Source organism: Heloderma suspectum, chromosome 2 (genome assembly GCF_057233095.1).
Source record: "Heloderma suspectum isolate Gila_16-S chromosome 2, 16-S_ref, whole genome shotgun sequence".
NCBI classification, from domain to species: domain Eukaryota; kingdom Metazoa; phylum Chordata; class Lepidosauria; order Squamata; family Helodermatidae; genus Heloderma; species Heloderma suspectum.
Genome location: NC_139459.1, coordinates 199,670,197 through 199,742,285, shown reverse-complemented (window position 1 = coordinate 199,742,285; position 72,089 = coordinate 199,670,197). Strand labels below are relative to the sequence as shown.

Genomic DNA, 72,089 nt, shown 5'->3' with positions numbered 1-72,089 from the left:
ATTGTGAAGATGGGGGCTTAGCTTGGCATTTCCTAACTCATTTGAGGAAAACATTTAAATGCTGAGATGCCAATTAAAATAAACATATGTCACTAGGTGTCATACAGGGATAAACAAACATTAAAATAGGACCTTTAGCTGCTATTTCCTCTTTGAGTGCAATCCTGTGGGGATAGTCAGCGTCCTCTGAACTTGGAGGCAGCTGACTATCAATGCAGAGTGGGCGGAGCACAGAGGGGATGCTCTCCTCTGCACTCCGGCCACCCTGCATTTGTGGCTAGATAGCCAATTTGGGCTGTCTAGCTGGGGAAGTCAGAGCAGGATGGGGAGGCCAGATGGCACATAGGAAGCGCCCTAACAATGCTTCTGCAATCTCCTCCCTTTCCTGCTCCTGGGAGTGCCCCCTTTTCACCTGCTCTGCGCTGTGATTACTAGCACAGAGACGGGGAAGAACCGTGCTGCCTATGAGGTGGTGGGGGAGGGATGTGGGATGCGCAGTTTCTGGGAACCGAAAAATCCTATGGCCATCTAGACACTGTCTAGTGGCCGTAGGATTGCTCTCCCCATGTTTTAAATACAAATCTAATCCACACTCCAAAAGGGCAGGCTACTTTAAAGAGAGAAAAACATTAACAGGGGATGCTGGGTGTTGTACGTACCCTAATATTTGCAAAAAGCGGAATACACACATTCCCTAGGCTTTTAAAAATTCAAATGTTGCCAATTAAGTAATGTAGTCAATATATTGCAGCTGGAGTGAATTTTCATGCACAAAATTGTCAGGGCAAAGGGGAAAGGTTTTGATGGGAGTTGACCACTCCCACTGTTGCTTACCTTTGCGTGCAGTGTTTGTTACCTGTTTGCAGTTGCTCCTTCCCTTGATCACTTTGATACTCTTTTAAAAAAGAAAACACGGGCTACTTCCTGTGCTGATCACATAGGCAACACGATGCTGTGTTGATGCAGACAAGCTGGAGAGGGTTCAGAGGAGGGCAACGAAGATGATCAGGGGACTGGAAACAAAGCCCCATGAGGAGAGACTGAAAGAACTGGGCATGTTTAGCCTTGAGAAGACTGAGGGGAGATAGGATAGCACTCTTCAAGTACTTGAAAGGCTGTCCCAGAGAGGAAGGCCAGGATCTCTTCTCGATCATGCCAGAGTACAGAACACGGAATAATGGGCTCAAGTGACAGGAAGCCTGATTCCAGCTGAACATCAGGAAAAACGTCCTGTTAGAGCAATACGACAATGGAACCAACTACCTAGGGAGGTGGTGGGCTCTCCCACACTGGAGGCATTCAAGATGAAGCTGGACAGCCATCTGTCAGGGATGCTTTGACTTAGATTCTTGCATTGAGCAGGAGGTTGGACTCGACGGTCTTATAGGCCCTTTCCAATCCTACTATTCTGTGATTGAGCTGTGATTATTTATTGTTTCATTTTAGATTATAGGATTGTTTAAATATTGTAAGGCACCTTTACTATATGTAACAAATAAGTTGATGATCCTGCAGTTACCCTTTTCAGAGGGGCCCTCTGAAATACATGGAGAGTGGGTCTATGCCCCCTGGCTCCACACCCAATATCAACGTGTCTGCAGGCTCTGACCTCTGCAAGTTCAGTAGAAGGTCTGAATAGGAAGCCTATGTGCATACAGCTGTAGCATTTTGCGTGCAATTGGGGACCTTGAAATACTGAAAAGCCCCGTTTTCATACCACAAATACACTTGGCTACATGACATCAAAAAGCAAAATCAGAATGAGGTCCGAAAGCATTGCTCTCAGTCTGAATTGTCTTCTTGACAGTTCAGTATAGCAACTCAGATTTGGCTATGATCTGTCAAGAAATCAACTCAGTGTGAGGGCACTGCTCCCCACCCTCACTCTGAATGGGAAAACATTTTTGTCTGAATGGGTTGTGTGGGCACATTTTGTATGGGGCAATGTTTCTCACAAAATGTGCCTCGCATTTCAGCTCAGCCCTACAGCATAGGGCATTCCACTAACTACTGTAGGGGCATAGTAATGTCATTTTCTCAGCAATTTAACTGGTTTTAGCTATACAGGACATGCAGAGGCGATGTGATACCTTTTGAGAAAATGGTCACTGAAAGACAATTGAATCTGCAGTTTCATTTTGTAGAAAACTGTTGGAATGCCACTATTATGTGAATTAAATTTCCCATGAACACTATGGTGTTTAAATTGAATTTATTGCTCTGCAGGTGAAAATGGTCATTGTGAGTCTGGGCTCTGAAAGAGGAAACCTGGGAAGATCATTGATCGCTAGTTTTATGGAATACGAAGAAGCCATTTCTACTGCAATCCAGAGAAAGTTACTGTAACCAGATGCAAAGAGGGCCCTGCTCCTGTTTCTTAGCAGCAATATTGGTCACTCTGCCTTATGGGTGAACTTCCAACAAACAATACCCTGGTAATTTGAGTGGTTTGGAAGCCTTGCTGCTGAATACCGGGCTGGTTTATGGGAAACATCTGTCATTCTGGATTTGATCCTGGATGAACATGCCGGTCTGGTTGGATGAAGTAGGAGGATCTTCCCAAATGATCAAAGGGCCATCGCAACTCCCCAATGATGAAAAGTTACAATGGCTGGGGCTTTTTAGCTTTTAAAGGGTGCCTCCAGAAGAGACTTTTATGAGACTATCACCCTGCCTCATTCACAGAGGTTTATTTGCCGGGGGTGGGGGTGAAGGGAGGCAACATCACCTTCTACTCATGACCCTCCCATTTCCCCACCACTTCTTCCATCTTTTTTCTTAATACAGAAAATCTAAGGGAAAAAAGACAGAACAGATGCACAGTGCCTGCTGGTTGCTTATGCTAGGAGTCCTCCATCTGGAAGTACTTGAATTCACAGAGGATCAGACTTATCAATGGTTGCTAGCTATGATAGCTGCATGTCACCTCCAGTATCTGGAAGTTTGCCTCTGTATACTAGTTGCTGGGAAATACCAATGCACAGGTGCTCTTGCCGTCATGTCCTGCTTGTGGGCTGCCCACCGGCATCCGGTTGGTGACGGTGAGAATAAAATGCTGGACTAGATCCAGCATGGCTGTTCTTATGTCCTTATGTCAATGATCACTGCACAGCCTCCAAAACAGTCACAACAGAAGATGTAGTGACACCGAGGTGTAGGGATGTTGGAGAAATTCACAACAGATTCAGATGAGTACAGACTGTTATGAATCCAACATGGGGATTATGAAGTGGACCAGCTTTTTCCGAGTCATGCAGGTTCTGTGGACCTGAATCATTCTGTGGAGTGATTTTGCGAGTGCGTGCTGGCCAGGGGGAGGTTATTCATACTTGCACACATCTGCATTAGCTGATACAGATTAATTAGTTATGATCGCACTTGCGCAAGTGCGCATTTGCGCTTAATTGGGATGATCGCATTGCGCAAGTGCGCATTTGCGCTTAATTGGGATGATCGCATTGCGCAAGTGCGCATTTGCGCTTAATTGGGATGATCGCATTGCGCAAGTGCGCATTTGCGCTTAATTGGGATGATCGCATTGCGCAAGTGTGCAGTAGTGCTAATGTGAATTAGCGCGAGCAGAACAAAATTCTGGCCAAAAAAAAATTCCAATTCTACCAGTGAGTGGATGATGGAACAAAAGACACCTGACAATCTGTGAAACACAAACAAAACAGATTTAACAAAATCTGCACATCCCTTCCGGGGTCAGGGAGTAACTTGGGTGACGCACCTCAGGGTCGTTAAGTAATGTGGAGGAAGAACCATAACTCAGTGGTAGAGCCCATACTTAGCATGGCAAAGGTCCCACATTCAATCCTGGCAGCTCCAGTTAAGAGGATCAGGCACCAGGTGATAGGAAAGACCTCTTTCTGCCAGAGACCCTGGAGAGCCAATCAGAATAAACAATACTGGTCTAGATGGACCAACAGTCTGACTTGCTATATGGCAGCTTCCTAGGTTCCAATAGGTGCCCAAAACATTCATGCAGTCACCTTTTCTACTGAGCTTGATGGAATCATGGCTGAATGCAGCTAAATAATACTTTAGCATCTACAGAGTGCATTTCTAGCACCAAAAACCTTTCACATATATTATCTCAGTAATCCTTACAAGCTAGGCCACTATTATTATTCCCATATTGCAGAATGGGTGGGGGGACTGAGGCAGAGAGGATCCGCTTGGAACACAAAGCTTGTCTGGAGAAAACTCCTCTTCATTTGAAGGGAAACAGCAGCTAATCCCTTCTAAAAAGTGAATAAACTGCATATGTGTTTAGGGTAAGCCATCAATTTAATTTGTTCCAGATGCTAAAAATGGATAAAATAGATGTAATTCATTATAAATAACGACAACAAACCAGGAAGGATCACAGCTTTTTCGTGTGTGTGTGTGTGTGTGTGTGTGTGTGAGAGAGAGTGAGAGAGAGAGACAGAGAGAGACAGAGACAGAGAGATTGCTTTTACAAAAAGACAGAGATGTAGTTATTCCTTCCATTCAACACAACAATTCTGAAAGACAACAGATCAACTAGTGCGTTTTTTTAAACTTGCTAAGTACTCAGAACAAGAATTAGTGCTTCTAGGAGAAAAGAAAAAGCAAAGAAAAATCTGTACAAAAGGAATAAATTTCTTTTTCTTTTTTACATCCTATTGAGGCACATGAAATACAAACCTGGTTCTATTTCATATATACACATTTACAATAGATTTTGCGGAGGAGGGCAGAATGTCAGACAAAGAAGAATGAATAAATTCAAACAAATAAATGACCTTCAAAATATATAAAACCTGTGGCAAATAGCTGTTCAAAGGTGAAAAAAAGAGAAATCTGTACAGAGTCAATTCGAAGGCACAAATACTAAAAACTATAATCATGCAAAACATTTTTTTTCAAACCCCCAAACCTTACTCATAAGTACAATCTGTGCAACAAAGCAAAACTAACACCCCCCACGATAAAAGTTTACAGTAATTCTCAGTATATATCAGTACTGAAACATATGGGAAGTGCAACATATGTACTGCCTTATAGCATACTAGGGTGTGTTATTCACACAGGTTGAAGCTGCTATTTTTCCAGTCCTGCATGTTTCAAAAGCGCAGAGTGTTAATTTTACAAGGTGGGGTGAGCAATGATAAAGCCAAGGGATTACACAGATGATATACATGGTTATGATTCCAATAGACTGAATGGAGATGTTGCAGCATTCCCCCCATTCTCCTCCCTGTTGTGATCATGTTTGTGTGAATGCTTGGCTGCTTGAGCAGTCCTTCTCCACAGAGCACAAGTGTTGCCGTGCCGCTCACGTCTTCACTAGAAGCAGAACAGAACTGTGCACAATGACAACATTTGATGGATTTTCCAAAACCAGTTTATCAGTAACTGCAACCGTTTTCACACCAACGCTGACACCTCAATACTTGTTACCAAGAGTTGATTCTTTGCTCTCCTTGTCTCACAACCCAGACTCAAGGTTGGCTTTTGGTTGCCAAGCTTCCCAACAATATCTGAAAACTGACATTTGGATTTCAAATTTTCAAATTCAAATGAAATCATTCACATCTAAAAGTTCACATATTTCTATATTTGCAGTTTTTGTATATACACATTCAAAAAGTATTAGTGAAATGAGTTTTAGCTCTGCCTCAAGCCTGTGCCACTGTCGATCACTGAACAGGGCAAAACCGCTGGGCTTGTTTTTGCATAGACATGGATATTTCCATGCCGAGATGAATACTGCTCCCTGAGGCTCTCTACAGTTTTGAAATGATGCATACAGGAAAAGCTGTTAAGCCTCCTGTATTCCATACTTCAGAGCACCACAATTCCAAATTATCTCTTCCTTTGGCAATTTCAGTGTAACCACCCCACTACATCCATAACGTTTATGTCAAGTCAGCATCAGGACTTCCAGAAACATCTAACATAGAGAGTGACGGGGTTCACACTATCATGGAGGGGGAAAGAACCCAGACCCCATGGTGCCTTGTTACCATGGCAACAAGCCACCCTCACCGGGTTAGCACGACACGGCAAGCCACACAGGTGAGGGTAACTATGCAAATCCCACCTGCACATGCAGCAGGGGAAATAATCCACTGTGGCTTATTTTCCCTGTCGTGATTGTGCAAACGGGCCCAATGAGTCTTAAACCCCAATGAAGACTCTTACTAGACTGGAAACAGCTGGTATAAAATCAATGGCAACATTATGCTATTCACAGATGTAGCTGTTCTTTTCAGTTTTCATAGCTTATGGGCTTCCAGGCCTAAAATGTGTTGTGCTTGGAAACAGGAGGAGGAAGACACAAAAACAGCAAGAGTTTGAAAGTAACTGTTTCAACCAGCTGCATTATTTAAGTAACTGTGATATTCCATTAACACAACAAATCATTAGATCATGCAAAAACAAACAACTTTGGCTGACAGTTACTAGTCTATCACTTATTGCAGCCTTTCCCAACCTGGTGGCCTCCACATATTTTGGACTTCAGCTCCCATCAGCCCCAGCAAGCATGGCCAATGGTCGGGAATGCTGGTAGTCATAGTCCAAAACATCTGGAGGGCACCAGGCTGGGGAAGGCTGACTTACTGTATCAATACCTGACCTATTCTACAAGGTATCGTGTACATGCAGTAGTAGTCCTGGCTCAATAAGGCTTCCCATCTGTGTAAGAAACAGGAGTGTGAAAGTACACTGACAGATTTTCATCCAAGCAAGATGGGAAATCGTTATGTTGGATACACACACACACACACACACAGGTTCTCTCTCTCCCTGCTCACCCCCTTCCATTTTTAAAAATGGCAAGACCCATTTTTAGAAATGGCAAAAAACACCTTAGGGCATCACGTTCCCCAATAGGGATATCCAGTCCTGCAACTGCAGGTCATACCTACATCTGTATGTGGCTGATACTGACAGCCTCCCTGTGGATTGGTTCACAGACTGCACTGCACAATGGCAATCCAAATGAGCTAGAAGCTTTACCACCATCCTGGAGCAGCTGGTTCATATGATACACCAGCAAAAAAGATTCATATGAGATTGTGTCTCCTCCTCCTGCCCCTCTGTGATAGAAACACTGCGCCTCGTAATGTTCCTATTCCAGTCATGGAGGGGGAGTTGCAACCTCCTACAAATCCCCCCAAAATTGTCAATGTGACACTGCTCGTGTGAATGGATCAGTGGCACTTGTAATTGGCAAGAGTTTAACTAGCTCAATGCAATCTAAACCAACTCCCAGAATCACAGAAGAGTACAGGTGGGATGGGATCTGAGGGGTCAACACTGAGGCAGCAGGAGGAATTCCTCTCTAAGGCACCTTTGTGAACACACACAGACACACCATTTCCTCTCCAGTGATAGCGCCCATGAGAAAGGGCTGGAACACACTTTACGAGGTTTCCTCCTGCTTGATGGACCGAATCCAGCTAGTGCAAGCATTTGCCAAGCCTGCCTTTAAAAGCTTCCAGTGATGGATTCCACCACTCCCTTAGGAACCTCTTTCACTCTTACACTTAGAAAGTACATCCTAATGAACAGCCTACGTATTTTGGTCTGCAGTTTGAGCCCATTCCCCTGGCCCCCTTGTCATGCCCATGCTAGACATGGAGATGGCAACCCTTCGTGTACTTGATTTACAGCACAATCCTGAGCATGGGTCTCCTCAGAAGTATTGATTTCCTCCCAAGTAAGTGTGTATAGAAGGCTTGCCCCTCCAGATGTATTGGACTACAACTCCCATAATCCTCTATCCAGCATGTTTATGCTGGCTAGGGTGACAGGAGTTGTAGTCCAACCCACTTTCAGCCTTCTCCTCTCCCAGCTAAACAAACCCAGCAAATCTTAAAAGCTTTTAGCCAGTTCAGCCACAAACAGAATACTCCCTCTCTCTTTTTAAAGTGTTGGCTCCCTCTCAGTTTCCTGAAACTGCATTACACAATGCATGTTTGTACTGCATGGCCCGTAATGTTCATTTGATGACCTGTCAACAAGCCTTCCAAAAACAGTGGGTCCTAACCCGCTATTTGGAAATTACACCTATTTGGGAAACTACAGGTCCAGAGTTGATAGGAATATGACAGCTGCACTGATGAGCAAGCCAGCCTCTATTAAAATGGCTGCACAAAGCCAAAGGCACTCAGCTAACACAACACAGTTGGTTTAGAAAATGCAGTTTGCCCCTGGAAAGATCAGCCATATTCCTGTGCAACATCACAGACTTCAATAGCTATAAAGACAAAAGCATTGGCACCTTACTCACAAAGGTCTGTTTAAAGATGGCCTTAGGTTCTTGGGCGGAGGACCTCAAGAAGTCATCGTCCACAACCTTATAATAAATCAGGTACACTTAACCCAGCTTTCCCCAACTTGGTGCCCGCCAGACACATGGGACAACTTCCCCCACAGCTATGAGCTAGACTGATTGGGGACAATGAGAGCTGTAGTCCAACACATCTGGAGAGAATCGGGCCTGGAGAAGACTGCTCTAATCTAAGCCTGCCCCCCACACTTGCTTATTGAAACCATTGGAAACCATTCCACTGTTCTCCAACTCAAAACAGTCTCGTGTTTAACACAAAACCCTTCCTCCAGTTTCTTCCCATTAGTTCACCTTTTGCCCCCAGCCAAAGCGGGTGATTTCCCTTGCCCTCCTCCCTCTCTCAACTTTCAACATCCCTCCCTTCTCAAATCTCAACTTGCCCAGTTCTTTCAGCTTTTAAAGAATAAATGACACATTGTAAAACTTGCATGAAATCAAACTTTCAAATTCACTCTGCTTCCAGCCCTGTAGACCTAGGACACTGAAATCAGCAACCTCGTGCATCCAAGTCTAATCACTTTAAATTTTGGGAGTATCCTTCCTGCCGTTCCCCCAAAGACATTCATGTTGTGTGAAGTGTTAGAACATCTGACTTGCATCAGGGAAACCAAATATAAAGCTCAAACAAGTGAACCCATGCTATAGTTGGACACACTACCTTATCCACCCTTTATTATGTCCTTGAGGTGAAATAAAAGGGTGAGCAGTCAAAAGACAGCAGCCCTGTTCTCATGATAATGGCAGGGGAAATAAGTCATGGTGGCTTATTTCCCCCATGGTGCCTGCCAAGGGTATTTGTATAATTACCCTCACTGGTGTGCTTTGCTGTGTTGTGTGAACCCAGCAAGGGTGGCTTGTTGCTGTGGTTAAAAAGCCACCCTGAACCCTAAAACAGCCCATGAGTTCTGGGTGGCTTGTTAACCATGGCAACAAGCCAGCCTTGCTGGGTTTGCATGACACAGTAAACTGCGCCAGCAAGAGTAATTATTCCAATCCCAACAACATGTACAGTGGGGGGAAATATGCCACTGTGGCTTATTACCCCCACTGTGGTCATGTGAACCAGGTCAGTGTAACATTTAAACACTTGGTGGTGGTGGTGGTGGTTTGCACAGAGTGGATAATGTGGTAGAAGGATTTAAGGGCTGCTTTAAGGGCTTTCAAAGCCCTTAAAAGGGGAGGAAGAGGAGTGGTTCCAGACCATGCTAATGATTTTGCAAATCCCTTTAGCATGCATTGGAAAAGTTGGAACACACACACACACACACACACACACACACACACACACACGACTGTGTGACTAAAAAGGACAGTGACATGATGGACTAACGGTCAAGTCCATCAAATGTCAGATAGATGCAGAGGTGTTATTAGAAGTAGTTTAGATGGTGATGTAGCTAGAGGAATAGCTGGCATTAGAAAGTATAATTTTGTGGCATTAACCCATTTGCTATTCTTATTGATCTTGGAACCATAGTAAAAACACATCTAACAGATTTGCTGTTATTGTTGTGTTACTACAAAGGTTCATCCCATTTTGATGTTTTGACCAGTGCAAGCTTTGGTTATTTCCTGATTTTGCTAACAGACTTCTTTTTGGTGTCCCAGTTTCCCACCTTTTTCATCTGCCTGTCCACCTGCTCTATCTGCTTCAGAATGTAAATGGATTACTTACAAGTGGAGCTTGCAGCAAAATGTTGCAGTGTGGAGTGCTCCTGTTCAGGGCTCCAGCCAGCCAAGCCCTTTTCCGGACTACTCTATCCCATGCCCATGCCTGTTTTCCACTCACTGCAGTCAGCCAGCATTCTGGTGCACCAAGCACGCCCAGGCCTCATCAGGCTGTTTTTCGTTTTTATTTCCCCCATAGGGTTTTTTTCTCCTAAAGATTTTTTGTATTTTTGTGACTCCTGGATCTCCCTCAAGCCTACTGATACCTCCCTCTTGTGCATGGATGCAGCCATCTGCAGCATGCTCTCCTGCTGAGTAACTATTAAAGAGCATCACCTTGAACTAAATGTATATAGAATAAGCTTCATATATTTAACTTGTTTGCCCATTCAAGGAAAGCCACTATGCCATCTCCCTTCTTTCCCTTTTGCAGTGGACATTCTGTTTTCTCCAGTCATCCTAGGCATTATTCAGATGAAGAACTGTGTATTTCTTTGCTTGCTTCCCCTGAATGGTGTTGTACTCCACATTTTGCCTTCTTCCTAGTTTCAATATAAGGACCATATTTTCAAAGAAGACAATTGGTGGGTTTGTTTTCAAAATCACATGTTGTTTGCTAGCAGGCAGATGCTGAATGGCTTTGGGGTGTCATATTGACAGAAGAATCCTCAAATGATAAAGTATAGTGTACTGGATTCACATGAACACATCCTGAGTTCTAGCTGCAGTCAAGTCATAGGATCAGAGACTGGGCTGTGAAGCTAGCTACAGAGGAAGGCCAGGGAGTCGTGTAAGGCACCAACCCCACCCCACCCCACCTCCTTCTGAGCTCTGCACATCATCCCAAAGCCCAGTTTCGATCTTGAGCCTTCTACAGACACAACCAACCCATTTCCAAAATTTCCTCTAGAATGAGGACTAGGAATAAATAGAAGTTTTCACATGTGCCCAGTAAATACTACTGGGCTGTGGAAAGCATACAGCAGGAGTGGGTAACTTGTGGCTCTCCAGAAGTTTTGGCCTATGACTCCCATGTTCCCTCACCATTGGCTATGCTGGCAAGGGCTGATGGGAGTTGTAGGCCAAAACATCTGGAGGGCCACACAAATTGCCCAGCCCTGGCATACAGCCTGCCTATGGCCAGGTAGCAAATCTTTACCCAATTGCACTTTTTCTTCTTATCTCTTCCCCAGATAAACAAAGGGAAATACACAAGGGACAGCCAAAGAGCAGAAAAGGCTGCTGAAAACTAACATTTGTTTGAATGTGATATCCCAAACCACAAAAAGATTGTCCAATGTCTCTTACAAAACCATCTTTGTAGAAATCAGAAGAAAAAGAAAAGGTTTGGGAGTGCTCTGCAAAATACTTTTGCTGGAGTGGTTAAAACATCCCAGAAGTTTGAAAGAAGGTGAAAATGCCTGGGAGAAGCAAGAACATATATTTTCTTTTTAAACTGTTGTTTTAGTGTTTAAAATAAAATATCAAACTGATTAATACCAAGAGATTAAATCTCCCCATTTATTTTTTGTAGCTATAGTTCCTAGCTTTAGAATTAATTATACATACTTAGGGCATGTTTAAAAACAAGGTATATTTTAACTTGGAACTGTAGGCTGTGATCAAGTTAGGGAGGGAAAGTACAATACATGTTAACAGATACAGGCATCCTTCAAGTCTTGCTGCTGTTTTATACATAATGCATTTTCTGCATGTGACCCACGTCAGGGTGTGGATTAGCATGGAGGGCATTATATGTGATGATCACACTCTCTCCTTCTTTCTCTCGCACTCACACAAACCCACTTTACTACATGTACATGTGTGCCTGACCATTGCATGCAACAACATATTGTGTGGCTTTCATGCTATTTCCTACACAGATGGACATTCTGTGCAGGAAACAAGTCATGTGTGAAAACAGCCATTACACGGCATCTTTTCATTAGAAAAACCAAAAATGGTTTCCACCATGGTCTATGCACAAACCACTGTTTCCCCTACTGATTTCCCTACAGTGTGCCTTGTGTGATAGTGAAGGAAATTTCATGTGGATTTACTTTGGAAACAAAATTAACAAATAGATGATTATGTTACAAAGTAGTAGTTAAGCAGTAAAAGCAAAGAGAAGAAAAGACCCAGGGTGAGTTTGAGAGCACTTTCAGATGGCAGATAGTGAGCAGGGGTTTTCCCAAAACCATGCAACTTTGGTTTTTCTGATTTTTCCAGAGGGATCACCTGCCAATCATGCAGCCATCTCCATGTCCTGACGCCCACAAAAACCTGAGCTCAAGAGCCATCGTGCTGAAGAAATGTGGCATGCAAGCAATCTCTTTTTCTGAAGTGTCAGAGAACGATTTAAAATATTGTTCTCCAATAAGCACAGGACTGATCTGAGGCACAGGTCTCTGAAAAGCTTTGGGCACTCATCATATCAAGCAGCTGTAGGGTGGCCACTTCCTTAACTAATTTGTGCCTTGGATGGCTTTGTAGCTACAATGGCTGCGTAACAGGCAGAAATCAGCGAAGGAAGCAGTTCTTGGGGCCGAGATGCAGGAATACAGAACATTTCATCAGTTGATTTCTGCTTGTCAAGAAGGTGGCATGGGGTCCCCACCCATGGAAAAACATACAACTTTTAGTAGGTGCTCAAGCAGCTTTCTGTGGCCATTTCACGTTGTAACCAGAGTGGCTGCCATGGATGTGACAGCGCAGTGAGTTTCACATAGCCAAGCTTAGCCTGGTGCATTTAAAAATTGGGTCTCTTGCAATACCCTTTTTTGTGGCCTGGTGGTAAACCTGAAGCACAGAAAGCTACATCAAAAACAGCCTTGCAGCTGTGACACACACGCATGCTTGTACACACAGATCTGTGCAATACCACATACTGCAATACTACTGTTCTAAAGGATTCATAGCCACGGGTTGGATATTGCAAAAAAGTGCTTTCTGCTGAAAGGAGGCTTAAAAAAAATAAATTAACAATCCTCTAGAGAACTCTTTTCCCTTTAGTATCATACATACATTCTTTTTGAAGGAGCAACACATCACTGATCTTCCTGTAGCTTCAGTAGGACAACTTCAGCAAAAAATAAACACAACATAGTCAGCACCAGTGAATTAATCCTGGACATGCAACACATTTCTGGGCAGATGAAGGAAGGGCTGCTGATAAGACGTGGAACTCAGCATTGTTTGTTGGGGAGGAGGAAGAGGAGGAGGATTGGCACTAGATACGTTTCCATTCTCTTTTATCCTTGAATCTAGAGGTAGTGTCATCTTTTTGTCCAGTATCTAAAACAGTGCAAATCCAGTTACATAGTTATTTCATTACAATCCTGTAACAGTCTTTTTTGCCACCCGCCCCTAAGTGGTGAAAGTGCATGAAAAACTGACCAATTATGATTCACAGACAAAGTGTACCAAACCTCATAAAAACAACGCCCTGTGTATCCACACAAGTTTTTTTTATATATATATATATATATATATATATATATTTATATATATATATTTATAGGTTCATTTACAGTAGCAGAGTGATATTTGGATCCAATGGCATCTGATCAGGTACAAATCTCCGCTTGTTCCCCTTTCTGCTCCAGATCTTCAATTTTTTATTTCCAGGATGGATGGATTATGGTCTAGGATGGCTAGGATGATCTTGTCCATGTATTGGCGCAGTCTGTAGTTTATCTCCTCCTGTTCTTTAAGGGCTTCCATGAGCTGAAACGAGAAAGGAAAGGGTTAAATTATAGGAATCCCCTACAAAGTGACACACAGACTCCAGATTAATCACTAATCAGAAACACCTTAACCATCAGCTCATTCTAATCATGTCTAGTTTGATGGGCAGGGAAAGGGGAGAAGTGGAGATTTCTCCATCTTTCCCCCATGCCTGCCTGTTAGTGAAATTTATTCATTTACTTATTGTGTTTTTAATCTGCCCGATAACAAAAGTTCTCTGGGTGGATTACAAATGGTTGAAAGAACGCAATACAGTACAATGCAATGCAATGCAATGCAATACAATACAATACAATACAGAAAACAGCAGAGTTTATATAAGAACAGCCGTGCAATCTAAAAGCCAAGTTTCTAAAATGCTGGGAGATAAGAAAGGCTGTTGCCTGGTGCCAAAAAGATAACAATGTAGGCACCATGCAAGCCTCCTTAGGGAGGGCATTCCATAAATAAGGCATGACAACTGATGAGACCCTCTCTCTTGTAGCCACCTGCCTAACTTCCACTGGGTGGCGGCAGGGGAGGGGGCGGCAATCTGCAACTCCTTCGGGTATAGAAAGAAGCAGTTCAGGCCCATTCTTCTAAACTGAGCCTTGCTCTTTTAATCCCCCTATTTGCAGTCCATTGATTTTGTTCCATAGAAAATGCAGTGGTTGCCACTGAAAATCAAACAAGCTTTTAGCTGCATAGCTCTGACTTGGGTCCCACTGTGTGTGCACACGTGTGCATATGAGAGACAGAGAGGGAGTCACAGACAGAGAAGCAAAAGGTCCACCAAGTTTGATGGATGGGGAAGGGATGAGATATGATTACCAGAAGGAAGGCAAAACTTACCTCTGCCCTCTCTTTCCCCAAACCCTGCATTGCATCCAGGCCCGGAGAAGGCAAAGAAAGGATTTGCCCCCTCCAAACCCAGGAGTTGTACTCCCTCTGGAGTCCCACTGACTCCTGTGGGTTTGGAAGTGGAGGTGGGGTGGAGCATTAGAAACATATTCTCCCTTGCAACTCTGAAGTTGCTTCCAAAAGAGAAAGGGATGCTGTTCCCTATGGTAGAGGCTGGACCATGCACTGCCAGGGATGGTTGGGAGGTTGCTCAGCTCGCCTCTGCATTAACTCTCTGCCCCATGCCCCAATGCAGGGCTTCACTTTCCCCTATAAGAACGGGTGGCAGATGCTCATTTATATGATAAAAAGTGAAAGATTGCACCATGGAGCTAAAACTGCTCCTCAGCTGTTTTGAATCAAAACAGCCCCTCCTTGCATAACTCAGGCTTGGATTCTATTTCTTGGTCACACCAGAATGTGAGAGAATGCTGGGAACATTCTGATATACTAGGGATATTCATACACAATTAGGGATGATTACTCCTGTGCAGCTGGTATGGTGAATGGGCATAATGTGCACAGCAATAAAGAGGTGCCCATTTAGGAGGGGTTCCCTCCCCTCTCCCATGTTTCAAACTTTATCTATGATTATTCTTCATGAGCACCTATATGCCAGTCCAGCTCACTAGTCTTATGCACTGAATGACTCCTATAATCAATTAAATAGGCCTGTGTCCTAGATGCTCATGCCAAAGGCACAAATCTTTCTGCTTTTAATTTTTTTTAAGCAACTGACCAGTTTGATAACATTATTCTTTATACCTCATAATAAGTAAAGCAAACACAATGCATGTTCTTAAAATACAGCTTTGTTCCTGTCTACTCTTAAATCTATCCAAGAACAATCAGATGTTTTGGCCTACAATTCCCATCACCCCAGTCAGCATAACCAATGGTGAAGGATGATGGGAGTTGTAGGCCAAAACATTTGCAGGACCAGAAATTGCCCATTCCTGCCAGGACTCAGCTCAAAAACTTACTCCTTACTGAAATCTGAAGTGGAATCCCTGCTCCAAAACTAAAAGGAGCACTCAGATTAATTGCCCCTTCACACTCTAATCCAGGTTGCAAATCAGCTTAAAAAAAGAAAGAAAAGAAAATCCACATTCTGCGCTAGGAAATGTCAAGTTCTGCTAACTCAATAAATTATGCCAATTAAAATTTTCGGGAGTATCACTAGCTCTAGTCTAAAATCTAGAACAAAAGGTAGCAGCTATTCCAAATCAATCAGGAATTAAAACCTGATGTTGTAGAAATAACCTCAACGCTGGGGTTGTGGTAAGAGAGATGTTAAACTAGATAGAAATACTTCTCATTCCAAATCCTTGCCTGCTGCAAGCCTAGTAGTGTGAGGTCAGAGATGAAATGGTGAAGGGAGAGGATGCAGGTAGGAGCCAGGCAGAGATATGTCATGGATCTATACACTTAGGAGCTAAGCAGGAGTAAAGGAGGGAATACATGGAGGATCCAAGGACAGGAACGCATACCCAATGAGGCTCCAAGACTGGAGTCAGGGGTATGGTAAGTTTAGATGATGGGCACAGTTCTATAAGGCCCCCAAGGCATGTTCTGAAGGGACATGATGTAGCCACCTTGCTGAAGTTGCTAAGCAGGTCTAGGGCTGGTCAGTGTCTGGATGGGAGACTACCTAGGAACCTGTATATGGTACCCAGAGTTCCATGGAATAAAGGTGGGACATAAATGTAATAAATTAATAAATAAGAGTTTAAAAAATGCTACAATACGCACAAAAGAAAATCCTATCTTAATTAAATCTAAATAAGTATTTTAAGACCAAGCTATTCATTTGCTACAACATGTCTGTCTATTCCCTATTGCATTTTACCTTTAGAGACTCTGGATATTCATAAGCCTTAGAAACCTCTTGAATCTTTGGTTTTTGTTCCCTGTCCCCATGCAAAAGTTCCTTTACCATATCTCCCTAAATGTCAAATCATATTCTCACTTGAATAAATATAACTAGAAAATGTGGGTTTAGGGGAAAAAAAAGAAAAAAAGCTTTGGATTTATTTTTACATCCAATACTTCAGTGTTCTAAGGGAGACAGGCTTAGTTAAAAGTCTTTGCATGATACAGAAACATTAGTATCTGCAGAGTATATAGAGAAGAGGAAGACAGATCTTAGTTCATCAGGGGACCAAAGTCCAATTTCTAGCAGACCAATTAGTGCCTACTCATTGCAGGAATCCTTGCAAAGAATGCTGGACTAGATGGAATTTGCTCTGATTTGAGTACACTTTTGCTCTGTAAATTTAACACACACACAGGTGGACAGGGGGATTCTAGTAAAAAAACCAAGTATGTCAGTTTTGGTTTTTCTCAGTTTCTCATTTTTTCCAATCTTTAGTGTGCTTCACCCTGTTTTCACACCAGTTTGCTTTAAAAAAAAAAGAGAAAAAAAGTCAGCATGAAAATTCGTACACATCTTTGATTGCAGTTCTCCTAATACAGGCATTTTCTGTACACAAATTTACCTAATATACCAGTTTTTTGCAAGCAATATTCTCTACTATAATGCAATTTTGTGCACTATTTTCAGTAATACAGGCAAAACAATCATAGGACTTTTGGCCACTCCTGTTTTATAACAGATCCCACATGTTGATTACACCAACATCACTGTTTAAATATAAACATCCAAAGTAACTGTGGCAGTGCTTAAACTGGGTTTCAGAATTCCATCACAGCTTACAGTTACTTCTCTCAATATTCTGCAGGCTGGCTGCAGATAATTCCCCCCCCCCGCCAGTAATCTCATTTAATTAGCTGCAAAGGATTGCCGTGAAGCACTTTACCTCATCTCTGGAGGCAGAATCAATTTCAGCAGCCAACGACTGGGCTTTTGTCTGTGTTGCAAAAAGGTTCTTGGCTTCATAAAGACTAAGACTAAGGATCTGTCCATTGAGGTCATCATTCTGGTCACGAAGCTTCTGGTTCTCCTATCAAGACAGGAAGGAGATGGGAAAGGAAGTAAGTTCCACATTAGGCCAAATAAGGAACAATTTAGTTAGCATACTAAGGGGACTTCCAGATGACAGTAAAGTGATCCTCCCTCCACCCTTCTTATGCTATACTAGCCGGATTCTGTGCTAATAGTACAATACGTAGTCCCCATGCAACAGGTTGCCTTTTTCAGACAAGGCTAAGTTTTGCATTCTCCATCACCAAGTGGCCCCAGGCCACTTTGAATGTCTGCAAACTCTCTGCCTCCATTTCATCTTAAGATTCTGACCATGCAGACATCATGTCTACAATACTGACAGCCTCCCACCCCACCCCCACCCCCTGATAAAGAGATCTGGAGACTTTGAAAGCTTGCACATTTTTTGTGACCTTTGAGTTGGCCTACAATAATATGGCTTTCAGACTAAGTATATACTTCAGGTTGACACCATACACCAGGGGTGGGCAACCTGTGGCCCTCCAGATGTTTTTGTCTAAAACTCCCATCATCTGTCACCATTGGCTCTGATGGCTAGGGCTGATGGGAATTATGGGCCAAAACATCTGGAGGGCCACAAGTTGCCCACCTCTACCATACATCCTGGCAAAGGACCACGGGCACATGCATGCCTAACAGATAGGTGCATGTTTAGGCATCCGTCAGATTTCACTGTCAGCTCTCAACGCAGGGACTTGCCTATCTCCATGCCCAGATGCACACAACATGTAAAAGACATAACTCTCACAAAGGCACTATTTGAAAGCCTTTTCGCAGCAGGACATGAGAACACTTCAATTTCTGAGCCCATCAGCATCTCTACAGGGGTCACATAACCATTGGTTATTCATGCCCTGTTCCTAAAAGAGTTATGAAGGTTTTCCTCCTTGCTTCCTCCTGTCCTGGCCCCCAACCATACCTCACCTGCTTGAGCCGTTTAATTTCATGCTCCATTTCCACTTCTCTTGTCTTTGCATTGAATTCGCTCAAGCTGGAGGAAGAACTTCTCCCTCGGCCGGGGCGCTCACACTCCAGCTTGTACAACTGCAGGTGTTCCAGCTCCTTTCGCAAATCTTCAATGAGCTGCGCAGAAACCAGGACATGAAGGGACAAATTTCTTAACTGACATGTCAGAATTTGGAGCCAACTGGCACAACTAAGGTCAGAAAATGTCTCTGGTAGGATTAAGTACCAATATATCCAGGAGAGCCTGCTGAAGACTTTCATGCGGTGGTTTCCAGAATCCCTACTCCAAAGGAACCCTTTCCGCATCAGTGTATCTGCTGAAGCACCTCTGTGCATCACAAAGGATTCTGGGATGCATTCAGCTCACATGGGGCATCAAGCCAGGCGTTGTTGGCTGTGCAGAAGCTCCACATGAGCTGACAGCATGTCTGAGAACAGGGGTGCAGAGCCTCAGACCCAAGGTCATCTGGGGTCCCAATCCAGTCTTCCGAGGTTCCCCAGATGGGCCCACTTCCTTTTCCCCAGCCACCAATCATTTGGTGGTTTTCTGGCTTTTGTATGCTTTCCCCCCACGCTAACAGGCTGAAAGCTTTAAGCTACGACATGCTGGTATTTTGACGCTGCCTGATTTTGCCCGCTTGCTGCTGCCCACTTTACCAAAACGTTCCCCGGAGACAAGGTAGGATGACAGTGACCTGAGAGCAGTGAAGATCTCTCCCTAAAAAGTCTGGACACTGCCCTCAACCATGCATATCAAGCGATCTGTCAATGGCTGTTCAGGGCCTCCGCTGCCAGCAGGCCTCCCTACTGCTAGTCCCCCAGGCACAAATTTGGGAGAGGGGAAACTGGCTATAGGTAGGAAAGTAAAGGGTGGGCTCCTTGAGGTTTGGGTCTGAGCTTAACAAAGTTCATCTGGGCCCAATCCAAAATTAGCAGCGGAGCACCTGCTTTGCATGCAGAAGGTCCCAGGCTCCATCCCCAGCATCTCCAGGTAGGGCCTGTCCGAAACCCTGGAGAACTGCTGCCAGTCAACATAGACAATACTGGGCTAGATAAATCAATAGTCTGATTCAGCATACAGCAGCTTCCCATGTTCATATAGCTCATCTGGGTTGGGCCCGTTCCAAATGGAGCCTGTGGGGAGCACTCCCATCACTAGACGCTCATGCTTTTGCCTCCCCTCTGCAGTCCACAAATCCCAAAGAACTGGAGAGGGTGTTCTAGGGCAGGCGGACAGCTTATTTGTTTGCTTGTTAAATTTGTATCCTGCCTTTGCACCAAGGCAGCTAATAGCAATAGTACAAAAACAATAAAATATGTTAAGGTACAAAGTAAAACACATTTTAAAAAGTAGGTAAAACATCCCTTTAAAAATCAGTCCAAACAACCATTAAAACCCCCCACCATATTGACAGGTCAAGCTTGCGGGCCAAAGGCCTGTCTAAATAAAACCCACAAGGAGCATCTGCAAGGCCAGATCGGTGCTGAACTGAGCCACTCCCAGATCAGCCCAAACATCAAACCCTTGAGTTTTTCATTCTGAACCCCAGTACCATTATCCCATCTCCCACTGATCAACTTCTTGTAGAACTCCCAATAAGCTTCTGTGGAATCCAAAGGAATTCTAGGAACACAGTCTGAAAACTGTTGCCAAATGGAAGCAGGAGTAACTTGTTCTTGACAACTCCTGGTTCAAAGCAGTTCCACTACACATTGTGAAAATGCTTTGAAAATAAAGTTTTAGCTTTCATTTTACTTTATTACCATGCAAAATCATGAGAAAATGCATAGCAATATTACCCCATGGCTGAAAACCTCATCACCCACCTCTTGAGTAGCTTCCCTCTCCTTGTTAAATTGCAGCCTATTCTGTCTCAGTTTGTCCATCATTCTTTTATACAAGTCCATCTCATCCTTGAGCCGCAGACTGGTATCTTCTAATCTGTCCGACATTCGCTGCCTCTCCTAAGGAAGCAAAAAGAAAGTTACAAGCTGCCTGAAACTTAGGAGCTGCTCTCTACATTCAGAAAAAAGGCAGGCTGTATCGCCGTCCTGGAACTCTGTCATTTCAGAGGGCAGATGGGGGAAATGTACATGTGTGAATGCTCCCCAATGTCAAAAGAATCCAAACAAACAAAAAACCTCCTTGCACATAGAAAACTGTGATGGCATGGTAAATGCTAGGCTAGGGCTTTCCTTGCTAGCCTGCTAGTATTTCCAGGGTAAGGAGTTCTCACATGGATGAGCATTCAAACGTGAGAACCCCCTACCTACATTCTGAAAGAGGAATACTCCAAACTGGACAGGGCCATGCAATTCTGCTGAATGTTTAGAACAGTCTTCAGATGCCCACTTCTTTTCTCCTAGTTCAGGGGTGGACATCAAGTATATTGGGATTTGCAGTAGATTGGCCAGGGTTTCTGACTCCCAATAGCTTAATAAAAATGCCCCCCCCCCCAAAAAAAAATAGGCCGTTGAAACAAAGAAAGCAGGAGAGCAGGTGGTGGTGGAAGTGTGTATGTGTGTGCTCTGGAACTAAAAACAAACTGAGGCTGAGCACATGCTCAGAGGCTCACATGTTTCTTAGTTCTGTGTATGTCAGTCCCATCCCTTGTCCTAAGCCAGTATTACGCATCTGGCTCTGGTTGATGGAACCTGGGGTTCTAGTAAAAAGCTTCTTATTCCTCACTACAGTTGTTGCTCAGATGTTCAGATACTTTTCCTGCCGTGGCAACATTCCTGCTCCTCTGTTGGAAACAGCAACAGGTTCAGCCAGATCGTCAACAGCTTGAGTGTTTAACTCTATTTCCCTCATCCTTTAACACCCAAGACTGAAGAAGCATGCATTTTGGAGACCTCAGTGGTCTGATAAATGGTACTGCCTTATTTGATTGATTATTCTTGTTCCATAGCACCAATACAGGCAACTAAAGCTCAGATTTCTATATAGTATGTGCCATGTTTTGTTCTGACACTTTGGTCAAACTGATGTTGCAATAACAGAATGCACAACTTGATCTACAAAGTAGTTGAGCCGGTCTTGACTGAGGATATGGACTGGCTTTGAACATGGGACACATGGAAGAATTCACAAGCTCTGTTACCTCATCCAGTTTCTCACTTTGTGATTTCAGTCGTAAGACAGTGGTTTTGAGCTCACAGTTTTCCTCTTCAAGCTGCTGAACCCTGATGGCGAAGCAGAAGAACAGTAAATGATTGTACATAAAAACCTAGTCACCTTTTACAGACAGGATATGAAAAAGTGTTCCTTCACCAGTTGGCAACATATAACTAAATGAGAAGGCATTGGAGAAGAAGGTCCTCAAAAGTGCCTTGAGTTTATTAAAGCAATTTGGAAATGTAATTTTTCCTTCTTCAGGGGCAATCAGGAATAACCTAACAGAAAGAAGTCAAATTGCCCCTCAGATGGAAAAATTACATTTCAAAAGTGCATTGGGCTTTTAATAAACTCAAACACTTTGCAGGACCCATTTCCCTCTTGCCTTCTCATGGTGCACAGTGCCTTCCTTCTTTGCTTCTCAACATATAACTAAACATCAACTACAGAGATGCCAGACCTTCAGAGCACTCAGTACCTAAGGTCAGGGCAGGATTTTTTAAAAACCAGTTTTTTCCTTGGCCCAAGAAAAGGTTGTTTCAGCCCACCTCATTTCCTACCCTGCTCTCTTGTGACTTTTTCTTGACACAAATCCCCTGGGTTTTAAAACCCATGGCAACTTTGCTTTAGAACAGTCGCTTGCCATAGTCAGTTTAATGGCTGGGCTCATACAACATGACAAGCCTGAGTATGGGCTGATTATGTGTTGAGTGTGGGTTGTCCTTGACCATGTTGTTGAATTGTGGGTTGTTGTGTTGTGTGAACCCAGCCACAGTAACTAACCATGGTTAGTTAACCATGAACAACCCACAAAGAGAACCCATGGTTTGTTGCTGGGTTGTGAACTGTGGGTTGTTTGTGGTTAATAAACCATGGTTTGTTAGCATGTCTGGGTTCATACAATGCAACAACCCACGATTCAATGACAACCCGCTGTTCAACCCATACCATACAACCCAGGATACTCAACCCATACTCTGGCCTATGTTGTGCGAACCAGGTCACTGTATCAACTTAAGACAGGACACTTGGCTCAGGGGTCACTTTGCTAAAAACTGGTCTCTGTAAATTCATAATTGGAATTGGCACTCTCATTTTTTAAATTATTATGAAGTATTGATATATCCTGCTTTTCAATACCAGGAGTTTCCAATGTTGGTAATGAGCTGACTTAAAACCAAGAAAAAAATAAAAACTGAATACATTATACAAGAAAAAACAAACAAATGTATGGAAGTATCTTGAATGTCCATTTCATGTCAATATCTCTCCCTGACATGCCTTCCCTAACTGAAAGCATAGAATCTTAGAACCTCCAAATTCCAACCACAGAATTTCAGAAATTTCATATTATGAGGTTCTGCATATAAAGAAGCTCTTGTAGTCCAAATTTCAGGAGACTGGGTTTCTTAAGGCCAGTTCACATACAAATTTTGTTCCCATGTGTTCATTCCTGACTATTCCCAGGACTGCACTTGCACAGAGAAAAGTCACATGAGAACAGGCAATACACTAATATATCCAATGAGAGCCAGTGTGGTGTCATGGTTAGAGCACTAGATTATGGGAGGACCTGGGTTCAAATCCAGACGAGGGGGTGGGGGGAGGAGTGTCGGAACTCCAACTCCCCCTTCCAAGGTTGGAGCACTGTCTCTGACCTCAGAAGGGTTTTTCTGAGCAATCCTATGGTCCCTAGGATACTCTACCAGGGACCATAGAATTGCTTTCTAAGCAATTTATAGAGGCAATGTCATCACAGTTAAAAAATACTACCTTGCATTTAGCAGTTCAATTTCAGTACTCTTCTCTTTTTCATACTTGCTGTATGCTTCTCTGTGCCTCTTTATCTCTTCTTCCAGAGTCTGCTCAGCTGATGTTTCTTGGTCTTTCAATAGTTCTTCTAGTTCATGAACCCTAGCAAAAGTATGTAATCTATGTATGCAACAGTTCAACAGGTACAGATGGAAATAGCATGGTTATTTATTTTACCATCCATTGGATTCAACAGTTGCCAAGCATGACAAAGTGGCTTTGTCCCTGCATTTTTAGTCTTCATTCCCCAGCCTAATACCTTTCTCTCCTTCTTGTCCTCTCAGCTACTCGGCAGTAACACTGTGCTTTATTTCAGCATTGGCCTAGCCATCTGGGCAGCCTGCATTTCTGTGCCTTTCCCAGCCTTGGCAATCTAGCCAGACTGAGCCCAAAATAAATATGGCCTCAGGCCCGCCTTTGCTTGAGCGAGCTGTTCTATAGGCATTATAGGTGTGGTGAACCTTCCTTGCTTCTCCTCTTGGCCAGGGTGGTTTCAAGTTATATGATTCATTGATTCGAAGTGGTGGCAGGTTGATAAAGGAGGGAAAGAAGAGAGCCCACAAGTAGCAGTGCATTGTTGTAAAATATTGGCCTCAGCCATGGTGTTGCAATGCAGGTGTTGGATTCTGCTAAGCTTCTGAGCAGGCTTGGTGGTAGCAGAAGAGCACTATATCTCATGACTATGCCTACCAGAGCTTAGACATGTAGCCTCCATGGAGACCTTCTTACTCTCTTAATTAGCAGGCGGCGGGGCAGCTCTGCTGCTCCAGAGGAGCAGGATCCAGGGTACACCAGGCTGTAGGCCTAATTGAATCCGGACAGAAACTGGGGCCAAATAAACTTATTCTTGAGAGATACCCTCCCCATTCCACCCCTCAAATTGCAGCTCTGGCAAATTTTCGTGGCATCTCTGTTTGGAGGAAACATTCTGGCTTTCAAAGCAAACAGGCAGAAAGTTCAACTGCATGTTATTGCTTCATTAGTTGCCTGAGTCTTTGCTCTCCTAGGTTTCTCATTATAGCTCTGCCTCTGGAGATTGCAGAAAGGCAGCTGTTGGCAGCATACTAGGTTACCTGTGAACTAGCTGCGTGTTCTCCTGTTTCAATTTGCTCTTCAGGTCACCATTTGTCATGCTATCGTTTTCCAGTTCTGTCACTTTTTTCTCTAAATAAGTCACCTACATAAAGGAAAGAGGGGGTCAGCTTCTTCCCTACTGGTCTTGTGGAAGAGAAGAGAGGAGACGAGAAGAGCACTGGGGAATGGCCAAGCTGGATCGCACCATCTTATTAGTGTAAAACAGCCTTCACCAGCCTGGGGCCCACCAAATGTGTTGTGCTACAACCTCCATCATCCCTGCCCAACAGAGCCAATACCCATGCTGGCTGCGAATGATGGGAGGTCTAGTCCAGACATCTTGAGGGCACCAGGCTGGGAAAGGCTGATGTATATAATACACACACACACACACACAAGAAACTGCCTTATATTGAGTCAGACCATGGGTCCATATAGGCCAGTATTGGTGACACTGACTGGCAGCAGCTCTCCAGGGATTCTCTCTCTCTCTCTCTCATGCGCGTGCGCGCACACACACACATTATTATTTCATCACTCACTCCTTGCCCAAATTAAATTTCTCCAACAGTTTCCATACAAAAATCATAGTCAGATTGCACTAGAGTCAGGATAGCATCCCTCCTGTAAACTGGGAGACCCACCAAAAAGGGATGTTTGGTTTGTTGGCAAATACCTAGAGCCTTTCTTCACTGTACTGCAAGGAGGAGCCCTCACCTTTTCTGTGATATCGTTGTCGCATGAATCTATGCTGTCTCTGAACAAGTCCTCTGTGCTGCCGTTGCTGCTGCTAAAGTTGCTGTTGTGGAAAAGCTGTCTGTCAGAAAGACAAGGGGAAAGAGATGTGACCCTTGGCAAAAAGGAATCTGGTAAGTAACAGGTTTTTTTTTTTAAAGGTAAGAATAAAGCTGGGAGCCTGCCACTTCAAAGCATTCTTTAGGCTTTTACCAACAGGGTAAAGTTGGCGCAGGTCCGGCCCAAGATACGTTGCTGCTTGAGACAAAGGACAAAATAGGGCACCCTGCCCCCAACCCCTATTCCATGTACAGAAACTGGGAGGAATTGCAATTAAATCTTCCTTAAATGCTAGCAATGGGATAGCATCCTCACCACACCTGGAACAGCAGGCTAATTTAGGCCGTGCCAGACCGGCCATGTGGTACACACAACTCTGTCCTCCAAGAGAGAGGAATGGCCAAGAGGAGCAGGCTCAGGAGGAACGGCTGACAGGCTGCCACTGCTGCCCGCCCCCAGCACCTGCTGCCCAAGGCAGTTGCCTCGCGCTGCCTAATAGTAGGGCCGACCTGCATTGGCATGTGCAATAGTGAATCCCTACGTACTCTGGAGCGTTTCTCTTTATGGAAGGGGATAAGAACATTTGCATGGGAGGGTCTTTGGGCCCTGATTAATTTTCATTCATGCCTTGATCATGATACACAGTCTGAAGAAACAGCCACCAGTGATCCTGACCATCATGGTTTTGCCCAGCCCTCGCTTTGAGAAGATCTTGCATAAAAGAACAGGCTGATAGCTGAGGCACCAACTTTGCAGAGTCAGAAGCCCTGCTTAGCCAATCTAAAAAGGGGCAGAAGCAACACGCAAGCAGGGCCACACCAAGTGGTTCCGCCCCAACATCGCACGCGCAGGTTCACCCCTCTCCCTGGCATCTGTGCGTACACAGCGCGCGAGTCTGCAAAGAGCGGCATTCACACCTACAGCTGGACGCGCAAGGGCTCCCTCCCTGCAGATGTTTGTGCTGTATGTATGTATGCCAGGGCAGGGGCTAACGGCTGCCACCCTGCTTCCGTGTTGCTTTTACCACTTCCTATAACAACTGAATAGGGCCAAAGTGCATTTCATTTTTTTGGATTGGAAGACAAGGAAAACATTGTGGTAGATCTAGAGCAGCTATCCCCAAGTTGGTGCCCTCCAGATGTTTGGGGAGTACAATTCCCACCATTCCTGACCATTGGCCATGACAGCTGGGGCTGATGGGAGCTGAAGTCCAAATCATCTGGAGGGCACCAGCTTGCAACAGGCTGATTAGAATGAGGAAACGCTCACAGGATATGAGACAGGAACAGTGCAAGTCCTGTACACTACATATTAAGTGTAGCACTGGGTCCTAGGGTTGCCAGGTTTTTTACTCCTGAAGGCAGAATGACAAGGAGAAATTCAACAAGGGAAGGTTTTCCCAGTTGATAAGAGGAAAAGCTTTACCTGCTGACTTCCTTCCTTTTGAGTCTGGTGCAGTGGGAGCTATTGGTAAATCAGCTTAAGGGCTCAAGAAGTTCTCCACCTCTGAATTTAGGGTAGATAGATCGAATTGCTTCTTACATTTAATTTAGATACTATTCAAACCCACGTGGCTCTTTGTACATTCAAATGTGCAAATGCATTTTCATTTAAGGACGGCTAACTGCAAATGGCACAGCTGGATAGAGAAGTGTGTAATGTTTCTTACCTTCCAAAAGCTGTACTAGATATTTTTCTGTTTGGGCTGGAAGAAACAAGAAGGACAGACATGAGACACATTAGGTTAACTTTAATCTGCAATTTCCTCCTTATGACTGTGCAATACAGAACAGTCTATGAATACACTAAGGCTGCAATCCAAATAATTTTACTAGGAAGTAAGTCCCACTGAGTCAGCATGCTTAGGAGTTGTGCTGCAAGTAGTTGGTCACAATGATTTCCCTTTCACTTAGGGTGCAATCCTATGCAGGTTTAGACAGAAAAACGTCCTACAACTCCCAGCATGGAAGTTTTCTGTCTAAGCATACATAGAATTGCACCCTTAAATATCTCTCCTGTTGCTAGAATCAGCACCAGCCACCAACAGAGCAATTTTCAAATGGGTTGTTGCAAATCTTTATTAGAGATTAGTCATCTGTGAAGCTCCAAGTATAGTGGCAGAGAATAATAAATAATAATAATGTGTGGACAGTTTGCTAAAAAAAAAAAAAAAAGCACCAGCATGCCTACATTGGCTCCACAGAACAAGAAAAGACAAATCGCTTCTAAAACCCCACCTTCTCTGCATGGCCTTTGCGTTGTCTCTTTAATCCTCATCTCCAAATGTAACAAACTGTTAAGTACATAACGTACGAAATTCTTTTGCCTGCGTTCATCCTTCCCTATCCTTCCTTCTTCCTTCCCACCCTCTGTTTTCCCCCTTTATCCATTTCAGACAGTCATCCGCATGAGAGCAGGCAGAGGTATGTAACTCTCTGGTGCCCTTTACATGGATGGTGCCGTATTAATGCAGAGAGACATACGTACGTAAGAAAAGCTGCGCTGGCCTATCTAACCCAGTATCCTGTTCTCCACAGAGGTTGACTGTGGGCTTTTGGGAGGCCCACAAGCAGGAAAGGAACACAACAGCATCCTCCCACTTGTGATGGCCAACAAATTCTATTCAGAGGCACACTGTGGAGGTATCACCTGAGGTCATATGCAGACATCAGGTCAAGCAGCCACTGATAGCCTTCTCCTCCATAAATTGGTCCAATCTCCTTTTAAAGCCATCCAAGTTGGTGGCCATCATTACATGTTATGGCACCCCATCCCACAGTTTAATTATGTGGTGTGTGAGGAAATAAAAAACACAGCCCCAGGCAGCAAATGAAAATATAGCCACTACAGAGAGTTAAGCTTTCAGACAGCAGGAATTTCCTGTGTATTTTATGTTAGTTGCACAAGCTTTGAAGGGCTTAAAGAAACCGGAATTACTGGTTTCTCAGAGAAAAGTAAAAGATGCTAAAAATAGATTCTGAACTTTGCTGCAGGAAACAATCTTCCCCAATACCAGGATCATAAGCTTTTTGCATTTTACGTGAATGGGTTTTCATTCAACGGAACTGAGAATACTCTTTGCAATGGCACATTCACAGGCATGTGGAACAAGAAGGCAGGAAAGAAAGAAAAGAATAATAATGAAGATAAAGGATTGAGAGCAAACGTCCCCAACCTGCTGTCTTCCAAATGTTGTGGACTACAGCTCCCATCATCCCTGGCCACTGGTCATGTTGACTGGGGCTAATGGGAGTTGTAGTCTAACAACATCTGGAGGGCAGCAGGCTGGGGAAGGCCGATTTAGAATATCAACACAAAATGGAGAAAAGCCAGAAGAACAGTCTCTCTGTTCCAACTACAGAAAAGAGAATCGGGGATCTTTTTGATCAAAAGGTGGAGTTTAAATCTTAAAAAATAAAACATTAATCAATTAATTAATAGATTAGATCATCAGAATTATCTGGGGTTGGGCCTAGCTAACAATGGCAAGGCTGTCTGGCGGTACTTGGGGAGCTGACAAAGCTCAGTGGTTTTTGCCCAATGGGGCTTGGAGTTGGGTATACAATGAGTATAAGGAGGAGAATTGTGAGTGTACTTCTGAAACATGGAGCAGGGGAGAAATGCCTGAGGATGGTCTCTCCCACAGCACAAAATACATATTCAGGAGATCTAACATTCCATCCTCCCCCCCAGACCTGGTACACAGAATCCTTTTAAATGGAGAGGCCAGGGATTGAAACGGGCCTCCAGCCTGCGAAGCATCCACTCTACCACTGTGCTCTGGTCCCCTGCCTCAAAATGCCCGGCCATGGTAAATGCTCTTAAGTATTTAAAAGGCTGCCTCAAGGATGATGGGAGAACAGATCGGTCACTCCCAGTCTTGGGGAGGGGCCATAGCTCAGTGCAAGGACACTTGGTCTGCATGCAGAAGGTCCCGGGTTCAATCTCCAGCATCTCCAGGTAGGGCTAGGAAAGAATCCTGCCTGAACTCTAGAAAGCTACTGCTGGTCAGTGTCAACAGTACTGGGCTAGACAGACCAAGACTCAGTATAAGGCAGCTTCATCTGTTCCGATGTACTCCTGCTCCTTATCATAACATAAGAAATTATGGTCCTTGTTCACTGGGAGAAATGAAGCCTTAAACAAAGACAGCGGAGAGTGACTCATCCTATAGTGCTGCAGTGGATGCAAAGACTCTTGGCATTCTTCCAGCGAGGCTGGCCCAAGACGTTTTGCTGCCTAAGGCAGACCAGCAAATGGTGCCCCCGCCATTCCGCACTGGATTACCTTGGGCCAGTCACTGCCTCTCAGCCTAACCTACTTCACAATGTTTTTGTGAGGATCAAAACACCACCTTTAGCTCCTGGAGGAAAGGTGGCGTATAAACATAATAAAATGAAATCAATATATTTGAAAAAGATAATATAACAAGTAATCCTCCCTGGCATTAAAAATGGCCCTCTCTGCATTGCAAGGTGCATTACTATGTTCACACATTTACATGTATGTGCAGTAGTGACAAGATATTACTACCCCACTTGGAGATTAAACTTACAGAAGTCCTGGGGAGGCAGCTACTTTAAAGCAATTTGAATATAACACAGGTTAAAAAAAGGATAGGGAGCTTTTTTTTAGAGCCCCACCTCCAGGGTGCATGGGGGTGAAATTTTGTGAAAAAAAACAGGGGGGAAAGTTTCACCCCTCTCCCAGAGTGCCGCAGTCCCAATCCAAACTGGGGCAGTGCGCGCTTACAGGAGAGCAGGGAAAGCTAGCATGCATAGTGCCACTATGTGTGCTTTACCAAATGTTTGGAAAGCTCATTCAAGCAGGGCCCAACCCGGTTCTAGCTGCCACTTTTCAGGCTCTGTTGCCATTGCTCTACACACAGCTTTCTTTTCTTTTAGGTAGGCAGGTGGCTGGCAGGGGGGTAGTTCATGCCACTGTTCCCCAAAATGTGCCACCTGAAGTGAGCAGTTCACTTTGGTCATGTTAGGGCTGGCCCTGTCTTCTAGCTTTAAAACAGTGTAGCCTTAAGTTGCCTTAAAGCCTTTGGCAATGTTCAATGCCAGATGAGACGTGAAGGATAAGAAGCTGAAATCTCACACACGCATGGTAGCTGAGCTGCTTATAGTTAAATATATTTATGTGTCTTAGGGCTGAAATCTTTAATTGGTTTAGTCAGTAAATTAAAGCCGATTGAATCAGTGAGACCAAGTTTTAACTTGGTGGAGAGGGGAGGTTGCAAGTAAAAAGCATACTGGTTTATTTCTTGAATCTATTTTGGTTCCAGTGTTTTTACTTGGAATAGAGAATGAAAATGAAATCTTTCATGCTGGCCTTTCCTCCTAATAGCGAGCGACTGCTTTGGTTTATTAAATTATAAAGCATCTGATACTTCTGGGCATCTCTCAAAAGGTACCAATAATGAGATTTTGTTAATCTGCACAGTTAGTCAACTGAAAGCCAGATTAGCCAATGTACAGTGCAAGCATATTCATGTCTCCTCAGAAGTAAGCCCCACTGAGTTCCATGGGACTGACTCCCAGGTAAGTGGATTGCAGTCTAAAAATATTTATTCAGCTGACAGTCACAATTAAATAATATCTTCCCTCATGAAGGCTAAATATAAAAGATGCAGGCAAGTCTCCCTTTCCAGATAAATGTGGTCCTGTAGGCTGCACTGAGACTCCACTGTGCTGTACTCACCTGTTTGCTTTCAGGTTTTTCAGCCTGGCTTCCAAGTCATTAAGCAGATTGATTTTCTTGCAGCACTGGGTGCAGTAGACATCCAACAGCTCGCTGTTATAAATGTGCCGCATTTTTCTTGGAGTCTGACCAGCGCTGTTGGCGGAAAACCAAAAAGAGTTGTTAACCAGGTCCTGAGTGCATGGAGTAAAAAATGAAGTTTCTTCTTGTTATGTTATGTTATTTATTAAATTTATGAACCACCCTTCATCCACAGGATCCCAGGGTAATGTAAACAACATTGAAAATAAATAACAAATCCAATATCAAACAGAGACAGCTGTGCTGCTCCTCTTAACACTACATTTGCAGTAAGGTGCTCGCCCCAGGAGGCCATCGCTTCTGAAATGCCACCTCCCAACACCAAAATGTAATACTTTCCTTCATTTCGCAATTCCAGGATGTCCCAGGTTGGTAAGATATTATACTAGAAGCCAGTGCAGATAGTGTCTGATCTACACACATTCCAGTTAAGGTTTTGTTTTTTAAAAAATCCGGAGAGATGACAAAGGTAGACCATACACCAGTGGTGGCTGATGGCTCTGATGTCAGTGGGGCTGTAAAGTTGCTCTAGGATTCAGCCAGAGCCCTAAAGGAGCTATCCAAGGTGTTGAACCCAATCCCCCAAAAGGGGTTCATCACCTTGCATAGCTCCTTTTAGAATTCTGTTACCCAGAGCAGATTCACAGTTGGGTTAAAACTCAGGGTGTTTAATCCTCAACAGCCCAGAGTGCCGGGTTCAGTTGTCATGATTAACCACCCAAGAAAAAACCTTCCTGGGTGGTTTTGGAAAATGGATGCAAAGCAGAAGTGGCAAGCGGATGGGAGGTAGCATTCTCACTCCCCTCATGCAGCTCTGCCAAGTCACCAGTTGTTTAACCCATGAAAAGGTGTTACGTGTGAACCAGGTTAATATTTTGTGTGCCAACCCGCCATTTAATTTTTGTGTTTCTCTAAACTTGAATAAGATGGTGTGCTGTTTCCATCAATGTTTCCCCATGTGATGTCCACCAGGTGTTTTGGGCTACAACTCGCATCCTCACTGGTGATCGGCCATGCTGGCTTGAGCTGATGGGACTAGTAGTCTAATACACAGAATCATAGAATAGTAGGGTTGGAAGGGGCCTACAAGGCCATCAGGTCCAACCTCCTGCTCAGTGCAGGAATCCCAAGTCAGAGCATCCCTGACAGATTGCTGTCCAGCCTCATCTTGAAGGCCTCAAGTGTGGGAGAGCCCACTACCTCCCTAGGTAATTGGTTCCATTGTCGTATTGCTCTAGCAGTCAGGAAGTTTTTCCTGATGTTCAGCCGGAATCTGGCTTCCTGTCACTTGAGCCCATTATTCTGTGTCCTGCACTCTGGGATGATTGAGAAGAGATCCTGGCCTTCCTCTCTGGAACAACCTTTCAAGTACTTGAAGAGTGCTATCATATCTCCCCCCAGTCTTCTCTTCTCAAGGCTAAACATGCCCAGTTCTTTCAGTCTCTCTTCATAGGGCTTTGTTTCCAGTCCCCTGATCATCTTTGTTGCCCTCCTCTGAACCCTCTCCAGTTTGTCTGCATCCTTCTTAAAGTGCGGTGCCCAGAACTGGACACAGTACTCCAGATAAGGCCTAACCAGTGCTGAGTAGAGGGGAACTAGTACTTCCCGGGATTTGGAAGCTATGATTCTATTAATTCAGCCCAAAAGAGCATTTGTCTTTTTGCAGCCACATCACATTGTTGGCTCATATTCAGCTTGTGATCTACAACAATTCCAAGATCCTTCTTGCTTGTAGTGTTCCTGAGCCACATATCCCCCATCTTGTAACTGTGCATTTGGTTTCTTTTTCCTAGGTGCAGAACTTGGCATTTATCCCTATTACATGTCATTCCACTGTTTTCTGCCCAGCGCTCCAGTCTATCAAGATCACTTTGAATTTCGATTCTTTCTTCCAGAGTATTAGCTATCCCACCCAATTTTGTGTCATCTGCAAATTTGATCAACATTCCCTGCACCTCCTTCTCCAAGTCATTAATAAAAATGTTGAAGAGCACTGGGCCCAGGACTGAGCCCTGCAGTATCCGCTCATTATCTCTCCCCAGTTTGAGAAGATCCCATTGATAAGCACTCTTTGAGTCCGATTCTGTAGTCAACTGTGAATCCAGCTGATTGTTGTTTCATCTAGCCCACTTTGAGCTAGTTTGCTCATCAGGAGATCATGGGGCACTTTGTCAAAAGCTTTGCTTAAGTTGAGGTATATGATGTCCACAGCATTCCTGCGGTCCACAAGGGAGGTTACCTGATCAAAAAATGAGATGAGATTCGTCTGGCAGGATTTGTTCTTGACAAATCCATGTTGGCTTCAAGTAATCACTGCATTGTTTTCAAGGTGCTTACAGATGGATTGCTTTATCATCTGCTCCAGAATTTTCCCAAGGACTGATGTCAGACTGACTGGTCTGTAGTTCCCAGGTTCCTCCTTTTTGCCCTTTTTGAAGATAGGGACAACATTAGCCCTCCTCCAGTCATCTGGCACTTCACGCGTCCTCCATGATTTCTCAAAGAGAACAGACAGTGGTTCTGAGAGTTCTTCTGCCAGTTCCTTTATTACTCTAGGATGCAGTTCATCTGGTCCTGGAGATCTGAACTCATTCAAAGTAATAGGTGTTCCTTGACCATATGCCTATCGATCTCCAGCTGCAATCCTGCCCCTTCAGCCTGTACTTTGCCTTTGCCAGGGGGTTCATAGACCCTCCTTTGGGAAATGACTGAGACAAAGTAGGAATTGAGCACTTCTGCCTTTTCTTTGTTGTGTTATTATTTTGCCATCCTTATTTAATAGTTGAACCACCATTTCTTTCCTCCGTCTTTTACTATGCACGTAGCTGAAGAAAGTGTTTTTGTTGTTTTTAGCACCCCTTGCTAACCTCAGCTCGTTCTCCACTTTAGCCTTCCTGATGCCATCCCTGCAATTCTGTGCTATCTGCCTGTACTCTTCCGTAGTTGCTTGTCCTTCCTTCCACTTCCTATATATGTGCTTTTTTGTTTTCAGATAATCTCTAAACTTTTTGTGAAGCCACATTGTCTTCTTCTGTAGTGTTCACCTTTTTTTCTTGTTGGAATTGTTTGTAACTGTGCCTTGAGAATTTTCTTTTTTAAAAACTCCCACTCATCTTGGACTCCTTTTATTGTTAGAGTCACTTGCCATGGGATCTTACTTATCATTGTTCTGAGTTTATTAAAATTGGCTTTCCTAAAATCCAGGGTATGCGTTTAGCTACACTCAGCTTTTGCTTCCTTTAGAACCAAGAACTCAAGTATAACATGGTTGCTTTCCCCCAGAGTTCCTGTTAATGCTACTTTATCCACCAAGTTATCTCTGTTGGTTAGGATCAAGTCAAGGATAGCCGATCCTCTAGTTCCTTCCTTCACTTTCTGTAGGAGGAAGTTATCCACAACATAAGTTAGGAATTTCTTGGAGGGGTCATGTTTTGCAGAATTTGTCTCCCAACAAGTATTGGGGAAATTGAAGTCCCCCATTACTACTACATCATGCTTCCTTGAAACATTGGCTATTTGCTTTTCAAAAGTTTCATCTTCGTCTTCTTCTTGATTGGGTGGCCAGTAGTAGACTGTGACCACCATGTTCCTTTTATTCTTTGCTCTGTTTATTTTAACCCAGATGCTCTTGATGGGGCTACCAAGCTCATCCTCCTGTATTTCTGTGCAGAGATATGTATTTTTAAGATATAGCGCAATCCCACCTCCTTTTCTATTCCTCCTGTTCTTTTTGAACAAGTTATATCCTTCAATTGCTGTATTCCAGTCATGAGAGTCATCCCACCAGGTCACAGTTACACCTATCAAGTTATAATTTCCCTCCTGTATTAAGAGTTCAAGTTCATTCTGTTTGTTTCCTATACTCTGGGCATTCGTATATAGACATCGAAGACCATGTGCTTCATAGTCTGGCTTTCTTCCTACATGTTTGTGAACACTATTATTGGGTGCTATTAGAGCTGTTCTCTCCACTGCGGTGCATGAGCCTTCGTCCGTTGTTACCCCCAACTTTACGTCTCCCTTCCCCGTAGGATTCAGTTTAAAGCCCTCCTGATAAAGTTCTTCATGCTGTGGCCCAACACATTCTTCCCAGCCTTTGTGAGGTGCAACCCATCCCTTGCCAATCGTCCATCTTCCAGGAAGCATAGCCCGTGGTCCTGGAATCCAAATCTCTCTCGTCAGCACCACCTTCGTAGCCAGTCATTCACCCAGAGTATTTTTATTTCCCTTCCTATCCCTCTTCTGACTACTGGAAGGATATATGAGAAAACTATCTAGGCCGCAACGTTCTTGCGTTTCCTTCCCAAAGCTTCAAAGTCTGACGTGATTTCTTCATAGCTCCACTTGGCAGTATCATTTGGAGGGCACCATCTGGAGGGCACCACGTTAGAGAAGGCTGCCTTAGGTTTTGGTAAAAATTCTAGCAAGGCTTTCACCAAGAAAAAAAGGGGATGCAATGGGAAAAGCTGGCTTTTACATTGACGAGAAACAAAGCAACTCCAAAAGTCACCAGAATTGACTGAGTAGCCATTTCCCCCCTCCTCCATTAAGGGAGCGGGGAAGAAAGGAATATTAAAATGACACAAATCACAAACCTGGAAGAAACAGATGAACCAAGGTCAGAATAGGCATTTGTTCTGCTTTCATCATCGGGGCAGGGGCTGCTGGGAGTGAAGTCCACATCATCTCCTTCTCCATAATCTTCAAACTGTTCTTCGTTACTGATCAAGGAGGCGGTGGAATAGGTGGAGAGGTCAGATGTCGCAGAAGGGTTGAGGGGACTTGACCTTGGTGTGGGGAGAAAGGGAATGTCAGAACACAAACTCCTCTCCCCTGCTTTGTCTAACATTTCGCCTGACAAAGCAATCTGGATATCTCGGAAGCTTGCATATTTGTTGTGATCTTTTGGTTGGCCTTATAAAGGTATTACACTAATATGGATTTTAGAATCTTGCTTCGGGCCAACTTGACTACCTTCACCTTTTAAAAAGTGAAAAGCAACATCTGAAACAGCCCGTCAGAGCTATTAACGTACTTATCTCCAGGCAGGAAGAGGCCACCCAGCACGCTGTCCTTCTCCTCGCCCCTACACACATCCGATGCTTCCGAGCTGTGGGCGCTTTCAATGGCACTGTCCATATCAGACTCATGGTGGACTTCCTGCTGGGCCAGGGTCATGTTGTCTTCATCAGGAAAGAGATCTGATTCGCTGTACGCACTTTCGCTGTCCAATAAGCCACTGTCTTGGATTTCAGTACCCTAGCAGAGGAAGAGAGAGCAAGAGAAAAGGAGGGGTCAGCAAGCATTTAGGATTGCTGCAAGGTAGAAGAACTTGGTGGTGGCGGTGATGGAGTGGGTCCAAGGACTGTCCCTTTTCATGTGTTGAACTCAAAGCAAATTGGCTTTCAGTGTTTTTTGGCACATTAACAGGCCTGGATTCTGATGCACAGAAACCACACCTTGCCAATCCCTAGTTCAGCCCACTTCAGGGGGGGATGGGAGTGGATTTCAGGATGTGGCCAATCACAAGCTAGGCACATGTCTTGAGGTTTTCATCAGACATGTACAATACATTAAAATGCACTGAATAAAGTGTGGGGAGGGGAAGAATCTTTCATTCCACCTAACTGGTTCTGAATACCACAAAGTAATCAACCCTCATACATAAATTAACTTCCCAAACAAGTTAGATTGACTTGTGGCCTTGGAAACTTTTCATCTTCCACTACTTTTTTTTTTTAACCTTGGCTAATTTGCTCAAGTTATCTGAACTTATGCGCTGTGCAGACACCTTGGATTTGTGTTTGTTCCTGTCTCTGCCATTTATTATGGCTGACCACAAACCTGCAGTCTGGGCTGTGTGCGTTATGTGGGGTGTTGCAGATGTATGGGGGAAGTGGGGCAACAGAGATAACATTTGATGACTTTCTTGTTTCTTATAACCATGTAATTCCAGGATTGCACAAAGAACTTTCAGTTCCCAAAGTCTGAATTGCTTTAATTCAAAAACATCCAAGATGACAGGCCCTGAGATGGCCTTGAGTTGCATCTTGTTAAAGAACTAGCTACAGGCCAGACTGTAAGGGCACACCTTGTGAAACCTGCCCTTAGCTGGACCTAACAAGGCAAAACTGGCTTTGTTCATAACCAGGTTAGCAGCTCTCTGCATAGCAGAAGAAAATTTCTTAACCTAAGGAACAATTTCAACTAAAAAGCGTAAGTGAAAACTAGGATAAAGGTTCCGAGTAGGACCCAACGCATCGATTCTCAAACAGCAGATTAGGACCAACCCATGGATAGCAGGAGACCTGTGGACTAGTTTCTAGGCTGACAGCATTAAGTGTGGCTGAGTGCCAATGACCCGGTTTCCACAATGAAACAACCCACAGTTTGTTAGCCATGGTTGTTTGGGAGTGTGCAGGACCGAGCAAGCAAGCTGGCTTCTGAGTGCTTATCTGCTTCCAGTATACTAAACAACACGGGGATGCCCATCCCTGGCCTGTTCTCCATGACATCCAAACCCCAAACTCTGGGTTGTTAAGGGAGAAACAACAGACATATGATGCAAGAACAAACTATGGGTTATATCTCTGGATTGTTTCTTCCTCAACAACCCAGAGTTCTGGGTTCGGACATCATGTACAACAACCCAAGGACAGGGCTTTCCTGGGCTGTTTAACACATCAGAAGCAGATGGGAGCCAGCTTATTCCCGCCTGCTCCTGAACAACCAATAGGTTGTTTCATTGTGCGTACCTGGCCCTGGCCAGTAGACCTACCGATTCTCCCAATATTGGGTTGGACACACACAGTTTTAATGCTGATCTTCATTCCTCTCTCATTCTGAAAAACTCTTATCTTGACTTCTGTCAGGGAAACTACAGCAAATGTGAAGCTCAACACAGGCAATGGTACTGCCAATTTAGGCAAGTTGTCCAAAAGCTGACCAGAGCTTGCCAAAGCAAAGGAAAATAATTAAATGATTTTGCAAAATCTGAACTGCTAGACAGCAGAGCTCTGTCATCTGGCAAAGGGCTGTGGCTTCAAGATCAGGGGGGTGGGGGGCGAAGAGAACCTAGGACCGCAATCCTATACCCAGTTAGCTGGGAGTAAGCCCCAATGAACTCAATTGGACTTACTTCTGAGTAGACAGATATAAGTTTGTGCTGCTAATCTCCCTCTTTTCCTGATACTGAGAGGTATGCACAGATGGCTGCCAGGCCACGTAGTGGAACCAAAAGCCCTAAGGGAAGAGGATATGCCGGAATTTTGGACATTCAATGGAATCAAATGAAGTAATATTTAATAGGAATTAGAACCTGTAGTTTCAGGTTCGACATGCTCCTGAAAGCACAAAGGCCACTTTTGACCTAGTAATTTTCCCTTGCAAGTCCAATCTGACAAGAGTAATGACTATACCTTATGTTTCAAAATGTCCTGTAACAACTACTAGAAAGACAAGTTCTTATCTACTCCTTTTTTTCCCCTGGAAGACTGTCAGCAAAGCCAATAGTGGGAGTCTGGCATCAGAAATACCAACGTAAGCGAAATGAAATGTAGAGAGAACCAATTTTAATTCAGGCATTACTTTTTAAAAGCTTTCTGTCACATAAAAAAGTTCCATACACTTAAGGGCAATTACCCTATTCAACTCTGTGGTAAAAACACTGCCACTATAGAACTTTTGAACTTGGTTTGTGGGTTAAACAACCCAAAATTAACCTAGGATTTGTCCTTAGGTTAACTTTGGCTTGTTTAACTCACAAACAACCCAGAGTGTCCGAGTTCGCATATCATACAGCAGCCTATGATTAGGCTGATCGGTTGCTTATGCAAAATGGAAGTGGCTTGCACATGGCACGCAACCCAGCAGTTAATTAACCCATGATTTGCCACCATGATGTGCGAACTGGGTCAATGACCCTGAACGATAGGTTACATGTTTTAAACATATTAACTCCTTGCTGCTGCTGCAGTGCTAGCCCCTTACATGCCAGAACGAGGGGTCTGTGTGTCACCCCTTGCAGCCCAGTCCTATGATCTGCTCTTCATAATATATAATTAGATATGCAATATAACCTTTGCAAAACCTGAGCTGTTCAACACAGTAGAAAGCTTTGTAAGATCTTAGCTTCCCTACAAGTTTGAGACCAGCATTCAAGTCATCACAAGACTTTAGCTACTATGCAGACTAAGCAAGATAAACAAGGCAAGGCTAGCAATAGGTCAGGTGATAAAATTTAGAAACAGAGTGAAACATAAAAGTAAATCTACTTCAGCCTTAAAGTATTGCAGCATGAAGGGTCTTAATGCTGCTGTGTTTAAAGATATACTTAGGAATCTGATCTGAACTAGCCTTCCCCAATGGCTGTGCTAACTGGGGATAATGGGAGTTGTAGTCCAACACATCTGGAGGGCGACGGGTTGAGGAAGGCTTTTCTGAACAAATTCAAGTTTCAAAACCACCTGGCCAAGTGTGTTTGCTTCCCTACTGGTGAAGTGAAGAGGCGGCAATCAGGCGGCAGGACCTATATTCAGGCGAAGAACCTACATTTTGGATTGTTAATACTTAGGCAGGCAAGTAAATTTGCTTTTCGGTTTAAAAGGCTCGACAAAGTTAACCAGAAATTAAAAGTTACAACTTAAGGAAAGCATCCTCTATGTATAATTTTGATACTGGTTTTGAAGATGTCAAGACAAGACAGCAGCTACCAACCCCCTGCCATGCAGCCTCAGAAACACACACACAGTGCTAGCCTTAGGCAACCTGCTTCCCAGTCTCAGCATCCCATCTGTAATATGGAGGTACTACCACTGCCCTGTCTTATCTTGTTGTAAGCTACTGAGATAGCATACATTAAGCATGCCAGTAAAATGTTATGCGAACGTATCTCCAGGCGTGCAAAACTTTCAAGCCAGCAAGACTTTCAAGGAGCAAAATAAGAGGGAGGGTGGGCTTGAGCATGCCAATGGAAGAAGGAACTTGTTTCCCCCATGCTGCCTTCCGTTTAGGCATTACTTAAATAATTAATTCAGCCTTCCCCAGCCTGGTGCCCTCCAGGTGTTGGACTGCAACTCCCATCATTACCAGCCAGTATGGTCAACAGCTGGGAATGATGGGAGTTGCAATCCAACACACTTGGAGCACATCAGGCTGGGGAAGGCTGAATGACGGGGTCCTATGATTTCTTGATGGCCTACCAGGAAGCAATGGCCTCCGATCTGGGAGCCCTTCGGCCATGAGTGGCTGCTGGTTGCAATGACTCAGTGGAGAGAAGACAGCACTCTATGACCTGGTTCACAGAACATGGTAACCTACACTCAACCCAGACTCAAGGTTGAACCATGGGTTGTTGATGAAGTGTGCGTAGCTCTGTTGTGTGAACACATTGTTGTTGTTGTTCAGTCGTGTCCAACTCTTTGTGACCCCGTGGACCATAGCACGCCAGGCCTTCCTGTCCTGCGCTCTCTCCTGGAGTGTGCTCAAGTCCATATTCAGTGCATCGGTGATGCTATCTAGCCATCTCATCCTCTGCCGTCCCCTTCTTTTGCCTTCAAACTTTCCCAGCATCAGGGTCTTTTCCAGGGAGTTTTCTCTTCGCATTAAATGGCCAAAATATTTGAGCTTCAGCTTCAGTATCTGTCCTTCCGATGAGCAGTCAGGGCTGATTTCCTTTAGGATTGACTGATTTGACCTCTTGGCAGTCCAGGGGACTCGTAAGAGTCTTCTCCAGCACCACAGTTTGAAAGCATCAATTCTTCGGCGCTCAGCCTTCCTTATAGTCCAGCTCTCACAGCCATACGTTGCTAGTGGGAAAACCATAGCTTTGATTATATGAACCTTTGTGTGAACGCATATGAACCCTTGAAGAGAACCCACGGTTTATTGATGAGTTGTGAACTGTGGGTTGTTCGTGGTTAACAAACCATGGCTTGTTAGCACAGCTGGGTTCACACAACACAACAATCAGTGTTTCAACAACAACCCTTGTTGGGGTGCTACAAGCAAGTAGGGCTAAGCACCAGGCTTGAGAGAGGGCTGGTAAGATGCTCCACTGGTGCCCCGACCCCCCAAATAAGCTTACCAGGGACTTGAGGTGGGGACAGGCAGCTGTGGGGAGCAGCAGGGATGGGCAGTGGCACTGAAAGGAACAGTAGCACAGTTCTAGCCACTGATCCTTATAGTGATTGTTTTAATTTAGAGACACTTCCTTATAAGGTACACAGGGAAAGGAGTTTGGAGGTGATCCCTGGAGGAAAGGGGCAGAACCAAGAGCAGACTGAGACGAGCAGCAGATACTGTTCCTACATATACCTATTTCATAGAATCATAGAATAGTGGGGTTGGAAGGGGCCTATAAGTCCGTCGAGTCCAACCCCCTGCTCAATGCAGGAATCCAAGTCAAAGCATCCCTGACAGATGGCTGTCGAGCCTCATCCTGAACGCCTCCAATGTGGGAGAGTCCACTACCTCCCTAGGGAATTGGTTCCATTGTCGTACTGCTCTAACAGTCAGGACGTTTTTCCTGATGTTCAGCCGGAATCTGGCTTCCTGTCACTTGAGCCCATTATTCCATGTCCTGCACTCTGGGATGATCGAGAAGAGATCCTGGCCTTCCTCTCTGGGACAGCCTTTCAAGTACTTGAAGAGCGCTATCATATCTCCCCTCAGTCTTCTCTTCTCAAGGCCAAACATGCCCAGTTCTTTCAGTCTCTCTTCATAGGGCTTTGTTTCCAGTCCCCTGATCATCTTTGTTGCCTTCCTCTGAACCCTCTCCAACTTGTCTGCATCCTTCTTAAAGTGTGGTGCCCAGAACTGGACACAGTACTCCAGATGAGGCCTAACCAGTGCTGAGTAGAGGAGAACTAGTACTGCCTGGGATTTGGAAGCTATACTTCTATTAATGCAGCTCAAAAGAGCATTTGCCTTTTTTGCAGCCACATCACATTGTTGGTTCATATTCAGCTTGTGATCTACAACCTATTTGGCAGTAAACAATTATATTAAGGTCTCAGAGGAGAATAGAATGAGACCAAAAGAGACCATGAACAAAATGTGAGATAAAAGGAAGGAAGGAAGGAAAATAAGAGAGGGGGATATGTTGAAGAACTTGCCTTTACTGGCAGGGCCCAAGGGGGATTGCCTGGCCATTCTTTTAAAATAGAAGCAAAGCTATTATCAAAACTTCCCTCTGTTTTCACTATCTCATAAAAAAGAAAATGGGTTCGAGTGGAAGAGCAGAAATAATCAAGAAAGAATGCTTCATAATCTCCGGAACATTCCTGGAGGAGAAAAGTGAGAGGAAATATGCTCTGTAATACATAAAGCAGAAACTGTAGTAAAATTCCAGACATCCATCCCTTCAGGACAATGCCCAACCCAGCGGTTGCCAATCCAGGCAAAGCAATTCTTGATGCCCAGGAAGCCCAAGTGAGCCTGTGATCACTGCTTAGCCCCTGGGATCCCACTGAGTTAGGAAACCCTAAGGCAGGAAGAGGAAGGGGCACACTCTGGTCCCTGCCTCAGCTCCGGACTATCTCTGCCTCAGGCCAAGCCGCACTGAAAGTAGAGTGGGGCACGGGGAGCTGGGAACGAAGGAAATAGGGACTAAGGGTGCAATCCTATGCATGTTTAGACAGAAATAAGTTCTACAACCCTTAGCATGCCCCACCCAACCTGGGAATACTGTGAGTTGTAGGATTTATTTCTGTCTAAACATGCACAGGATTGCACCCTAAGAGTGTTAGGATAAAGTGGCAGGCCCTACAAGCGGCATATCACATGGAAGGACCTGCTTCCTAACTTCTTCAGCAAGCTGGGCGCCAGTCTCGCCATTTTAGGAACCAGCCATCAGTGGCTACTGTGCGCTCTGCTTACAATTACTCTCTGCCTGGGAGCCATTGTGATCACTCCAGCCAGCCTCAGCAAGGAGTGATTGTTGCACAGGAGCCATACTGTGCCATTTCCCAGGTGGTTTAGTGCAGAGACAGGGTCATACTCTGGCTTTGCTCCTTAGTCTGAGTAATTCATTGCTCCGGGACAAACTGAGCTTGCACACTGCCTGTCCAGCTCTCACCTGAACCACCAGCCCCAGAATCCTCTCTCCCATCCCATCTCACTCCACCAAACAAAGAAATTCTTCGAGCCTTTAGGATCCACTCTAATGGCTGGCTCCGGTTTGAGGGGACCCTCAGCAAGGTGGGCTCCTCCTACATCAGTGGGTCCCCAACTGCCATTTTTAAAATTTCCTACAATGCCTCAAAGTGATGCTATATTGGGTGCTCAGAGGCACTGTGGGAAATTAAAATGGCAGCCCATAGCTACACATCGCAGGGACTCAAAGCAGTCATCCACGCCAGCAGGTCCTGCTGGTTCTGCCCCTATCCCTGCTCAAAGTTGACTGCTGTCTTAAATAAGGCTTTTCACAAATTTCTTACTGGCTCAACTGAAAGATGTTGCTTTAAGCCCTGGGGAACACTAAATCAAAAAATAAATTCAGAAACGCACACAACATACCTCAAAAACGGTGGGGACAAGGTTATAGATTTTACACACCTCCAACAGCAAAAGCTCACCATTCTAGAGGGTTCTACAGTGGTCCCTCAGAGATGATATTGAATACTTTCCCTTGTAACTTTTTCTCAAGGGCTTTATTTGGTGCAAGATCCTAGGGACCATCCATAAAGAAGATCATGAATGAAGAAGTGGAAGGGGAGAGTGAAACTGACAAAGGAGCAGTGGAATATTGGTTACAATAGTGTAAAGTGTGACAAGGGGGAGGAGAGGTTAAACAAGGAGCTAACATTCAAAACACATAGTTTGTATTGGCTGGCACATGAATAGTGTTCATAATGAAAGTGTAATAGGTATTACACCAATATGGATTTTGGATTTCTTCCACCATCATAGCCATTCTTCCCTCATGGAGTTTGATTACCTGACTGCTGCTATACTGGCCACCTCAGCATCTTGTTTCCTATGCGGCAGCTGCTGGAATTCTCCAGCCTTGCCAAACAAACTGTGTTAGAAAGGCTGCCCTCCTTGCGCACGACTGAGGGACAGGTGGTGCATAGAGATGTGTTGAGTTTGGCAGTCACAGGCCTAAATACTGCTTAGCGCACGGGGAAAAGAGTCTCTCTTGTTCCAGTTTTAAAAGCCTATTGAAATTGCGAGGCACATACTTTCAGGACTACTTGGGGTGTAAGAGAAAGAGTGTTTGTGGGGGGAAGGGCTGCTCAAAACACTCAGGCACAATGTGTAGGGAGGAGCCAGAAAATTCTCTCTGTGTGGAGGTAAAATTAATTTTAAGGCCCTGCTGAGTAAGGAAGCAATTTTGTCTTCAGGCCTGTGCAGCATGATCCTATGGCAGTTTACTCAAAATCAGGTTCCAAAGAAGTGTGCAGAGGACAGAGGTGCTGAACCTCAGGCCCAGGGGTCAAATCCAGCCCTCCTGGGGGTCCTCAAATAGCCCCCGCCCCTTCCTTGGAATCACTGAGAGTTTGGTAGTTTCTCAGCCTTTATGCAGTTCTCTCTCCCTCTAAAAGGTGGAAATACTTCTCCTAAGCCTTAGTTAATGGAAGTAAGAGCTTTAAGCCAAAATAAGCTGGTATTTTCGGTCCCACCCCTTTTGCCTTCAGCCCTGCCCACCACTGGAATGAGGCCCCCAAGAGCTTCTCCGAAATTGGATTTGGCCCTCAGACTGAAAGGTTCTGTGGATTAGCGCTGCCGTTGGCCATCTCCCAGAGCTCCATGTATCAATCTCCATGTCCCACCACCATCTGAAGCATATTGGGTGGGTGGGTAAACAGGAGAGGGCCTTTATGGTGGAGGTGGGCAGAAGGTAGATTGGGATCTACTTGTAGCACCAGCCACATGGCCAGTGGTCAGGGATGATGGGACTTGTAGTCTAAAACATCTGGAGGGCACTATGTTGGCTCTGGCCATTATGCATCTGGCTCCAGCTGCTGGACCTTGGGGTTCTAGTAAAAAACCAAGTAGATCCCACAAGCCTGCTTTAGGGCAATGTAGTGCCTAAACTGTGGAATTCTTTGCCCCAGTATAAATGCTTGGCTCCCTCTTTGCTTGGTTTGAGATGCCAGGTCAAAACACTGCTCCTCAAAATGAGCTTTTGACCAACAGTGGTGGATTGTTGTGTAGTATAATCCTACGCATGAAATCCCACTGTATTCAATGGGCCTTACTCCCAGGTACGCATGCATAAGACTGCAGCCTTGGTCTATTTTATCTTGTGGCTAGAAATAAAAAATAGGATAGCCTTTCCTGTTATGTTGTTATATGGATTTTGTACTAATTGTTGCTTATCTCAGAGGTGGTGGTGGTGATTATACACTGTATTACTTGTTTTGTGAACCACTTTAGGTGTCCTGAGAGGGGCATGAAGCTGGGATAGAAATGCATTTCCATTAATAAATAAAAGTATTTCCTCCATTCATTTTTTCAATGAAAATGCAAGAGAAAGTGCAGAACAGACATCCATTAAGAGCTGGTGGAGACCATGCATAACCCTTTGGCATAACCAGGTTTGGTGATAACTGCGGGCCACTGGAGATGATCTCACAGCCTGAGATGGCTGAGAAGGAAACAGTTCAAGCAATAAAGCAGTGATGGGAAAAAGTAGACGTTGCTGGACTGCAATTCCCATCATCCCTCACCATTGGCTAGCTGCTGGCTAGAGCTGATAACCAACAACATCTGGAGAGCCTAGAATGTTTACCAGGAGAGAGAAAGAGCAAGGGCAGAGATGGAAAATTATATCGAGATGAAGCCAGTAATCCCAAGTCTACGTGACAGCGCTGTGAGAAGGAATCTGAACATTGCAAGAACGTTTTTTGCTTACTAAGGCATTTGCTGATTTGGGGCTGCTGCTTTAATGCAGAGAGGAATCATAACTCATTGACTGTGTGCATGCCAGTGTGGTGTGGTGGTGTTGGACTAGGTCTGGGAAGACCCAGGTTCAAATCTCCACTCAGCCACAAACATCACTGGGAGACTTTGCTTCAGTAACTATCTCCCAACCTAACCTACCTCATAGGGATGTTGTGAGGAGCGACCTGTGCATGTTGCCTTGAGTTCCGTGGAGGAAAGGAGGGGTATAAATAAAATTTACTCCTGTAACATTTACTCCTAAGTCAGTTCAACTAATTTTAATGGGACTTACTTTCTAGTAAGCATTTTTAGTAGATACGTGTGTATGATTGGGGCTGATGCCTTGGGTCAATTCCAGGTATTTCTTCTAGGAGTAATAGGAGGAGGAAGACAACTATGAAACAGAAGCACTTCCATCTGTGGGGTTTTCTGAAAGATATTTCCAGACACACCTTCAAGAACCATTTAAATATTGGCCCTGTTCACACGATCCGATCACCACGGCTGAAACAAGCCACGGTGGCTTGTTTAAGCTACGGTGTGTGCTGGGCACCATTTGCCTAATTGCCTGCCAGGCCGCAGCTTGTTGTATTGTATGAACCCGGGCAGCACAGCTTTTTGGAGGGGGAACCAACCCTCAAATAACCCATGGCCTGTTTTTGGGTCAATGAATGGGAAAAAAGGAAAGTCAGTGTGTGTGTGTGTTTGTGTGTTGACCAGGAGTGGGGAGAAAGACAGCCCAAAGAACGGATTGCAGAATGCAGCCCTGTATAGGTACAGGACTGTATATGGCAGGTTGCCTTTCTCCCATCTGTACCTTGCCGCCAGTAACCGGGAGAGTGGCTAACTGCAAGCCCATCCTAGTCCAATTCTATACCAAAAAAGTAAATGACATACATTTCCTGTATCTGTTGTCCATACATAACACTACAGGGTGAATAAATAATGCTTGATGTTGTAAACCTCCAATGGGGAGTAATAACTTCTAGGCAAGTCCAGATGCTTGAGTGGAAGAAAAAATAAATTCACTATATCACTTTAAAGAGTTGTAGTCCAGACGCACCTTGAAAATAATCTATCTCTCTGTTCTTTAAACTGGAGACATGAGGGCAGAAGGTAAAAAGGAGATCACATGAAAAGCAGCTTTGTGCTTCTGTTAGTAAGTTTAAACTGAGACAGACCTGTGTTTTCTTGGTGCTAGTGAGGCAAAAGCCAAAACAGACCCGGAATCTGGAACTAGGCCAGGAACTGCAGGAATGTTTGCATTTACACTACCTGTCATTTTAAATGGCAGCTAGCAGAAGTGCCAGACTGTTTAACATGCAAGGTCCCATTCAAAGCACTGCTTTTTACTGGGTAGTCTTTGCTGTGGATTTATTTTGAATGCACCAAAGGGGGTTCAGTAGAAAAAACCCACCATCACTAAACTGGAACTGCTAAAGACAGCTGATGACATATAAACAGGGTCAGTTGGAAGTTTGACATTTTTATAGCACAGTAGTAGTTGAGCCCAGAGTTATACCAAACACAAGAGTGTAATGTACAGGCAACAAAAGGTAACCAAAGTTATCTAAATGTCTGAAGAGGGGAAAAGGATATACTAGTGTCCAATATCCATGTATTCATTCATTATAGCAGCCTTCCCCAACCATGTGCCCTCCATATGGTTTGGACTACAGATCCTATCATCCCCAACCCTTGGCCATACTGGCTGGCCCGGATAGGAGTTGTAGTCCAAAACATCTGTACAGAACCAGATTGGCGAAGGCTGCATCATACCCTTCACAATAACATTTCACAGCTGGCAATGCAGTGGAAAATGCTTCACAAAAATGCAGAACTTCCAAAGAGCTGAGCAAAGCGGACCAGGAGCTCAAAGCTCTGTCGGCGTGGCTCCTTCTTCAACTAACACTGAAACAGTGGGGTAATTTTTGCAGGCATCGAATTTTCTTTTCAATTCAGCCATTAGGGATAATTAGACACTCTGGTGTCAACAGCTAGTCAGTGGTTACATAGGAGATGAAAGAGACTTGGATCACCTCTGCTCCATTCCTGTGCTAAAGTGCTGATGTTTTATGCTTCAGTACACAGAATTACTCCATGAAAGTCTTATTAGTGCTGGCCTCATGGGAATCAGGGTCACAAAAGGCAGGTATTCCCATTTTCAACAGCTCCCTCTTTGCTTCCCTGGGCTCTCCGATTACGATGAGAGGGCAAAAGGGACACAATCCGATGATTCACAAGTGGCAAAATGAACTGCTCAGCAAGGTCTCAAGATTTTAAGAAGTACACCTGAAGCAGCTCTCAGAGAAAACATCACACCCTCCAACATATCACAGATGAAACGAGGGACTCTGGAGAACTTGCATCACCCTGATTCTCATGCCAAGTATCACCGTTTGAAGGCCCCTGCCCCACTTAGTACTCATTGCTGAAAGCTCTTCCCCTGCCTATTGTAGGCTGGAATCATCGACTAAGCTCACTCTATCCTCCTCTGGCTTTAGAAGCAAATTTATTAAGAGGTTATTAGCAAAACCTATATACTAATAGCAAAAACATTCTCTGACTGCAGACCCTTCTGTAGCCAAAATAGCCCCATCCAGATCAGCAAGCTCAAGGAAATGCCCAAGGACTGCAGAAATAAAATGTAAAAACATTAGAAAAGAACCCTGTACAGTGGAATCCCCCTCCCCCCAAAAGCCCATGCTCAGCGCAATGACTGTGGATCGCTGACTGACTGTTGGGCCCAGAACGGGGGGGGGGGGGCAGAGGGAGAAGAAATGGAATGGAGTGTCCTGGAAAGGTGCATGGCTGGTTGGAGCCCTGAACAGAAGCCTTCCATACTGCAACATTTTGTTGGAGGCCCCACTTGCATTCCTATGGTCATAAAATGCTTAAACCCACAGCAGAACCGGGATGCTTACAGATGAGGCTTTTATGGAGCCATTGGCTTGCTTCATTCATGGAAATCTAAGGGAGGTCCAGGAGATGTCGACTTGTACACGTGAGACTCCTGTGTTTTCTTAACACTTCTCCCATGTTTTTCCTTAACGCAGAAAATCCGTTAAGGAGAAAAAGTCAGGTGCACAATGCCTTCCAATTGCTAGCACTGGGAGCCCTCTGTCTGGAAGTACCCCTGGTTGGATGTATGCAAGTCAAAATGTGTTCAGTAGCATATATTGCCTGGATACACAGTTATAGGTAAGTGGAAGCAACACGCTGGTATCCTGTGTCCATAAATGCACACACACATGCAAGTCAAGATGCATTTGCACCTCCCACCCCAGTAAGCAGTTCATTTTCCAGAGATCCAGGAAAGGGGGCTGAAGCCTGATGAACTCTAGTCAGTTTATATACCATATTTTTCACAAATACATTGGGTGGAATCCAACAGGACACATATCTCCGCTGATTCCCTGATGCTCCGACAATTCCTGTCTGCAAGCGGGAAGGAAGATCTAGCGCTTCCACGGCAACCGGAAACAAGTGAAAATGCTCATTTCTGAAACAGGGCAGGTCAGCGGAGCTTGCATAAGGGAGCTCTGCCAACCTGCCCCAATCGAGAAATGAGCGTTTCCGTTCATTTCAGGGCTTCCTCTGGGAAGCGCTAAATCGCTGTTGCACAAGTGGTGGGTCCTGCTTGAGCAACGGAATCAGTGGGACCCACCGTTTGCGGAAGAGAATCAGTGGGGTGCAAGAGAATCAGCGGAGGCATAAGTGCCCCGTTGGATTCTGCCCACTGTGCTCAAAATGGTTCATAAATAGACAATCTAAGTACAATAGCCATAATGAAGAAAAGTTTACTACAATAGTCCACTGACATTTCAACAATTACAATGCATTTAAAACATAGCAGAAGTTTAAGTGGGAAGAAACATACCAATAGGTCAGATAACAATATCCAATTGGATCCAATATCCAATATCCAACAAAGTTGGAAGGGACCTTGGAAGTTGGAAGGGACTTTGGAGATCATCTAGTCCATCCCCTGCCCTGCTCAATTCGGGCTGTACAATGCAGGATGCAGTTACAGCATCTCTGACAGAAGGCCATCCTGCCTCTGCTTAAATACCTCCAGCAAAGGTTTACCTCCATTATACCCACATTAAGCAATTCATTCAGTAGTTCATATTAAGAGACCCAACAGTACAACAGCTTGACCACATAGGGCTGGCCCAAGATATTTTGCTGCTTGAGGCACAGGATAAAACAACACACTCACACAGATACATAAGCTGATAAGAGTGATGGCTGAATCTTACTTCAGCACTGGCAATGGGGCAGCGTCCTCCACCTCACCTAAGGTCAAGAAGGGGGTGCAGGGCATGTCCTCTAACACCTCACTGCTGCTGCCACAGCATCTGCTGCATGAAGCAGCTGCCTCATTTTGCCTAATGGTAGGGCCGGCTATGTGCCTACATCAAACTCTAGCACATATGGATGCACTTGAAAATGATTTTAAAGCATCCCAACCACTTGCACCCCCCCCAAACAACAACAACAACAACGTTGTTGGGGCAATGATTCACCAGGGTGGAGCACCAGAAACCACAGATCATTTGAGCATATGGAATATGCAGAAGAGATCACATACAGCATTTTTACCAGGTGACAACCCAATGCACACTTAAAAGTAAATTCCATTGAGATCGGCGGTACTGATTTCCAAGTAAACAAGACCAGACTAGGCAAGCTCCAAACTCTCGTGACACAACAATAACCATCCAGAGCATTAAGTGTGGAAAAAAAGATAAATGAATGCAGATACAGAATAACACCACCACTGGAGATTGTGACAGGGTTTGGGTAAAAATAGCATGAGAATAGATACTCAGAGAGGAAAAAGATATACCCAAATTAGGATTGCCAATGGTATTTGTTTTATTGGCCCTACTAGCATTCACCCCACCCACCTCATCCCACCCCATTGTAACCTTAAAGGGGGACAGTAGAAGAGCTGACCTCTTAAATACATGTTACAGGGGCCCAACCTTGGCCAGGCCAGCCTCCGTATTCTCCAGCTGTTAAGTGGTACAAGCAGGGATGAATCAAGTGTGTTTGGGATCATGGGAAGAGATTTGGATTCGCTGACTGGTCTGAGGTCATCATTCAACCTCATGTTTCCCAACTGAAAACAGGACAAATGTTTTCTAATTGCTAGTTCATGTGAACAATGACATTTTGCCAGTGGCCTGCTGACCTCCCATGTTGTGCTGGATTATGCTCCCCCAGCCCAGTGCCCTCTAGATGTGTTGTTGCTGGCTGGGAATGATGTGAATTGCAGGCCAATACATCTCGAGGGCACCTGGTTGGGGGAGGCTGGGCTGGATTTTCATTCTGACTCCTGGAGCTCCATTCCAGACCTCATGAAAGGAATGGTATTTTAAAGGAAATCTACACGTTAGCAACCATCGTCCAAACAGAGCCCTGCATATCTCTGGGGCAGTCTTTGAAGATGCCACTAGAGGGGAGGCATCATTCAACCATGCAGCCTTCCCCAACTTGGTGCCCTCCAGATGTTTTGGACTACAACTCCCAGTAAGAACATAAGAAGAGCCCTGCTGGATGAGACCGAGGGTCCATCTAGTCCAGCATTCTGTTCCAATAGTGGCCAACCAGCTGTTGACCAGGAACCCACAAGCAGGGCATGAGTGCAAGAGCACCCTCCCACCCATGTTCCCCAGCAACTGGTATACATAGGCTTATTGCCTCTGGTACTGGAGGTAGCACATAGCCCTCAAGCCTAGTAGCCATTGATAACCTTCTCCTCCAGGAATTTGTCCAACCCCCTTTTAAAGCCATCCAAGTTGGTGGCCATCACTACATCCTGTGGTAGCGAATTCCATAGTTTAACTCTGCACTGTGTGAAGAAGTCCTTCCTTGGATCTGTCCTGAATCTCCCACCAATCAGCTTCATGGGATGACCCCGGGTTCTAGTATTTTGAAAGAGGGAGAAAAATGTCCCCCTAGCCACATTCTCCACACCATGCATAATTTGTACACCTCTATCATGTCTCCCCTTATCCTTTTTCCCCAAGCTAAATAATCCCAGCTGTTGTAACCTTCTCTCGTAGGGGAGATGCTCCAGCCCCTTGATCATTTTAGTTGCCCTTTTCTGCACTTTTCCCAGCTCTATAATATTTTTTTAGATGTGGTGACCAGAACTGTACGCAGTATTCTAAGTGTGGTCACACCACAAATTTGTATAGGGGAAGTATGATACTGGCAGTTTTATTCTCAATTCCTTTTCTCATTATGCCTAACATGGGGGTTGCCTTTCTTCTTTTTTTTTTTTTACAGCGGCCGCACACTGGGTTGACATCTTCATTGAGCTGTCCACTACAACCCCAAGATCTCTTTCCTGGTCAGTAACCGCTAGCTCCGATCCCATCAGGCTATACTTGAAGCTGGGATTTTTTGCCCACCTTCAATTATTTCTTGCCCAGTATTGCTGACGTCTGGCCATCCAGGCTGGGGCTGATGTGAGCTGGTCCAAAACAGGTGGACAGCACCAGGCTGGGAAAGGCTGATGCAGTGTCAGTGTGTTGGCCAGAAATGTAGGCACCATTCAGGCATGATCACAAGGTCTTCTAGTTTTCAGAGAGCCCATGGGCAAGTTACCTTCAGTGTTGCCCCTGCCCATTCATTTGGGTTGGGCTTGATGGTCTTATAAGATCCATTCTATGATTTGCCCTCTTCCTCTGAGCCCAATGCACACAGCCGCCCAGAGGGAGAGGTCAAGCAAGCAAATGATATAGGGTGAGTTATAAATGCTTTAAAATAAATAAATAGCACTTGACGCTTGTAACCAGTCATTACAGCCACATTTAATATGGCGGTACTGCTCCTCCTCTTTGCTCCTCTCACTGCTTATTCACTCAGAGAGGGCAAGTGAACAGGCAGTGGCAGCAGGGCCAAAAGGCTCCAGGGGTCAGCAATACGCCCCCTGCTGGGACATGGGCCTTGGCAACTGCCCAAAAATGTGAACACCCCTGACGCCATCCCTGTCTGATCACACACGGTCTCAAAACATGAGGAGAAGCAGCACCCCCTCTTCTCTGCCTAAACTGCATCCCTGGCATATCCACTGTGAACTGAAAACGGAAGAGCCCACATTGAACATGCTTTGGCACCTACGCTAAACCTGTTTCTTTTATTTTTCCAGTGAACATGCAGCAAAAGTAACCTTAGTAACAGCCTTGAAAAGGATCCCAAGTGCACAAAACAGCCGACCCCACAGCACAGAACGATCTTACCATGATGACATCAATGTGATGCCCCCAATACCCATGATTCCAGGCAGGTTAAGCATTGCCAGTTGGCAATCTTATGAAGCATTGGTACTAGCAAGGGAGAGGAGGGAATAGGGACAAAATCAAGCTCTTCCCTAGGTGAAGCAAAGGGGTGCAGGACTGAGAGAGGAGAATGAACCAGAAGCAGCAAGAAAGATGGCAGGCCTGAAAATGGGGACACAGCAGGGAGTCACTAGAAAGGCAGAACTAAAAGCAAAAAGCATCAGCTCATCCTGTTTCTAGGAGCTGGAAATATCCATGGGTAGCAAGTGTCAAAACCAACCAATGCATAGTGTGGTATGGGATGGGACAAGATAAGGAGGTTACAAAAGGGGTCATCTGGCTGGCATAATTGAGTGGGGAGCCCCAGTTGGGCTTGACAGAGTACAAGACCCAGCAAGATGGATGAGATCAGGAGCTCCAGGATGTTGTTAGTATGGGGAGAGAAGCTGGTGGATTTGGGGTCCCAAAATAATCTACTCGGGCACTGGCAGAGCAAGTAGGTTCACACATGTGAGATGCTTGAAGCTATTTGCTTAGATTGTTACATTCTACAGCTGCCATCCCCACCCACGTACCCTTGAGATGTTTTAGACTTCAGTTCCCATGAGCCATAGCTTGCATGGGCAGGAATCCTGGGAGTTATAGTCCAAAACATCTGGAGGGCACCAGGTTGCCTAACGGGTGCTGTGGGGAGGAGGAGGGAGAACTCCATGCCAGGTCACCATGCCAGACAAGAAGCTTAGAGCAGCCTTCCCCAATCTGGTATCCTCCAGATGCTTTGGACTTCAACTCCCAGCAGCCCTAGCCTGCATAGCCAGTGGCCAGGAATCTTGGGAGTTGCAGACAAAATGTCTGGAGAGGGCACCAGGTTGAGAAAGGCTGTACAATGTGCCAGCTATCTGTTGATAACACACTGTAGCCTAGATTGTGTGAATTAATAATGGGTAAATGGACCTGCCTTTTGAATAAGTGGTTGGACTGGATGACCAGTGGTCTCTCTCCTCTTACGATTCTAAGAAAATCCCCAAGGTTGGCCCTGGTTCAAGGGCATACACAGATGTTAGCCAAGCTCCAAACACCGCCATATTAAATGTGGCTGTAATGACTGGTTACAAGCGTCAAGTGCTATTTATTTATTTTAAAGCATTTATAACTCACCCTATATCATTAAGATCTCAGGGCGGCATACAAATAAAATAAATTTAAACAGTATAAAACAATAAATAATTTAAATAGCTAAAAACATATTAAACATGAAACAAGCTAATACCAATTAAAATCTGAAATAGAACAGTAAAAAACAGTGTGCTATTTTAGGGAATGCATTTAGCCCTCAAAGACTTTGGTAAAAAGCTATGTTTTTACTTGGTGCCAAAATTAAACCAATGTCTGTGCCAATCGGGTCTGCAAGGGGAGGGCATTCCACAACTGGGGTGCCATAGCAGAGAAGGCCCTCTCCCACGTCCCACCATAGATGTATGTCTCACACCAGTGGGACACAGAGGAGGACCCCTCCAACAGATCTCAGTCCTCGGGCAGGCATATATAAGGAGAGGCACTCCCTCAAATATTTATGAATCCCCTTGAAGGTCTGTATCCAGACAAACAGGGGAAGGAGTAAAGGTGGAGTCATTTCAGCACCAGGTGAAGATCCTGTTTGCCCAGGCATTTCAGCATGTATTGTAAGTCACCTTGGTTATGGTTTTATCTGTTCGGCAAAATTGTACAGTTTTGTTTTAATTTCTGCTTCTGCTGTTTTATTTGTCTATGTTTTTATACATTTCCTGCCTTTTTATTAAATGCTGCCCTGAGAGTTTTAACTGAAAGAGCACACAGAACATTTCAAAATAAAACAAATAAGCTGATATTTTATACTGTGATGACTGGTCATTTGAAAGTTGTGACATATATTAGATACCATGACAAGATCGCACTTCCTTGCTCAATCTACAGGTCAGTTGTGCGGGTTTCCTTGAAAATTCTGAATTAGCAAATTCCGATTCCCCACATTTATTTGACTTACTTTTTACTAAACAGGTCTGCCATGTTAATTATACATGCTGTATAAATATCCAGGGGGTGGGGGATTCTAAAAGTCAAAAGTAGTTGAACTGAAATATTTGATTAGGAACCACATTCAATAAAGTGCATTTAGTATAGTTTTAATGTTACATTTAGACAAACTGAAAGCTTTACTTATAAATTATTTTTATTGAAATTCTTGTAAATAGACATGACAACTCGACAGCATACACTCCTGTAACATTTTATTTAGATTTTAAGTGGGCAATGGAAGGCACAGAAAAATGGTTTAATATGCCAGTGTTAGCATGCCTGAAGAATTGTACACATAAATATATGTGCTTCCTAAGGGCAGTCACTTGAAAAAAGTTAATATTCTATCCATTTCAGTTGCCCAGTTTGAGTTGTATCATGGTCATTCATTGGGAGAGCAATCCTATGGCCCCTAGACAGCATTTGGGAGGCCATAGGATAGTTCAGATTCCTGGATCCAAGGTCAGAATTCCTCCGACCTCAGACCCAGAAGTCGAAGCTCCCCTCCCCGCTGGCACAGAGAGAACTGTGCCAGCTATCTCTCCAAGCTCACAAAAGCAACCTTGAAGAGGACAGAAAGAGGGCAGTTCTGTGGGCGAGGAGGGGACCGGAGAAGCGGGGATATGACTTATTCCCAGCCCTTCCCAGCCTCCTTCCCTCCCCGTCCACAGAGCCCTAGCTAGACGGGCAAAAACACCCATCTAGCAAAAATGCGGAGTGGGAGAAGCACAAAGATGAAGGTCACCTCCACGCTTCTCCCACTCTGCATAGGATGCCCATCAGCCTCAGAGTTCAAAGGGTAATGGGCATCTGGATAGAATTTTGCCCTAAGTTACTAATTGGTTTTATGAACAATACATTCCTAAAAGTGGAAAATTTCCCCAGAAAAATATAGTGGTGGAAAGTTTTCCATTTTGAAAAATTTTCCATTCCATATCACTGCTACATGTTATCATTTTTCCAGGGTGCGGCAAATTCCAGTGTCATTAGCAGTATGCCAGAATGTTCCAATCTCCAGTCACCATGCAGATTTTTTTTAAACCAGTGAGTTTGTCTGAATTCATCTTAACCGGTATTCTAAGGGCCTCTTTATGCATAACATATTAAAGTCAGACACCTAAAAACATAAAAATATAGATGCAATAAAGTTGTTGCAAATGTGTGCATTGCATGCATACATGTGACTGAGCGGCAGGCTTGGCTTGCCTGCATGTACTGCCCTAACACAACTTCCTTTCTCAGGTTAAACAGGGGAGAAAGGAACCATTGGTTATCTAAACTCAAAGGATGAGTGCAATTTACTTCAAAGCAAGCATCTCTTGCGCCCACACAATGAGTTGTAATGTGAAATTAACGGGGTGGAGGGTGGGAATAAGTATTTTCTTGGTTTTAAAAGTTACCCTACGGAATTTGCTCCAAGGAATCTCAATTCAGTAAGATGTCGGTTTCAACTACCTTTGCACTAAAGTACCGCAGTATTCCTGTTCCTTGAGAAGCCTCAAGGTTGGAGAACTGGATACAGAGTTACAGCACATCTGCTTGTGAGGTGAACACAGCAGATGGATAGTGCGGCCTTGTTCACTTACTACAAGAGATGTATGGTGAGTTGAACTGACACCAAAAAAGTTACTGGGGGGAGGCGGGGCAGGGAGAGAGCTTAGATCAAGAAAGCCTAAAGATATGGTTACTCTAGAAAAAGGTATACCATCTCAAAAAGCATGTGGTGTAATAGACAGAACATTGTACCTGGGTTTTAAAACCCTGCTTAGCCATAAAATTCAGGCACCATGACTGGGTTCACATATCACGATAAGCCATGGTGGTTTATAAGATGGAATGGCAATCTGGAATGGGAAAATAGCGCAGGGGGATAGGGTGGAGGAGAGAAAGGTTAACCACACTCTCTGAGTGCCATGGCCCTAGTCCAAATTGGGGACTCAAAAGACTGCATTTACCCCCACCCCATTTTTAACTGTAATGTCTGATCATGGATCTCCCACCACCGTGCCTAATTTGGCCTTCACTAGATGGCCACGGGCAAGTTACCTTTCCTCCAAGATGTTCAAGGCAGCGCAGGTGTTTGGATGGGCTAACCCCAAACCATAATTTGATGCTACATGTGAAATGAGTCATCTTGGAGGACAGATGGCTTCTGAAACACAATGGTGACATAGAAATCCATTGAGGATACCTTTGACATCACAGTCCCATCTGGTCTTGCAACATGGGATAAAACCCAATGGCTACTAGTGCTGTTGATGCTTAAAACTTTTCATTATTTAAGTTGCTTGTTTTTATTTGTTTAATATTCTGGATATTTTTGTTTTATTATGATGACCTAGTGTTATAAATAATAAAACTGAACTGAAACTGAATTCTTTAGCAGGCAGGCCATTAAACTACATCAAAGCAGCTGATACTCTCAATCATGCTATGACCTGGTTCACACGTAAAGGCAACATTTCAGTTGCTTAACCTAGGAATTGCAATATTTAGCAGGAACGAGTGAGTGTACTGCCTCCTGCACGCTTGTCATCTCCACTGAAACTCTGGGTTGTTTTGGGGTTAAGCAACCCAGAGTTGACCCAACAGCAAACCATGGGTTGTTAATTGAAAGCAGAAGCAACAAGCGTGTGGGAGGAAGTGCACTCGCTTGCTCGCTATTGCTCAGCCCCAACAACCCATGGTTTACAACATCCATGGATTGTCGTTACATGTGAACTGGGCTTTTGAATCCCTTATACACTTAATAGGAAAGAAGCGAACCTATTTAGGAAGATACATTTTTAGGGAAACCTAGTGTGGCTGAGGCACCAGATTCAAATTTACAATAATACTATGTGTTCATAAATGTGTTCAACCAATTTTATCCATCTTTTGTATGCCTTTAGGAAGGCATTAAATAGTTCAGCAAGCTTTGCTACCTTCACACAAAGGATAACACAACAATAAGTTCTGTTTCTAAGACTAAGGGCAGCCTTAAATGTAAGGCAATTAGTTCCCAAGGGATGGAGTCTATCACACCATCTGCATCTCATTCACAGACTTCACGTTTATGCTTGTAGAAAGCACTTTTCTTGTGACACCACAATGAGAGTGAAAATTGACAAAGCATACTGGGGGAAGGAGGGCTGAATCATTTGGGTTACAAGGCAGGGGGTGCTAATTTTAAAAAAACTAAATATGAAAACCTACTAAATATAAAACAGCAGAACACTGACAGATATGGAGGTTGGCTTAAAAACCAAACATGGCTGACCAAAGTTGCCAAAGTGTAATAATAAAAAGGTCTTTTGCCCAAAGTTAAGATCTGGGCAAAGTATGTTAAGATTAGGAAGCAGAAATTGAATATCCTGATGGCAAAGCTGTTCTAGCTGTCCAGACGTCTTGATCTGCCACTCTTTTCAGGCTAAAAAGATATGCCGACCACTGCCTGACCAGCTGTGGTTCTCTCCAAAGCTGGGGTGGGGAATTTGTGACCCTTCAGATGGTTATGCCTACAACCCCACTCATCGCTCACCAGTGGCTATGCTGGCTAGGGCTGATGGCAGTTGCAGGCCAAAACATCTGGAGGGCCACAAGTTGCCCACTGTGCAAAGGCTGGCCATAAACTGACGTTATACTGGACCACAATGGTTTCCTCGGGAGCTGTTAAATATTTAGCCCATTCAAAGGCTATGGCAGAACACCCCAATATATTCATGGACAAACATGAAAACTGGCAATATATTCTTAATTGAAAGATAACAGGAACTTGCTCTCGCTCGTTGTCTGTGTGTAGGGTGTTGTTGATTTTTAAAGGCTGATGTCAAGACCATGCAATGGTTGACAGTCACAACACACAAAATTAAACATGTCATGGGGATATTGCTAAAAAGTGCAGGCCAATCATAAGTTCCTCCAGCACTTCCTGCCATGCTTTAACATATTAAAGCACATTCAGTTGTCCAAATGTATGAAACAGTATAAATAAATTAAACATGCATATGGAAGGGCTTATTCCATGGAAAGGTATGATCACACTATGAATTTCTATACCCACCTCCATGTTCCTGGTGGGTAGCCACCTGCCTGGCAAGCAGTTCCATATGTTAGAGCTAGAGAGGGCAAATGGAAAACTTGCCCCAGGGATACCATTTTCAGTGGCACCCTTATGGTGAGCACAGCATGAACTCTGGTTTGAAGTCCTAGCCCTTGCATTCATTTATGACGGAATAAAGTTACCACAATCCAACTGACATTTTCTGTAGTGAACTCTTCTGAATTTATTTGGTTGAATTTCTAGAACTTGGATGAGTAACACGGTTAAAATCAGAATTTGGTAAAGCCCACAACTATAGTATCTTCAGTCTCCCACTGAGGATTATGGGACTGGTAGTCCCAGTCCCATCCGTGGTGGGAAAACAAGATCCACCGGGGCCTTTGGAGCATCCTCTGCTTCTTTTCCTTTCCCCCGCAAAGATACATCCTTGGGATAAAAGGGGATGGAAGTGGCAGCCGAGGCACCCACTTGAGAATTTTGTAAGTACTTACTTGCAAACATTCAACTTGTCTATCTCTCTTGGAAATTAAAGGCATAGCAAAAGCAGCAAGTCATTAGGACCAACCTAAAAAGTGCCCTTTATATATGGGCAGGATGGGGGAGTAAAGTAGGAAAGGACAGTGGGCAATTCTTCACATGTGATGATGTTAAAGCCTCCCTAGAACTCATAGCCTTCCTCTCTGGAAGAGTTGCTGCTTAATGATAGGAGGATGAGGAGGAACTGAGAGGGAGAACAGGCAATCTGCACATGCTCAAGAGTACAGAACGTGAATCAATTATTTAGACAAATTTTAAACCTCTTAAGACAGAGAATTCAAATTATTTTTAGGGGTCCAACCTTTAGCCAATCGATCAAATTGATTTAAAACATTTCGACTGACCAACAAGAGCACCCGATTAATTAGGCACCAAATTACATTGTACTTGTTTTCCATCCTGTATGAGAGAGCGAAGAGGGAGAATGCCTGTTTTAAGATGGTGTCTGCGGCAACATGCATGCATCATACCAAAGCAAAGGAAATACACAATGAACTGACTAAGCTTTTGTTAAGCAGGTGAGAGCCCTATGGTGCAATCCTATGCATTCCTATTCAAAAGTAAGTACCACCAAATTCAATGGGGCTTACTCCTAGTATGCAAGTATAGGATTGCAGCCTTAGTTGTTGTTCTGTTGTATGTGTTTTTAAGGAAACCCCTTAATTTTTGTCTTGCAGTTCTCAAACACATCAATATTTCTGCAAACAGTTCTGACACTTAAGAACTTTAGCCGCCCTATACTATACTGCTGGGAGACCTATTAGAGCCAGAGGCTTAACTGAATACTAGGGGAAACAAGACTATCCTTTTCATAACGCCGGCTGAATTTCCAAATCCAAAAACAGCCAGACAGCCAGACATGGGTCAATGTTTGAACAGAATAATGTTTAGATCATACTTAGCTCAGCAATGACCCATGGCAAATTATGTAACTGTGTCAATACTCCATCAGGAGTCAGGACTATAAATTCTAACTCAGAAATGGGGTTGGGGGGGTGAGCGGGGGAGGGAATCAATTCCACCAGTTAATTTAGTTGCTAATTAGCAGAATGAATGAATGAATGAATGGGCAATTTAACATTATAGCACATTCCAGTTGCTGTTTGAAGTACGAATATTCCATTTTGTCCCGGATTCTAAAACTAAAGATAGAAAGAATACATTACAGTAAACCAGGAAGATTATAGCTAGTCAGGAAACAGGCTCTCTTGTTGTGCCATGACAGAAAGAGAGACAGCAAACTAGTCATAAAGCGATATCTTGACCAGTTTAAGGCAGGAAACAAGCACATGCAAAAGATTCTGGATGACTGGCGGTGCTGATAAGTTCCACGCTTTCAGGAGGAAGCAGGCATCATGACCTACACAGTTGGGAACAGATGGCGGACTTGTGCCCGGAAGTTGCAGTGGAATGCAGCTTCTTTATGCCCTTCTGGCCATATGCAGACAGGTAAGTTTGTATCCAATGGTGTCCTTCCACCCTATCAGTGGAACCAGGAAAGGGAGAGGTGTCCCCCCCCCCCCGTATGCCCTCAAAATTTGCTCTGGAGGGCTGGGAAACCCTCTGGAGCAGATTTTTGGAGAGAGTAGGAGAAAATCCCATTGGTTTGTTTTACTTAACCATACTCAAACACTACATTAAAATACCTAAGTTGTGGTTAATGATTGGCTACAAACCGGGATACAAGACGGTGATTTGACCAAGCCATGGTTAAGGGAGTTTCTCTGCCTCTTCAGCCTCTTTGTTTGACAAGCTGACAGGATTAGTACCTCCAGCATAAATGCCTTCTAGGGAGCAGGTTAGCTCAGTGAGGAAAACCATGGTTGCACTGTATGTTTGGGATCCTAACCAGGATTAAGGCCGCAGTCCTATACACATTTACCTGTAAGTCTTATTGAACTCAGTTGGCCTTACACCGAAGTGGACATGTATAGTACAGTACACATGTACTGTAGGGCAACAAACCATGGTTGAAGCTAACCATAGTTAAGTATTATGTCTGCACCAGATGTCAGTTTGTAAATGAACAATTTTTTTTCTAGTATCAACAAAGCAATAATTCTGTATACTAGCTTACCACAAGAAATAAAGATTCTCTTGATTCAAGGGTGGTGCAAAAGTTTTAAGATTAAAATGCCATTACTTCGTGCAAGTTTGCTCTATTGCTATTTTTGAGTTTCTTGAGATGTGGACCTACAGTGATGTTTCTCCCAGAGATCTGTAGTTCTGGTAACTGCAAATGTTCAATGGAGCTGTATCTTAGGGCCAAACGTGATGTGACAGCAGCTGCCACATTTGCTAAATGATAGACTATCCCATTCATGTGTAATGTGGGGGTGGGGACTGTGATTTTAACATCAAAGGGGGCATGCGGGTGAAGGGAGCTGAACTTTCCCCTTCCCTGCAGACTACTGCTCAGCCTCCTTTTTCTCCAAGCCTGGATCCAATACCAGAAATAAGCTGGGCTGGGCGACAGGCACCTGGAGCTAAGAAAGTGGAAAGGTTTCGCTTCCCTCCACCCATATCTCTTTTAAACATTTAGAATTAGATCCCACCCCTGCCTTATACATGACTGGGGCAGACATACAATTAAATAAATATGGCTGCCTCCGTCTGGTCTAATCTGAGCCGTGATACACATTTTTGCATTTTTTCAAGTAGAGTAGCGTAGCTATATTCAGCAAGGATCACAAAAGGGGAAATATTGCTACAACCAGAGAAATAGCTGCAACTCAACTGCACAGGTCTGACCTGGTGTTAATAATTAGCTTGACCGGCTGACTGATGAAGGAACAAGTCAAATCTTTGGGCTTTATGTAATCTCTTTTGGAACTCAGCACAGCATCCGGGCATAATCGGAACACAGCAATCAGCACTGAATGTAACAGCATGTCCTACTAGATTACAGCCTTCCCCAATCCAGTGCCCTCCCATCATCCCTGAAGACTGGCCATGCTGGCTGGGGCAGATGGGAGTCAAAGTCCAAAAGATCTGGGGAGGCACTATGGTGGGGAAAACTATACTAGAATGCTGCTGCCCCCATCTTGGTAGAGGCTGAGAGATGGGAACATATTCAGCCTATTCCTAGTCTGCCCGCCCCTAATCCACCCACCACAAATAGATTCGAATATTTTGGTCCTCCCCTACTTTAGATCTGGTTCCTGTGCTAGTTCTGTAGGTCATGTGACCTGGCTGAAAGGGCGTTTCCCTGGCAAAATGGAAGCAGGTAAATACATTCAGGAGATATATGAGAATATTCAGTATTCTCTACTGTTTACTGATCAGTTTCTGGACCCAATTCAAGTTGCTGGGCTTCTTTCTTTCTTTTAAAGCTCTTTATGGTTTGGCACCAGCATGCCTCAGATATTTCCTTTTCCCATATGAGCCCAGTTACAATGGAAGCAACAATGAACATCAGGGGATAGCCAGCTTTATGTTCTGCTGGTGGGATTCAACATGGCATGTGGCTGGCCACTGTAGGGGGAACTCGGTCTGATGCAGAAAACATTCAAATGCCATTGAGTCTGTTGCACTGCCTCCATACCTGACCCTCCTAACCAGCTGGTTCAGCATTATAATGGGGCTGACATCAGCAGAGAGCAGGAGGATCAAAGTGCATTATACTGGAGACATCTCAAGGAAAGGGTGGAGAACTTCAGGCTCATTCCCCATCTTAAGACCCTATATCAGTGGTGGGCAGAGGGTAGGTCTGGATCTGCTGGCAGACCTCTGGGTGATCTGCGGTAGATCTCCAAGGGTTTCTGGCTCCCAGCTGTTTGACATTAGCAGCAAAAAAAAAAAAATCACTCCTGCCCACCACCATGCTGGCCACTCCAAATTATACTGCTGAAATGAAGAAAACTTGGGGTAACCAGGAGTGGATTTTTGTAGGGAAAGACTGTGAGATCCATTCAGTTCTGGCCCTCAAGGAACAGATATACACTTTGAATTCTAGAGGGGTGGCCGTGTTAGTCTGTTGCAGCAAAAACAAAGATCCTTGTGGCCCCTTAAAAACTAACAAATTCATTCTGATGCAGTGGACAACATTCACAAAAATTTATGCCAGACTATGTTTGTCAATCCTTAAAGTGCCACAAGACTCTTTGTTGATTCTGAATACTGTACTTCAAAGGGTATGCACCAGCCTCTGATTGTTGGATCCCAGGGTTCTAGTTAAAAAACAAAAACACACACAAAGTAGTTTCTGCAAGCCCGAAGTCTGCCCGCCCCTAATCCACCCACCACAAATAGATTCGAATATTTTGGTCCTCCCCTACTTTAGATCTGGTTCCTGTGCTAGTTCTGTAGGTCATGTGACCTGGCTGAAAGGGCGTTTCCCTGGCAAAATGGAAGCAGGTAAATACATTCAGGAGATATATGAACCCAACTCCCCAGCCCTGTTCCATTTCATTCCTAACAAGAGTTTCCTCCTTGCCAGTCTGCCACATGTCTTAGCCAGGCAGGTATGGGGATGGGAAGAACAGAGTCTTTGCACATAAAAGGGAGAAACATATACAAGCATTTTCATGACTCATGCTGCTGGCAGCCTTCTTGAACATAGCGCACTGGCCAACACCAAATCTGTTGTCTCCCACCCAACTCTAAAACAGAGAACACATTCCAGTAAAACTTATCTGGATGGTAAAATCAGTGTCATATGTCACTAGGGAAGGCAAAAACTTGTCATAGTCACCAGCTAATCTGACCAGGAGTAGATGGGTTCATGGTGGTTGTTTTCCAAGTCCCAAATACAAGCAGCAATGGCAAGAGCCAATCAATCCTGCTTACTAAGCTTCCTCAAGGGAAAGTACTACAAATCTGCTTTGCATGATGCACCCAGGCTTGCCCTGTCTTTCTTCAAACAAACAGCCTCACAGCCGCTCATGAAATGCGATAGTTCCACTAGAGAGAGGGAGAAAGAGGAAGGTAGGGGAACAAAGCTTCTCATTCCAACTCTCAGTTCACAGTGAGTTTCATGTGCATTAATACCTCAACAGGAAGCTGAACCACAGATATGGACTGAGCGCAGGGTTAAGTTCTCACATTTATGGAGACAGGAGGAGCCCATGACATCAGGGCAGAAGTGAATAACTTTTAGTCATCAACACTATCAATTTCCAATTCTCTGCCTTTCGGGGACCTTGCCTCCCATTAGCTTGTTTGCCATGGAATCCCTGCACACCACAGAGTATTCTGGGAACTGGGGCAATATTCTAGAGTGCACAGCCAATACATATGCTGGCCAGGTCTGTGAGGCATCATTTATCAGTAGATTTATATCAACAAACAACCCATGGTTCAACAACAAGCCACACTCAACCATGGAATGTGGGTTAGAGTGTTGTCTAAACAGCCCCATTGTCACCCATTGTGGACAGAGATTCCTTGGGATATACCCAACAATCCCTTGTGGTGGAACATTGCAAGGAACTATCCATAGTAGGACTCAACAGTGGCCACAAGACTGGAAAAGGTCAGTTTACATTCCAATTCCAAAGAAGGGCAACGCCAAAGAGTGTTCAAACTACCGCACAATTGCGCTCATTTCACATGCCAGCAAGGTGATGCTCAAAATCCTACAAGCTAGGCTTCAGCAGTATGCGAACCGAGAACTACCGGAAGTACAAGCTGGGTTTAGAAGAGGCAGAGGAACTAGAGATCAAATCGCCAACATTCGCTGCATCATGGAGAAAGCAAGAGAATTCCAGAAAAACGTCTATTTCTGCTTCATTGACTACGCTAAAGCCTTTGATTGTGTGGATCACAACAAACTGTGGCAAATTCTGAAAGTGATGGGAGTACCAGAACACCTTACCTGTCTCCTGAGAAACCTGTACGAGGGTCAAGAAGCAACAGTAAGAACCAGACATGGAACAACCGATTGGTTCAAAATTGGGAAAGGAGTACGACAAGGCTGCATATTGTCACCCTGCTTATTTAACTTATATGCAGAGTACATCATGAGAAATGCCGGGTTGGATGAATCAGAGGTTGGAATTAAGATTGCTGGGAGAATTATCAACAACCTCCGATATGCAGACGATACCACCCTAATGGCAGAAAGTGAAGAGGATCTAAAGAGCCTCTTGTTGAGGGTGAAAGAGGAGAGTGCAAAAGCTGGTTTGAAACTCAACATTAAAAAAACTAAGATCATGGCATCTGGCCCCATCACTTCCTGGCATATAGAAGGGGAAGAAATGGAAGCAGTGACAGATTTTACTTTCTTGGGCTCCAAGATCACCGCAGACGGTGACTGTAGCCATGAAATTAAAAGACGCTTGCTCCTGGGGAGGAAAGCTATGGCCAACCTAGACAGCATAGTAAGAAGCAGAGACATCACCTTGCCGACAAAGGTCCGTCTAATCAAAGCTATGGTTTTCCCAGTAGTAATGTATGGCTGTGAGAGCTGGACTATAAGGAAGGCTGAGCGCCGAAGAATTGATGCTTTCGAACTGTGGTGCTGGAGAAGACTCTTACGAGTCCCCTGGACTGCAAGGAGGTCAAATCAGTCCATCCTAAAGGAAATCAACCCTGAGTGCTCATTGGAAGGACAGATAATGAAGCTGAAGCTCCAATATTTTGGCCACCTAATGCGAAGAGAAAACTCCCTGGAAAAGACCCTGATGCTGGGAAAGACTGAAGGCAAAAGGAGAAGGGGACGGCAGAGGATGAGATGGCTAGATAGCATCACTGATGCAATGAATATGAACTTGAGCACGCTCCGGGAGAGAGCGCAGGACAGGAAGGCCTGGCGTGCTATGGTCCATGGGGTCACGAAGAGTCGGACACGACTGAACGACTGAACAACAATCCATAGTAGGAGGGAAATCAGTTTCTTCAGGGGATCTTGTCTGCCATTACTGATCTCCTCATTGAGGAACTCTTAATAAGCTTCCCACGAAGTCCAGAGGTACCATAAAACCTGGCTGGAAAACTATAGATCGGTGCCAAGTTAATCTACACCATGTTTTCCAAGCTAGCTTGATTTGAAAGTTGCATTTCCCAGAACTAACTCATATCCATCTTTGTCAGCAGCACTGGCACAGGATGCAGCCATAGAGCAGAAGACGAGCCTCCTAATATTTTCGAGTGCTGGCAGAGTTTGCCACACCACAAGTTTGATCAAATATACCCAGCCAGCAGTGCACCCACTGGCCCAACTCATTGTAACAGTTTCTCAGGACTTTCTAAGAAACAGTCGGTTCCCATCACCCCAAACCCTGAATATTAAATGTCAGTTCATTACCGTTCTTAGAGTAGTCTCAAAAGGTGGATGACAAACAGACCAGACATTCAAAATCTGGCTGCCGCTAGTGAAAACCTGAAGTGGAAGCCTATAGAGTCCCAGGGAAAACCTGCCTTCTGAAGTAAATTCATGGCACAGCTGCAGAACGCAGACCTAGTGGTACAACTAAATGCAACTTGTGTTTAAATATGACAGTCCTTAGTTTGCAGAAACTCGCGCCCTGGGAACAGGCATAGCAAATACAATTGCACACATAGTTTGTTTGTACAGTATGCTTCAGTCCATCTTAGCTATCATGGGGTTTCCTGCATTGTTCATACATTACAGAAATCAAGAGTGTCCTTATTCAGAGGAGTGATGGACTGCAAATGCTCCTACTGGGCTATAAGGGCACCGAACCATCAAAAAAGGCCACTATGAAGCATGGCTAACATTTGGTTTGGAGACCCAGTTTGACAGTCCTGCTCAACAGGAAGCCCCCCTGAATGCGGTGATCTAACCGACCTCACAGAGCTGTGGTGAGAAACAAGAATGTATAGAGCATTATGTATGTTGCCCTAGAAATGACTGACCACAAAAACTTGTCTCACATAGATGTTTTAGGGAACACTCTAGAAACTCTCTGGCTTACCTCTAAAAATGCAAGCATGTCCTTCATTCTTCTTCTCAAAAGACTGATTAACAAACTGATTCACCAGCTCCACTACAGAACAGCTAGCATAAATATTACTAGACACGGCAGCAACCTATGACACCCCTGCCTGCCAACCTGTCCATATAGTGTGGACATGGTTTGGATTTCTCAGAATTCCAAAACAGCTGACTTTAAAAAGAGCTTCCTTCAAGCTAGCATGGGCTAGCATAAAATGTTGTCTTTGGCTGACTCTAACAACGTCTAGGTCATGGTCTATCCTATTCCAGATCTGAACTCTGCCACACGGAGGGCAGGAAGAAAGCAGGCATAGTCAAGAGCACTTATCCCAGTCTGTCATAATAATTCAGTTATCTGGACTCTCACCCAGATATAGGTTTTCTTGTCAGGATCAATTCCAAAGCTATAATGTACAGAGCCATTTCATATTTGCATCAGATCCCTACTTATGACTTTCCCACTTTCGCATACACCCGAAATGCAGGGTGGTGGTGGTTGGTGGTGGAGAACATTATGCACCAAGCTAATGAAGCTGAGCGAATAGCAGCCCCGTGTTGCCTGGATGCCTCCGTCCTTCCCAAAGATTCCGAGCAACAGAATCGCAACACAACTGCAAGAGCAACCTGGAAAGGTCATGGGATCAGGCGCCCTGCCTGCCTCCCTCTGGCCCACCCAGGCGGTACCTTCCCCGGCCTTCCTCCAATGCAAGCCATCCCACGAACTAAAAATAAAAACAAAGTAAAATCTGTAGGAATTATGAATAATCTACTCGGATGGGGCTGCCACTGCGGCAGTGGACGGATCCCCCCCCCCCGCCGCGAGTTTAAAAACTAGCTTGCTTTAACAAAGAGGATTTCCCCCCTTTCCCTTCTAAAATGTTGCTTTGATGGCATCTCGAGATACGGGGGGGGGGGGGAGAAAGAAGTCGTGCCGCCCATCGCCCACTACTCCGGCTTCAATCAAAAGAAGTGGGGCAGGCCAGGGTGTGTGTGTGTGTGTGTGTGTGAAGCAGCACCGAGAAGCTTGTGTGACCGTGGGTGGGGAGAAAGAACGAATGACAGAAGGCAGAGGCAGGTAGCTGGAAGCCACCGCTTCTGCTGTATCAACTGCCGTCCATCCCAAACAACATCCAGATTTTTTTTTGGGGGGGGGGATTGCCGCCACACAAAGAAACCAGCTCCCCGGTAGCCCCAAAAGTTCCACGCGGGTTTCACTCTAATGCAAGGAAAGCCCCCTCCCCCCGTCTTTCTTCCTTTCTTCCTTCCTTGCTTCCATCCATAACTCCACCTCTTTCATCCCCATTCATTCATGCATGCATGTATGCATTCCATCCGCCTCCCTGTCTGCGTGTTGTCTCCGTCCCTTTCTTACCTGGCTCAGTAGCGAGGCGATGCCTCCGCTCACCCCCTTTGCGGCCGTCGAGAAGGGAAGGAGCCGCGGCCGTCGCACCGGAGAGCAAGAGAAACCTTCCTCCGCCTGCCGCCGCCGCGACTCGCTCACGAACCAGCCCTCCGCCTCCCCGCTACCTTGGGCAACAGTTGGCAATTGCGCCAAGCCACGCCCCCGCAGGCTGTTGCTAAGCGCCTCATTGTACCCGTTCGGTGAGATCACAATGGCGGGGCCGGCGAAGATTCCGAAAGGGGCGGGGCCAGGAGGCGAGAGGTAATCGCTTCCGAAGAGGTCAAGGCGGCCTTTCGCCGCCCCGGGGGGAGGGAGCGGTCAAGGGAAATTCAGGGGAAGTTCAGCGCGCGGCTCGTTGCAAAACGCAGCTCAATCGCCCTGCGCCAGAGATACCGGCAAAAATGGAAGCTGCGCCTTTCAGGCTGCCGTTCCCGCACACTTTGACTTGGGGAGTAAGCCCAAGTGGCCGCAAGTAGGACCTGCTTCTGAGTAAACGTGCTTGGGATCGCGCTGGTATAAGGCGTCTCGGTTGTGCACCTTGATCCCAGCCGAGAATTCCCAGTAACGTTGTTCTCGCGCTTCCGATAACCCTGCACTAAAATTCATCCCGTCTGAAATTCTCTTACGATGGATGAGGGAAGTGCCGAGCAGCAGGTGGCTGTAGAAGCCCCTGCACCAAAAGGCACTACTCCCCGAAGCCCTTCATGCATCCCAGCCCTAAATGTTTCCACAGGAGCGAGTCAAACTGAGTTCAATGGCCGTATTAGCGTGATATCTTTTGGTTGGCCTAATAAAGGTAACAAAAAATGTGCAAGCTTTCCCAATCTCTTCGTCAGGCAAGATGTTACAAAAGGTGGTGGTGGAGAAGCGGGAGGGGGAAAACCTGACTATCTTGTTGATGAAGATAGTGCCTGCATGACCACAATCTTGAGACCCCGTCCTGCTTTATATAACAACTTTGCCAGATGAAGAGATCTCAAAAGCTTGCACATTTTTTGTGATCTTTTGATTGATCAAATAACAGTATTACACTACTATGGATTTTGGATTTTTTCTTATGACCAGCATGGCTACTTTGCTTTTTGAGTTTAATGGGACTACTAACTCCTTCACAAATGTGTGTAGGATTCAAGCTTTACAGTAAAGTGATATATACTCTTTCTTTTATTCCCACACATTCTCTGCAGGATACCCTGGTAGAAGGGGAAAATTCTATGTAGATGCATGCATTTCATTTGAATCAGCATAATAAGGGATGCTAATGAAGCAAAGAAGAAATTGTAGTGGTGGTTTCTGCATACTTAGTTGGAATAAGTTCCACTAAAATCAATGGAACTTTTCCCCAAGGATCTCTTGAGAACTGATGAACTTTGAAGTCCAGATATGTGGTCCATCAATAAAGTACATGGTCTTAGTAAAAGGGATCATATTAGAAATGCATATGCAGATACCATGTGATGTGCAACAGGCTACTTCTGAGTGTATGCTTGGATTTCTCAACAGAGTTGTACCTTTCTCTATGACTGTGTGATCTTCCACAGAATCTGGTCTTCTGGTTCATTTCTTCTGAAAGTGACCCAGACATTGTTTTTGCCAAGTAAGAGCATTTGCCATCCACCAAGGGTGTGCGTTCCAATTGCAATCCCCATCTCAACTTCTTCCTCCACATCACCTGCCCATTGGAGAAACAAGTCTCAGGTGTGTCCCCCAATTTGCACTGGGGCAGGAAAAACAGCCTTGACTACTTCTGTATGCAGCCAAACACTACAACAGCTGTCACATTACCATGTTTCTGCTTTCAGAAATTGTTTTCAATAACTTCCTTTTTTAGTAACTCCTTGCAAATGTTGGCTTTTTGTTGTGCAAACTATTACTTTGTTACTGTGCAAATATACTTAGGCAAAGAGGAGCAAAAATAAAGAAATGAGAATGAGAACATCTGAAAGAGAATCGATTTTTTACAGAAGCATGTTCCTGTACTGTAGCCAGTGTGGTGTAGTGGCTAGAGTGTTGGACTGGGAGTCGGGACGTCCGGGTTCTAGTCTCCACTTGACCATGAAGCTCACTGGGTGACTTTGGGCAAGTCACAGACTCTCAGCCCAACCTACCTCACGGGGTTGTTGTTGTGAGGATAAAATGGAGAGGAGGAGGATAATGTATGCTGCCTTGGGTTCCTTAAGGAGAAAAAAAGGTGGGATATGAATGTAATAAATAAATAAATACTGCAGCCACCTTGTGGTGATGACCATGTCAAAACCAGTCATGAATAAGTTCAGAAGGTAGATGGCTGTTGACTTCACTGTGCTCCTGGAAAATCTTAAGGATGTGGAAAATGCCAAGCTATAGCTGATAGAACATGATGCAGAAATTTTACAGTTGATGGACATGTTGCACACATTTTACAATTGCTTTATACATAAACTCGGTGAAGGCTGGAGCATCCCCAGTTGGTGTAACTGTTACCAAATCCATTGGCTCAGCTAATTCTCCCAACATCAGCTTGTGCATTTGAATCTCTGTAAACCTCAATGTGCCATTGTAGCATTATCCTCTTCAGCAGTGTGGATCTCTTTGGGAGGGAATCGCCTTCTAACCACAGACACTCTATTTGCCAATGTCTAAAAAGTCCTTATAAACAGGTGTGTGAGTTTTGTTGGAATGTGCGCAAGTTTGTTCATGGGTCTAAAAAGAATACATCACGTAACATCCTAAAGTGGAAGCACAATGATTTGCTATGGCAATTCCCTACAGCAGGTTGTTGGTAGGGGTTGGGGGAGGTTTGGAGGATGACAACAAGAGAGTGGGCCTTCTTGGTGGTGACCCCGATTATAGAAT

The 72,089-nt window shown here is 44.6% G+C and overlaps 1 protein-coding gene across 1 annotated transcript; it reads right to left on the bottom strand.

Annotated features, from left to right (window-relative positions):
• Nucleotides 1-13,499: 13,499 nt before the first annotated feature.
• Nucleotides 13,500-69,351, bottom strand: RAB11FIP4 (RAB11 family interacting protein 4). Its single transcript, XM_084837246.1, has 13 exons — nt 69,225-69,351; nt 36,176-36,399; nt 35,736-35,927; nt 31,060-31,194; nt 27,023-27,058; nt 25,276-25,375; nt 24,558-24,661; nt 23,446-23,586; nt 21,659-21,740; nt 20,382-20,519; nt 18,513-18,671; nt 17,443-17,586; nt 13,500-13,723 (listed from the first exon to the last, which is right to left on the bottom strand). Exons 2-13 carry the CDS (start codon nt 36,316-36,318, stop codon nt 13,607-13,609), a joined length of 1,491 nt encoding a protein of 496 aa, XP_084693372.1. The 5' UTR covers nt 36,319-36,399; nt 69,225-69,351; the 3' UTR covers nt 13,500-13,606.
• Between the last annotated feature and the right edge of the window lie 2,738 nt (nt 69,352-72,089).

Bases quoted from the DNA above. Each gene is read 5' to 3' on its own strand.
- RAB11FIP4 (XM_084837246.1), bottom strand. From the start codon at position 36,318: ATGACCCTGGCCCAGCAGGAAGTCCACCATGAGTCTGATATGGACAGT. The intron at 25,376-27,022 runs GTAAGAAACATT...TCTTTCTGACAG, and splicing joins TCTAGTACAGCTTTTGGAAG to ACAGCTTTTCCACAACAGCA. The intron at 17,587-18,512 runs GTGAGGTATGGT...CTGTCTTGATAG, and splicing joins AAATTAAACGGCTCAAGCAG to GAGAACCAGAAGCTTCGTGA.